The sequence below is a fragment of the Silene latifolia genome, chromosome 10 (assembly GCF_048544455.1).
Source record: "Silene latifolia isolate original U9 population chromosome 10, ASM4854445v1, whole genome shotgun sequence".
NCBI lineage: Eukaryota > Viridiplantae > Streptophyta > Magnoliopsida > Caryophyllales > Caryophyllaceae > Silene > Silene latifolia.
This window is the reverse complement of record NC_133535.1, coordinates 134,656,198-134,728,286: the sequence shown is the minus strand read 5'-3', so window position 1 is coordinate 134,728,286 and position 72,089 is coordinate 134,656,198. Positions and strand designations below refer to the sequence as shown.

Below are 72,089 nucleotides of genomic sequence, written 5' to 3'. Positions count from 1 at the left end.
CGCCTATACTCGACCGAGTAGAGCCTACTCGGCCGAGTACGCCAGTACTCGACCGAGTATGGCTGCTGTCGACGCGTTGATATAAAACGCAAGTTCGCGAGATTCATTTCATTTTCCTCATTTTCTCGACAGTTTCTCTTTCTTTAACCCTAGCCTGCCACTCTCTCCTATCACCCCTATCCCTATACACTCTCATATAGTTAGCCTACACCTCCATCATGGGAAAGACGGGATTCACTTAGGAAGGTTGCGTGCGTGGTTGTCGTCTACGTCTTCGTCGATGCGTGTTATTAGGTAAGTCTCTGCCTCGTGTCTTCTTCGATAGATTTGGGGATAGCTGGATAATAGGGGATGGTTATCGTTGTAGGATGCATATTGGAGTCTTGCTTGGTTGTGTGTGGATGTCTTTTACGATTTGCGACGAGGTAGGGTTCCCTACTCAGTTTACTGTCAATTGGTTTAAGGCTGTGTTTATTTGAAATTATTGTTATCTGCTGATCATCGGAGCTTGGGTGTTGTGGTGATGAGGTTGGTGTGGTTGTGTTGTAACGGTTGTGGTGTTGTGACAGCTGTGATGCTGTATGTGTGATTGTGGTGGAGTCACTTGCGGGAGTGGCTTCACACCCTAGTTCGCCCTTCGTGGAACCCGCCACGGGAGGGGATGTGCACATTAAGGGGCAAGGATCGTTAGTCGCTCGTCGATGAGCGGGACTAGGTGGGGATGGGCTGCGGTCACCCACTGGCGGCGAGGATTACCTGGTGCGATGGGTAATCTGGCAGGGCTACACACTTAGGTGTGTAGTTGGTTACTGTGTGAGATCGGGAGACCGGGGTTGGTGGATGATGAGCTGGTTATTTATCGTACTTGTCTTATCTTAATTGTTCAGTAACTGACCCCGTGTTATGTTTTCAAAACTGTGGTGATCCATTCGGGGATGGTGAGCAGTTGGCTTAGCAGGTTCAGTTGGTTGTTGCTGTTAGGCATGGAGGGAATCGAGTCACCACGCTACCGGCATAGGTGTCAGACGCATGAGTTCTTTACCAGTCATCGTTATCTCTTGTATTCAGTTTTGTACCGTGGTTGTAAAGTGTTAAAGTTATTAATTATAAATGTTCTTTCATTGTCTAATTTGATCTACTCCCTCGGGTAACCGAGATGGTAACACCTTCATATACTGGGATGGTCCTTGGTAAGGCATCCTGGTGTGCGGGGGTGTTACAATCATTGCCTCGGGTAACCTAGATGGTGAAGTTCTCATACCTTAAGTGGTCCTGGTAAGGCACTTGGAGTATGGGGGGTGTCACATGTTTTACCTGAATTATAATTCATGTAGTTTGGTGTGAACTATAAAAATATTTTAAGATATCTGTTTTTATATAAATTAAGATATTATATGGATAAGTAGACTTAATAACATATGAATGTAATATAAAGCTACTTAATTGGACATTGAGAACTCTGGTATAAAATTAATCGTGTTAATTGAATAGTCGATATGTCCGTTGCTCATTATTTTCATCCGTAACCATGTCAATTTCACATGAACACCACTTATCGTAGGTTGTGATTTTTTTTTTTTACATTAATTTGTTTTTTTCATTGCAATATAATTTTTGTTATTTCATAGCAGGATAGCATGGTCTTAAAAGAGTATCATTGGTGCTTTCTATGTTATTCTTGTACTATAATATTTAATTACTATGTTATATGAAGTATTTAAACTACGTTATTTGAAAAAAAAAACTATGTTATTTTATTTTTTAAGCTCTTTTTATATTTAACTAATTCATTGAAATTAACGGGTACAATTATACAACATAATAGTGTACAATTAAATTAATATGATGTTGTAACAATAAAATAGTAAAAGCTTATTTATATGTTCATTTTTTTTAGAGATAACTTATTTTACAATAAAGTCTTAAAAATAAAATTAAGAATTTAGTTTGATATTTAATTGTTGTTTAAGTCGTTTAGTTTACTATGAAGTTAATAAGACAAATTTTAATGTTTGTGAGGTAATGTTGTTATTTAGTGCTTTTTTTTCGTTTATTGTTTTTTTTTCTTTTGCTAATAAATAACTTGGTAATGTGGAGGTGGTTTGTGTAAATAATTAAAAAAATGTAGATGTGTCATTATGATAGGTGGATAGTTTATCTTTTTATTATTATATATAGATTACTCATCGCATATATAAAACCATTAATTAAGGCTTGGAGTATTGAATCAAAGTTTTCAATAAAAAAACTCAAAATTTTCATATATAAAATAAAAAGTATTAGCAAAATTGAGTTCATAAATTTAATAAGTACTCTCCCAACTTCTGATTTGTTTACTTATTTTATTTTGGGAGTGGCATTTGTTTTTTCTTTTGGTAAGACGAAGCGGGATAAACCCAAATAAAGAAACAAAATGAATTAACAATCAGAAAACGGAAAGCAGTTGCTGCTGCTGCTGCTACTACTACTACTATGCTACAAAACTAAATAAAAGCAAGCGGAACCAGACGAGGCCATGTGATGCCACCAACGTCCAGTTGGGCAAGCTCGAAAAGGTGCCGCGGAATATTCGCCAAGTCAAAACGTACTAACTGTTGAGCCTGCTGTACTCCCAAATTTGCTAACCAATCGGCACACCTATTTACTTCTTGATAAGTATGGTGCATCTCCACCCTCCATAGCGAGTTGTAACAGAGGCGTTTCTAGTGGAGGTTCATGGGGCCCACTGACGTCAGAAAAGAAATATATAAAAGTAAGAAGAATATGAATCATTAAGATATAGTTGTCATAGTCGTAAGACTTTTACATTTTATCCAAAGGGTTTTAGATTAATTTTACTAATAAATGTACCTTTCAAAAGCTAATTTCTAGGGTTCCTTAATTTGTTTTTCAATGAATTTATCCTTTATCATTGTTTTCTTTGACGAATTTTTAGTATTAACTTTTATCGGGCAAAAAAAATATTCTATGTAAACTCAAACCACTATTACGGCCTTACGAGGATCCTAGAAACGCTACTGGTCTGTAATGAAAGACTTGCAAATTTTGCTCATATGCAAGTGTGATGCCGAGACCATCGAGTCGGCCTCCATAAAAGTCACCATCATTTCCGAGTTTGTTTGAATGATGAGCTGAGAAATCCCCATTTTCCAAAGCGATCATCAAACCCCTTCGCAGCGCCATTAGTTTGGCCCTCGTAATAGTGGCCTCCCCCAAGCGTTCAGCAAAGGCTTCAATAACATTCCCGACGAATCCGAATAATTCCTCCCGCTCTTGAAGGACCCGGATTACCCTTCAAGGCTCCATATATTCAACACTAACCAATGAAGCGGTGGAGCTAACCAACGTACAAAAATCTCCTTGTTCCTCCTTCTAGCCACACCACTCACCTGCGTACTCTCCTTAGCATTAATCATTTCCCAGACCCGTTGCATAAAAAAGGTATAAGTATTGGGTACGATCTCATCACTTCTTCCAAAAACTCGACAGTTCCTCCACCTCCATAACCACAAAATCACGACAACAAAAGTTGAAGGCCACGCATCCAACTCACTATCCCTGCCACGCATAAAAAAGGTATAAGTATTGGGAGTGTCATTTGTTTGTTTACCTTTATATATTAGGAATGTACCCATAGATAATTGATTACCATATCCATTATGGTTAGGCTTGGCAAAACGGGTCAACGGGTCGGGTTCGGGACGGGTCAGTTCGGGTCACTCATATTATCGGGTTGTTTTGGGTCGGGTCGTGTCTTTTCTGGTTTCGAGTGTTTTTCGGGTATATTGGTCGGGTCATTTTCGAGTCAAAGCGGGTCGGGCTATTTCGGTTCGGGTCAACGATTAAGACAAAAAAAGTACGTTTAGTATTATTACCTATTTTTAGTTCAATTTTGATAATTGATTCTTTAATTTTAACATTTAACAATATTAAGTTTGCTTTTAAATTAGTCATTTTAAGTTTTTTTTTTTAAATTCAATTAGAGTTTTGTTTTGTCGGGTTTTTTAGGTCGGGTGGTTTCCAATTGAGTCATTTTGGGCCGGGCTAGTTCTGGCCTCCGGGTCAACAAAGTTCAAGTCATGTTTGGGTCGGGTCTCCATTCGGGTTTCGGGTCAAAGTCGAGAGTTGCAGTTCTGGTCAATTTCGCGTCTCGGGTCACCTTTTCGGGTCGGGTTGGTTTTGCCAGGTCTAGTTATGGTCCACTTGTCCTCGGTTAATAATAACCCCAAGTGACAGTGGCGTTTCTAGGATTTTATGTACGGGGGTGCGTAAAATTTTCTAACAATGAAAACATCGAGTTTTATGAATAAAATTTTGTTTAGTTGGACAAAATGTATGGTGATATGGTAATGGATAAAAATTTTTCAAAATAAGAATTGAACTCTTGACATTTAAAAGAAAAATAGTCTTAACAATGAGTAGACACACATTGTAGGCACGGAAAATTTATTAATGTGCCGAATAAATAAAATAAATTAATTATTTTGAGTTAATACCAAATTTTAACTTAATTTAATTAATTTGTCCCGATTAAATGAAATATGGGCTGATTCGGATTACAAAAGGAGTTGTTCGGATCAATAAACCCAGAAAGAATCAAATTTGGGCCAAGGTTGCTTATAAACCCACAAATGGGCCTGTGACCATCAAAGTCCAATAAGGGGAATTGAAACTCTATAAATAGAGCTCTTCTCATTCATTCAAGGGGTTGGAAATTCATAATTGCAAAGGAGCTGGAGAGAACAAGGTACAAATTCCTACAAATCCTCTCTGTCAAAATCATTGCAAGCAGTCAACAAGCACATCAAATCGTGCCGCCTGCGTTGAAGATTCAATCACAAGTTCAAACCTTCAAGAGAGATTCAAGTCATCGCGACCCTCTCAAGAAATCAAATTTACATCGCGCGTAGAGCAATTAAATTTGTCTACACGCGCACCCCTCACGTGTACCCCGTACACGTACCCCTTACAAACATATTAGAATCGGAGGATACATTAGAGATTGTACACGTACTTTTGATATTTATTAATAAAATATAATTGTTTCCTTGTTTTGTATTTCAGTTATCGCAATACAAAATTTGCTGTTACAAATTTTTGGTGAACCCGACGTGAAAATCTCTACCTCTCATCTCTACTGCTGTTTTATTCAAGTCTACCAAAACAAGAAGATGTCTACCAAGCAAAGCACCTCCTCCAGTCCATCCAAGAAGACCTACGCAGATATCCTGCAGGGTACCCACATAGCTGCTACCTCCCCTGTTACACAGTCAGTTGGCATCTCCACAAGAAGAATGGCGAAGAAGGCTGCTGTCAATGCTGCTGCTGCCAGTCTACGCTCTGCACACGTCCCAACTAGGCCGCGCAAATTATCTGTCGCCTCCATAGCTGCTGCCGCTACAGCACTCTTGGCTACCTCATCTCCTTCACGCGAGGAGGGTAGAAGTGTTAAGGCTGACAAAAAGGCTTCCCCCTGCAAATCCAAGGCGTCGCCAAAGAAGAAAGAAACATCAACTCCTAGCGTCGCTTCAGTCATGGTGATAAGTGGCGATACTCTTGAGGATCGAATGCAGAAAATGAATGATCTCCTTGAAAAGATGATGAAGGAGAATGAAGAAAAGAACAAGAAAATCGATGAGCTCCAAAAAGAGGTGGTGGCACTCCGTGACAGGAAGGCCGAGAGCGAGCATGGTGACACCGATAGGGATGTTGATAGCGATAGAGAAGTTGGCGAGGATAGGGAAAAGCCAAAGAATGAGATCAGCAACTTTCGAAGAGAAGCTGCAGGAGTTAATAGCCAAGACGATCAAGTGTCAGTTGGATGATAGCTCGACAAGTAGTGGACGCTACATCAAGCCTTACACTAAGAGGATTGTGATCTGCGATGCCATCCGGCTATCGCCTCCAAAATTTCAACGAGTTCGACGGGAAGAGGAACCCAAAGCAACACATCGCCCACTTCGTCGAGACATGAAACAATGCCGGAACCGAAGGTGATCGTTTGGTGAAGCGATTCGTTCGTTCGCTCAAAGGGATCGCGTTCGACCGGTACACGATCCGGACTCGAGTCAATTGACGGTGGGGTCACATGGAAGATGAATTCCTCAACAGATTCTACAAAGACGGACGTGTCGTCAGCATGAGCGAATTGACAAAGACATCTCAATGGCAAGACGAGCCTGTCGTCGATTACATCAACAGGTGGCGTGCGCTGAGTTTGGAATGTAAGGATCGCTTAAGTGAAGCGTCAGCAGTTGAAATGTGCGTCAACGGGATGAAATGGGACATTCTTTACATCCCGAAAGGGATCATGCCAAAGAGCTTCCAAGACACGGCTACCCGCGCCCACGACATGGAGATCACAATCAAAGAACATGGTAGTGCTCGACCAAGTTCTTCTAAGGTGACAAGTGAAAAGAAGGAGTTCAAGAAAAAGCGATAAGAACTCCAAATCGTCAACAAAGGAAACAATGGTCGTCGAAACCAAAGAAAGTGCACCCGTGAAAATATCATCAAAGCCTAAGTATGAAAAGAAGAAAGAGTCATTCTCTTACAACTACCAACGAGACAAGCCTACATTGAAAGAGTTGCAGGCTAAGAAATACCCATTCTCATTTCGACTTGCGGAATGCTTGATGACCTCTTAGAAAAGAAGGTTATACAATTGCCAGAGTCAAAGCGCCCTGAGCAAGCAAACAAGACAAACGATCCCAATTACTGTCGTTATCATAGGCTGGTGAGTCATCCTATTGAAAAGTGTATAACACTCAAGGAGAAGATCATGCAGCTCTCCAAGGAAGGGAAGATCATTCTTGACTTGGAGGACACAATAACCACAAATCAAACTATCGTAGTCCGGAACAACTTGACGAGCCAATTATACGGCAACGACAATGTGTGTATATGTTGCAGTTCGGAAGTTTTGAGCCTGTGGCATTACGGATCCAGGGGTCATTGTCGTCACTACCTCCAGCGTCATTGGAAGAAAGACTACCTCCTCAGGATAAGAATGAGGAAAAGAAGCATAAAGATGACAGTGAAGGTTGGACTTTGGTTACACGCAAGAAGTCAAAGAAACAAACAAGGCAGACAGCGCAACCTGTTCACCGTCGAAGAAAACAATCAAAGAAGAGTAAACCTCGCAAGACGAAGGGGAAAGAAAAAGCCCAAAATAGTTGTCAAAACACATGTCTTGCCAATTGATTTGTTGGAGCAAGAACCACCAAGTCCCGTCACCTTAGAAGAATTCTTCCCGCGAGATTTCATGAACAAGGTTACTGCGTGCACCATCTCAGCTACTGAAAGTGGCGACAATGAAAAGAAGAATGACGAAAGGGGCCTAGATGATGCGATATCACCACAACGGTCTCATTCTGAAAAGGAGAAGGAAATAGTGGCTGCTCTTGACACCCTTCCCACAAACATGGGATGGAAGCAAATCTTTCATCTACCTAAAGAGAAGCGTCAGCTGATAATTCAAGGACTTGAGAAGCCTGAGTTATATGCGGGCAAGATGAAAGAAAAAATTGAGCCTCTTGAGCAATCAACTGGATGTGTCTCCTGCAACGCAGCCTTGAGTTTTTCAGATGAGGATTTACTTCTTGGATCCAAACCTCACAACAGGCCACTTTATGTGTCCGGGTACATTCGGGGGCAAAAGGTCAAGCGCATCTTAATAGATGGAGGCTCAGGAGTCAATCTCATGCCAAAAGCTACCATGAACGAATTAGGGATCACGATGGATGAACTCTCCAGTAGTCGAACAATGATTCATGGTTTCAACTTGAATGGGGAGCGTGCGGTTGGCATGATCCGTGTGAACCTTACCATGGGTGATCTTTCTTCCGACACATTGTTCCATGTCATGGATGGCAAGACATCGTTTAAACTATTGCTGGGACGACCTTGGAAGCACGAAAATGGAGTTGTCGCCTCAACCCTCCATCAATGCTTGAAATATTATCGTGGTGGTGAAAGAAAGATAGACGGAGATGCCAAACCTTTCTCTAAGGTCGACTCTTTCTTCGCTGATGCAAAATTCTTTGAAGAGAATGGTACTTCCAGTGAGTTCATGCCAACCACCATCTCTTCAACAGGAAAAGGAGGTAAGCGGGAAAAGAACATCATCAAAGAAGATGAAGCTGCAAGTCCTGCTAAAGAAAATGATATTAAGAAAGATGTAGACAAGGTCAACAAAACAGCTACTCCTGTTGCGTCACCTAAGAAGCAAGAGACGCCGCAGAAAAACTACACCACCAAGACTACGCTACATCCCGAAGTCTCGCCGCAAAGATGGGGAGAGTCCTTTTGCAGAGTGTCTAACACCAAAGATAGAGCCTAAGGATAAAAAGTCAAGTCTGATGTTCAAGCAGGAATGGGTAGCCAAAGTCGTTACACCTCTACCAAGTTCATCTCAAATGAAGATTGTGAGACCTCCTCCGAATGGTTTCGTCTGTTCATCCGGTCAATCATCAAGTGAGGAAAATAAGGGGATATTTGATTCCAATGCTTACAGGCTACTTGCGAAGGCTGGATATGACTTTACAAATCCGACTCCTCTCGGCAAAGTTATAGAAGTTGAGTCGTACGGTCTTAACAAAGCGCAACATGAAGTGTTCAAGCAAGATGGGAACTTCATGGTGACCAGGGCCGGGCTCGGATATGAGTCTCCTGCGCCTGTGAAGATTGGTGCTCGTAGAAAAGGGGCTACTGCATCTTCTCGCACACATCACAAGTAGAAGAGGTCGAAGAAAATGAAGAAGGAGAGGAAAAGATGCATCCATCTTCAGTCTTCGATCGAATAAGTCCACCTGCAGAGAAGTGTCGTCCTTCTATATTTACAAGGTTAGAGAGACCAAATGCTTCAACCAAACACATTTCTGTCTTTGCTAGGCTTGGCAATCAAGGAGAAAGTAAGGTCAAAGTGTCAACACCTTCGTTGCGCATAAACAAGAAGGGCGCAATACATGAACGCTTGGGTGGTCCATCAAAAACAGTCTTCAGTCGACTAGGGGCTCTCAAGAGGAATAGTGGTGAGGGTCGTCCTCTCTCAACTTTTGCAACACAAAATGAAGAAGAAGTAAGAGTAAGCGATGATTTGAGAAGCGCAATACCATCTCGCACGAAGCGTATGCAAGTAGTGGATATCATCCAGCATGAGCCACTCAAAGCAAGGAGGCGCGTACTAGTTCTCACAGGCCAGTCAAAAAATGTTGAGCCTATTCCTTCCTCTTCACGTCCCTCTGATGTAAAGAAGCCAAGAGATTTAGAAGTTACAACGTCGTCATATCATATCACAGTAGAAGAGATACCTAACGAGAATGAAAAAGTTGAGGCCGATGAGGCCCCTGAAACACTTGAAGACGGGGGGCAATCGACTGTGGATGAACTCAAGGAACTCAATTTGGGAACTACTGAAGATCCTCGCCCCATTTATGTCAGTGCTTTGCTGACTAAAGAAGAAGAAGAGGAGTACTACAAGTTATTGGTCGAGTACAAAGATGTCTTCGCTTGGAGCTATAAAGAGATGCCTGGACTCAGCCCAAAATTTGCAGTTCATCGTCTAGCAATCAAGAAAGGCACCAATCCCAAAAAGCAACATCAACGTCGTTTCAGGCCGGAGCTTGTACCTGAAATTGAAAAGGAAGTCAATAAACTCATTGAAGCAGGTTTCATTCGAAAAGTCAAATATTCTACTTGGATAGCAAACATTGTCCCAGTAAGAAAGAAGAATGGACAACTGCGCATATGTGTCGACTTCAGAGACCTTAATGATGCATGCCCAAAGGATGACTTCCCTTTGCCAGTTACAGAGTTGATGATCGACGCAACCACTGGTCATGAAGCCCTCTCATTCATGGATTGTACTGCTGGTTACAATCAAATACATATGGCACCCGAAGATCAAGAAGCAACAGGTTTTCGAACCCCAAAAGGGATCTTCTCGCTACAGTCATGCCGTTTGGATTGAAGAATGCTGGCGCTACGTACCAACGCGCAATGCAAAAGATCTTTGATGACATGCTGCATAAAATAATAGAGTGTTATGTTGATGACGTGGTTGTCAAATCAAAGAAAAGAGAAGACCATATCAAAGACCTTCGAACCGTCTTTGAAAGACTTAGAAAATGTCAACTCAAGATGAATCCACTCAAGTGTGCGTTCGGTGTCACATCTGGGAAGTTCTTGGGGTTTGTGGTTAGGCATAGAGGCATTGAAATTGACCAAACAAAAATCAAAGCCATCAACGAAATGCTGGAACCAAAGACGTTAAAAGAGTTGCGCAGATTGCAAGGACGTTTAGCATACATTCGAAGGTTCATATCTAACCTAGCAGGACGTTGCCAACCATTCAGCCATCTCATGAAAAAGGATGCTCCATTCCAATGGGATGAAAAATGCAAAAATGCTTTTGATAGCATCAAGAAGTACTTGGCCGTGCACCAAAGTCTTTGGGGCACCAATTCCAGGAAAGCCACTTGTCCTCTACATCGCAGCACAAGAACGCTCACTGGGGGCAATGTGTGCTCAAGAAATTGAAGACCGTAAAGAGAGAGCACTCTATTACTTGAGTCGTACCTTGGTTGGAGCCGAGTTGAATTACTTGCCCATAGAGAAGATATGTCTTGCTTTGGTGTTCGCCATCCAGAAGTTGAGACACTACATGCAGGCGCATACCATACACGTGGTCTCAAAAGCTGATCCAATCAAGTACATTCTCTCAAGACCAGTCTTGTCTGGAAGACTTGCGAAATGGGCAATATTACTTAAGCAGTATGACTTGGTGTTCGTGCCTCAAAAGGCTGTCAAAGGCCAAGCTATCGCCGACTTCTTTGCTGATCATCCAGTGCCAGCAGAGTGGGAAATTTCAGATGACCTCCCAGGAGAAGAAATTTTCTATGTGGACGTCCTACCTCCATGGCAAATGTACTTTGACGGTGCTGCAAGGAAGGACGGAGCTGGAGCCGGAGTTGTATTCGTAACTCCACAAAATCATCTCATGCCATATTCCTTTACGCTCACTCAGTTGTGCTCAAATAATATGGCAGAATACCAAGCTCTCATACTCGGCCTCCAAATGGCAATCGAAATAGGTGTTAGAGATATGGACATCTACGGCGACTCGAAGCTGGTGGTCAACCAAGTCCTTGGTGAATATGAAGTAAAAAAGGAAGATTTGATTCCCTACCATCAACGGGCATCACAACTGTTGAATCAACTTGAGGACATCCATGTTGGTCATGTGCCAAGGAGTGCCAATAAGTTGGCTGACGCGCTTGCTAATCTTGCGACCACTTTGGCATTGGGGGCGTAAGAGTCTATGCAAGTCCCAGTCTGCAATCGTTGGGTAGTATCATCGCTTGAAGGAGAAGAAAATGTAGACACAACCAACATGATATGCGTCTACACAGTTGATGAAGATGACTGGCGTCAACCTATCATTGATTTTTTAGACCACCAAAAAACTACCCGATGATCCCAGACACAAGGTAGAAATACGTCGACGTGCTCCAAAGTTCATTCACTATAAAGGGACACTCTACAGACGTTCTTTCTCAGGCCAATGGTTGAGGTGTCTAAGCAAGGACGAAGCTACTGAAGCAATGCATGAAGCTCATTCTGGCATTTGTGGTGCTCATCAATCTGGGCCTAAACTTCATGATCGTGTAAAGAGAATGGGGTATTACTGGCCAACCATGGTGCAAGATTGTATGGACTTTGCGAAAAAATGTGAACCCCGTCGAGTTCTCTACGCAAACTTCATACACCAACCGCCGGAGCCGTTGCATCTTCTTTGTTTCTTCATGGCCCTTTGAAGCTTGGGGACTTGATGTTGTGGGACCTCTTACTCCAAAGGCCTCAAATGGACACGAGTATATCCTCGCTGCCACTGACTACTTCTCAAAATGGGCGGAAGCCATCACGCTACGGGAAGTGAAGAAAGAAAATGTTGTGGACTTCATTAGAACCCAAATCATCTACAGATATGGTGTACCTCAACGTATCACTCGACAATGGGAAACAATTTTTCAACCATCGATGACAAGTCCGGGAGAAAAATTCAAGTTCAAACAATACAAGTCATCCATGTACAATGCCTCTGCAAATGGTTTGGCTGAAGCCTTTAATAAAACTCTTTGCAACTTGTTGAGAAAAGTAGTAGCAAAGTCAAAGCGAGATTGGCATGAAAGAATTGGTGAGGCGTTGTGGGCATATCGTACCACATACAAAACACCTACTCGTGCAACCCCGTACGCGTTGGTGTATGGAGTGGAGGCCGTGTTGCCTTTGGAGTTGCAGATCCCTTCCTTACGCATTGCTATTCAGGAGGGACTCACAGATGATGAGAATGACAAATTGCGATTAGCAGAGTTGGAAGCTCTCGATGAAAAGAGATTAGAGGCTCAACAAAAGCTCCAGTGCTATCAAGCAAGGTTGTCACGCGCATTCAACAAAAAGGTGCGCCCTCGTTCTTTCCAAGTAGGAGACCTTGTCCTTGCAGTACGAAGACCAATCATCACCTCTCACAAGCCAGTTGGCAAGTTCACCTCTAAGTGGGATGGTCCATACGTGGTACAGGAGGTCTATACAAATGGTGCTTACAAAATCGTGGATGAAGACGGTGTTCGAGTAGGCCCAATCAATGGGAAGTTTTTGAAGCGTTCCTATTCTTAAATCCCAACAGTGAAGGCTCCTAAGCAAGAGCGTAAACTGCAAGTCCAAGCTCCTAAGCAAGAGGTTAAACTGTATACAAAAAAAAAAAAAAAATATACTCCTTCCTTTATGAACTACGTCGGCTTGATCTTGTGAAATACACTTTGTGCTTCACAAGTACGTAGGCAACTTGGGTGAACATGTAGCTCAAGTGCAGCCACACCTCCAAATAAAAATAAATCCCTCTCTTGAACTACGTTGGCTTGATCTTGCAAGTTGTCATCTTGGTAGCTTTGCGAGTACGTAGGCAGTTTGAGCAAACACTTTGTTCAAGTGCAGCCACACCAAAAAAAAACAAAAACAAAAAAAATTTACAGCAAAATAATTACTCCTGGCCCGCAAGAGTTTAAACTGTGTACGGCTAAAATTACAGTCAATCATCAACCAAGGTTGTAAAAGCAAGGCCATGTTAATCGATGATGAGTTCCGCTTGAGCTGGGTCTTTACACTATTTGCTTCACGGTTAGCCTTGGATAGATCATTAAAAAAGAGGGTCACGTCGCATACATGTGATGAAATGATGTAGCAATCTGGCACATAAAGGCTTGGAACTTCCTTACAATCGACGAGCGAGTTCATTGCATGGTAACTCCAAAGGGAACCCAAGATGACCCATCCAAGAGTGACTCGTACTCTCTTGGAGTCGACGAGTCAGGTCCATTGCGAGTTGCATCCCTGCAAAAAAAAAAAAAAAAAAAAAAAAAAAAAAAAAAAAAAAAAAGGACAAATACAAGTAAATATAAAGAATATGTGGAAATCTTTTACAAGTCGGAGAGACATCAAATCAAGAAGCGTATTCAGCCGGCATGCCTCAAGGGGAGAGCGTAATGAAATATAGTCTTCATAAAGAGGTTCACTACATGAGTCTTCAAAACTGTGTCGCGATGACCCGAATGGGTTCACCCTGACACAACCTGTCGCGATGACCCAAAAATGGGTTCACCCTAACAGGCAATAAGTCTTCAAAGCGTGTCGCGATGACCCGAATGGGTTCACTCGACACAACTGTCGCGATGACCCAAAAATGGGTTCACCCTAACAGGCAATAAGTCTTCAAAACTGTGTCGCGATGACCCGAATGGGTTCACCCTGACACAACTTGTCGCGATGACCCAAATATGAGTTCACCCTGACAAGCAATAAGTCTTCACGTCGCGATGACCCAATACGGGTTCACCCTGACAAATAATAAATCTTCATTGATGAACAAATACGGTGGCCTTCCATGAAGTACGGACAATTTGAAGATGGCCGAAAAGACGGGAACATAAGCCCTGCAAAAAAAAAAAAAAAAAAAAAAAAAAAAAAAAAAAAAAAAAAAAAAAAAAACGCAGCATACACAATTGGAAAAGGCATGTAATCTTGTGTGTCCCATCAAGAAGTAAACATCCCATAATATATTATGTGTGATACAAAGAGGAGATGGGCAATGAATTTGGAAAGATGTATATTACCTTAAAAGAACCCAAGATTTTGGGGTCAAATATGGATAAAGCCAAGCTGTGCATTCAAGCATACAAAAAAAAAAGATTAGAGTGCATACAAAAAGAAAGGAAATAAAAAGAAAACAGAGGACCAAAAATGGAAAGGACAAACAAAAGCATAGGGTGCCATATTCACAAGTGCCCAGATTTGGAGCATAAAGGGAAGAACTTCAGAGCTGGAATTCTATGACTTTGTACTGATTAGAGTGCTCTTCATTTATCAGAAAAAAGGTACCAGTCCAGCAATACACCAAAAAAAAAAAAAAAAGGGTGATTGTTTCAGACGGTCTTTGCTGAGGTCGTTGGGAGGTCAAACGATAACGAAAATCCGAGTTATTCGATGTTTCGGAATCGTGGGACTGCAAATTTTGTGAATATGGAAAGCTTTAGGATCAAAGATCATTCTCCATGATGTAAAATTGGTCGACAATAGGGGCTGTCCATGCACTCTGTTTTTCACGAAATTAGGGGACGATGTGGTGCGCAGTATACAGATGGAAAGGACACTTACTTTAAATGGGACGGTGTAACCCAAGCGAGTCAATGTTGAGTTAAGATCCTCCGGAAATATTCAGCTGCAGTAGAAAATAAAGGAGATTAAGATGAAGAATATTTCATATTCTAGCCTTTCATATGCATAGTCGGATCATCGTTGTCTGAAATAATGGTCAAGGAAAGTACAAATAAACCAACTCAGATTTTGAAGCCTGCAAAGGATAAGAAATCAATGAAACAAAAAAAAAAGTCATCATGCATTGCAGTAATATATGATGCGTCAATGAATCAAATTCATAACAAAAAAAAATATGTTAATTCATATTCTAGCCTTTCATACGACAAATTGGTCTGATGAAATAGCAAATGTTAATTTGTAGGCTAAAATAAGTTTGAAGGGTGAGTTTTGCAAGTCCAGGTTGGCAAAATATGTATGTCGGAATTGAAGAACTTGTGCCGAAAATCAACCCGAATTTGAACACTTTCGAGTCTCTGAGATTTGGGTCAAGTCACGGCCTGATTTGGTTAATTGTTTGGTCAGTCAAGCAGCGATGAAGTGAGATAATACCTGATGGTTCAGGCTATACCGCACAACTTCGACGACGGAGTAACTGGGCTGTGTAAACAAACAAAAAAAGAGGGCATCGTCATTAGTCAAGTTCTTTTAAAAAATTTCACAGCATTTGTCAAGCGCATATAATGGGGTTCATAGATGTTATCACCACACTGACGCAATGAAGAAAGGACAATGAAGTGAGAAATTAGTGTCTCTATGTCCCTTTGTTCCAAAGCCAAAGACAGAGATCAAGAAAGGACCATAGACCACTCAGTGAGAAATAATTAGGAGTTACTAACTTTACTCAACATATGCGCAGAGGAGAAGACCGGTATTCGTGCGTCGGTCCGAGTCTACTGTTATTATGAAAAGAGTAAGGCAGAGGTACCAAAAAGGGAGGGGGTCCAGCAACATAAGGCAAAGCTTTTAAATCGTTTGGTTGTGTCGGTTTTGATTGTTCAATAGATACAGAATTAGCATATGCAGCTAACAAGGAGGACGATTCAACAGAAAAAAAAAAGAGTATGAAGCTGCACAAAAGCACAAAAGCAAAAAGGTGATAGACTGATAGTATCTTACCAATCTCGGGAACAATAGCTCTATAATTTGTGTTTGCACAGCGAAGACGAGTACAAGAGATTGAGGCGAGGCGATATTCTATAGCAATGGAAAATAGGCGTGGAAGCATAAGATATATGAATTGCTGTCGTTCAATATCACCGAGTATATATAGGCATGGGTAATCTTTAAACCCTACTTCTAAATATAATCGTTGTCGAAGAAATATAGTATTCAAAAAGAATAAGGAAACTGCATGACGGTGGAATTCTTGAAGAGAACTTACCTAAAACGAAACAAGAGAGGACTTTTAGTTTTCTATTGGTCTAGTCAAAATCTTAATTATATGGGAAGTGTGGGTGTGATGCACTCTAATTACGTATTCCTTAATGGCCATTGTAAGACCATGGGACTAATTGTGATTACGTGACAAATACTCCGTTCAAATTTTACCCATATATGTTGTGAAATTATAAGGTAAGACAAACGTAAAATAAAAAATCAAACAAATAATTCATCCGTTAAATCAGATAATGATAGGGTGATATTACAAGAAAAATTGATTATCTCTATGACAAATTGAGGTGCCATCGCCTTCCAAGTCAAGCGAGAAAAAAATTCGTTATCCGCCAAGTCTAAAAAAAAAGATGACAGGATGACGTCAAAAATTTTACCCGTACGACGAGTTTGGGGATGCATCGACTTCCAAGTCAAAGCAAAATGTATCGAGACCTCGCCACGTCAAGACACCAAAAAAAGGCGCACGTGACAAGGTCCCGGGGGGGCAATTTGTAGGCACGGAAAATTTATTAATGTGCCGAATAAATAAAATAAATTAATTATTTTGAGTTAATACCAAATTTTAACTTAATTTAATTAATTTGTCCCGATTAAATGAAATATGGGCTGATTCGGATTACAAAAGGAGTTGTTCGGATCAATAAACCCAGAAAGAATCAAATTTGGGCCAAGGTTGCTTATAAACCCACAAATGGGCCTGTGACCATCAAAGTCCAATAAGGGGAATTGAAACTCTATAAATAGAGCTCTTCTCATTCATTCAAGGGTTGAAATTCATAATTGCAAAGGATTTGGAGAGAACAAGGTACAAATTCCTACAAATCCTCTCTGTCAAAATCATTGCAAGCAATCAACAAGCACATCAAATCGTGCGCTGCGTTGAAGATTCAATCACAAGTTCAAACCTTCAAGAGAGATTCAAGTCATCGCGACCCTCTCAAGAAATCAAATTTACATCGCGCGTAGAGCAATTAAATTTGTCTACACGCGCACCCCTCACGTGTACCCCGTACACGTACCCCCTTTTAAACATATTAGAATCGGAGGATACATTAGAGATTGTACACGTACTTTTGATATTTATTAATAAAATATAATTGTTTCCTTGTTTTGTATTTCAGTTATCGCAATACAAAATTTGCTGTTACACACATAATTTACGTGCTCCTATACTAAGCAAAAGTGTAATTATTTTCGGGAAAAGGGGTGCAGATGAACTCCCATGAGAAACGCCATTGCCTAATTGTCCCTCCACTTTCCAAGGTCCGTGTCTAAAAGTAAAGATAAATAAATGACAGGGACAAAGCGGGTAATTGAAATTTTAGTTATATAAACAGCTTTGGTAAATTAAGCTAACTCATTTGCGTTACAAAACAGAACTTTAACCTTTCAAAATAAATTACTCTGTATAATGTTGTATAGTTATACTAGTTCAATTTAAGACAAGTTCAATTCAAGACTAATATTTAGACTAGTTCAATCCAGTTCATCATTTCATGAATCGGAAATCATTAATCAGACTCTCCAACAATGGCAATGCTTCTAGGATTTTATATACGGGGGTGCGTAAAATTTTCTAACAATGAAAACATCGAATTTTATGAAAAAAAAAATTGTTTAGTTGGACAAATGTATGGTGATATGGTATTGGATAAAAAATCTTCAAATTAAGAATTGAACTCATGACCCTTTAAAAAAAAGATAGTCTTAACAACCACTAAACCCACATAATTTATATGCTCTTATGCTATGCAAAATTGTAATTATTTTTGGGAAAAGAAGGATGCAGATGAACCCCCATGAGAAACGCCTCTGCCAAATGGTCCCTCCACTTTCGTAGGTCTGTGTCTAAAAGTAAAGATAAACAAATGAGAGGGACAAAGCCGATAATTGAAATTTTAGTTAGATGAAAAATTTTGGTCAAATAAGCTAACTCATTTGGGTTGCAAAACAGAACTTTAACCATTCTAATATATTACTCTGTATAATGTTACTGGTATAGGAGTATTTGTGAACTGTATAAGACTAGTTCAATTTTAAGAGAAGTTCAATTCAAGACTAAGCTTTACACATATGTAGCATACAGTATAAATGTGCAAGGATTTAGACTAGTTCAATTCAGTTCCATCATTTCTTGAATCGGAAATCATTAATCAGATCTCTCCAACAATGGCAATGCTTCCATCAGAATTAATCCTTGAAGAAATCCTCCCCAAATTACCCGCCAAATCTATCCTTCGATTCAAATGCGTCTCCAAACATTTCCAAACAGTAATTTCTTCCCCAAATTTCTTCCGTCGCCACCTCCGTCACTCTCTCTCCTCCGCCACCAGTCGCCTCCTCATCACCACAGGAGATAGTGGCCTCAACTGCTGCGATCTCGAGTCGCCGGAAAACCCGCTTGTACCCCTTCCCATACCCGAGCTTTTCAAACCCAGCCCATATCGTCCCATAATCGGTTGTTGCAATGGCTTACTCTTACTTGGTAGCGGTTTTAATAACACCAATTTTTTGTTGATGAACCCGTCTACCGGGTTCTATACTGTCATCCCTGGTGGCAATGAGCTGGTTTGCTATTGTAATTACGGGTTCGGGTATGATGCTATTAATGATGACTATAAAATTGTCATATTTTCTGGCTATAATGGTCTTCATGTTGCGAATTTGAAGGATAAGTTATGGCGTTACCTTGATGATATTGTATTTGAAGTAGCATATGGTAATCGGGTGGCTGCTGTTTGTGATAACCATTTATGTCATTGGTTGGTTTGGTCTCGATTACACAACAAACATCGAATAATTTGTTTCGACCTTTGTATTGAAAATTTGACAAAGGACGTTCCTTTGCCTGATTTTAAAGATAACGCTGTTGATAATTCCGCTACTTCTTCGCATTTTGCTAATTTTTTGGTTGAGGATTGTCGGCGTGGACGAAATGAGGTGACTGCTTTACATGTTTTGGACGGGCTTTTATCGGTGTTAACCCAGAGTAAAACAGGTCGTGATTGTTACGATGTGTGGGTTATGAAAGAGTATGGAATTAAAGAGTCGTGGGTCAAGTTGTTTGGGTTTTCAGATCCACGTTGTACTCCTCTCGCTTTTGACGGAGGATCAAATTCGAAAGTGCTTTGTAAAGCTGGTGAGTCTTGGGGATATCGACTTAAATGGTACAATGTTAGAGAGAAACAATATAACAATGCAGAAATCCATGATATTCACGGCGTTGAGCATTTGTATCAAGCTTGTGTTGTTAATGGAAGCCTTGTGACTATTCCTGGCGGAGAAAGAATTCGTGAGGATGATCCTAAGAGACGGTCTTTCAATAAGTTTATTGAGAGACTATTTTACAATTTTAGGAAAAAGTGGTACTAATTGTAATAAAATAGGTACGAATCATGATTAAAGATTAAATGAGTACATTTATTATATAAATAAGTACGGGGCTGGATTTACACAGCAGGATGATGTTCTGTGTTTTCTATGTTCATGCATCACGGTAAGTTAGATCCTCATCTTTTTCTTTCAGCAATTGGATTTTATTTTTAAATGATGTAATGTTGTAAGGTGTAAATGAAAAGAATAATACAAAGTAGTAATTTAAAAAAGGAATGTGAGATTGTTACTCCCTATGCACTCTTCTCTTGTGACGGACAAGTTCGTTATAAGCTTACAATGGGCCAAGTAATATTCATCTGGCTAGATAAAACAAAACAGATTGTTACTCCCTATGCACTCTTCTCTTGTCTTATCTACTCTACACGGGTAGTACTTTACCCCTTGTAAGTGCGACGGATATGCCCATCACAAATGAGAATTTGTATAAAAGTATAACGGAGAGAGTAAAATATAAAACTAGTTCAATTTAAGACTAGTTCAATTCAATTGAAGACAAGTCCAATTCTTTCTTTTCTTCTTTTTTTTTTTTTGAGCAAAGATTAGTTCAATTTAAGACTAAGCTTTACACAAACTCTGTAATTGGTATGAAGCATTCAATTAAATTTAAGACTAAGCACTACACATACCAAGGCAACGGTAGTCTAGACTTAGTAAACGGGTCAGCCAGGTCGGGTTTTGATCAACTTTGGGATTGATGGCTTTGGGTCGGACAGCGTCATTTCGAGTTCGGTTCATTTTCGGGTCAACTATTATCAAGTTTTTTATCGAGTATAATCATTTTGCAACATTGAACATTCGAGTCAGGTTCTATTGGATCGGCTCAACTCTGGTTTTGGATCAACCTTGGGTCCTGAGTTCGGGTGTCGGCTCGAGTACCTGCCGGGTCAATTTTTCCCGGTCTAAATGGTACTAGTTCAATTCAATTAATCAGAAATCATAATCAAACCTCTCCAAAAATGGCGATGCTTCCCACAGAAATAATGTTGGAAGAAATCCTTCCAAAATTACCCGCCAAATCTCTCCTTCGCTTCAAATGCGTCTCCAAACAATTCCGAACACTAATTTCTTCCCCAAATTTCATCAGTCGCCACCTCCGTCACTCTCTCTCCTTCGCCACCAGTCGCCTCCTCATCACCACAGGAAAAAGTGAGCTCCGCTCCTCCGATTTTGATTCCCCGGAACACCCACCTGTATGTTAGTGATACTACCGTATCATAGCTTTCCTTATTATCATTGTAATCTTTATTTTCCTTAATTGTATTCTTTCCAATCTTTGTAATTACCTTAGTTTAATTTGATAGGTTTAAGGTAAATATTCTTAGCTAGCTTTCTTGTGATTCAATTCATTGTAATAGTATATAAGGACATGTTTTGTATTCATTGAAAATCATCAATAACAATTAACCTTCTTCAAAACCTTACATGGTATCAATTGCCCTTCGATCCACATAAAATCCAACCGTCCTTTGCCCAACCCTCGCTATGTCGAGCAACACCATCAAAAACATCCACGAACCGAGTGTTCCACTCTATCTTGTCAATCTCTCTATGGTTGACAAACTCACTCCACTAACGTTCATGCAATGGCAAGATCAAGTTGCATCGTTCCTCACCGGTTACGACCTACTCAAATACCTCGACGGAACCCACCCATGCCCACCCGACACCATCTCCTCTCCCACAGACACCGACAAATCCGCCGTCACCACCAACCCTGCGTTTCACACTTGGAAACGTCAAGACCAACTTATCAAAGGTGCCCTACTTGGCACCTTAACACCCAAAACCCATGCCCTTGTAATGCGTGCCCCAACCTCTCATGATGTATGGACCGTTCTCACCAACACCTATGCTAAATCCACCCGTGGCCACATCCTACAAGTCAAAGACCGCCTCAAATCCATCACCAAAGAATCGACCCAATCCATCACCGACTATATGCACTCCATAAAATCTTGCACCGACAAACTCGCAATCTTAGGCAAGCCAATGGATAACGAAGATATCATTGCTGAAATTATTCGTGGCTTAGACTACGAAACCTACAAACCCATTATCGACGCCATTAATGCCCGAGATGACCCAATTTCCTTCGACACCCTCTATGAAAAATTGATTAACTATGACCTCACCCAAAAGAACCTCTCCAAACCCACCCCCTTTCCCGCTTCCGCCCATCCTGCTCAAACCCAACCTGCTCACCAAGCCCACGCTGCTCGCACCTACACCCGTCCCTACACTCCCAACAACAACCGTGCCTCCACCTCTGCCAATCCACCTCCTTCCACGGATAACTACACCCCTGCCCCGTTCAAAGGCAAGTGCCAATATTGTCGCGCAATAGGCCATGTCATATCCAGCTGTTTCAAGTTCAAACGCGACTATCCCGATGTGGTTTTTCCACCATCTTCTGCCTTCCCACCTCGCCAAAACCGCCAATCACCCCAAGCTCACACAGCCACCACGCATCCCACCTCACATGCTGCCTCTCGCCCTTGGCTTGTTGACAGCGGGGCTACCCATCACATAACAAATGATCTCGAAAATCTTGCCCTACACGCACCGTACGATGGCAGTGATGAACTCGTTATTGGCGATGGGTCTGCCTTGCCTATCTCTCGCATAGGTTCGTTTCATATATCACTCTCCTCCACCTCTAATTTATCTTTTACAAACGTTTTATTTGTTCCCGCAATTTCTCGCAATATTTTATCTGTTTCACAATTTTGCCTTGACAACCATGCTTATTTCGAATTTTCACAAACTTCTTTTTCTATAAAGGACTCTCAAACGCATCGGATTCTAATAAGCGGACCGTCTAATGGTGGAGTCTATGAATGGCACCCTCCTCAAACGCTCGCTTACACTAGCCGTCTCTCCAAAGACTATGGTTGGCATCATCGTCTTGGACACCCTTCGGCGAAAATATTACGTTCTTTAATTTCAAAGTTTTCTATTTCCGTTCCTAGTTCATTAGTGAATTTTTGTAACTCTTGTCATATACACAAGAGTCATAAGTTAGAATTTTCTACATCTACGATACAATCTAAAGCACCATTGGATTTGATTTTTACCGATGTATGGTCATCTCCAGTTATTTCCTATGATAATTTCAAATATTACATTCTATTTGTTGATCATTTTACAAAGTATATGTGGCTATATCCGTTGAAATTAAAATCCGATGCTACCACCGTTTTTGTTCGATTTCAAAAACTAGTTGAAAAATTTTTTAAACGGCCAATTTTGCAAATTTATTCTGATAATGGAGGAGAGTATATTAAAATGGCACACACACTAAATAACGATGGCATCACACATCTTACGACCCCTCCTCACACCCCTGAATTAAACGGGTACGCCGAACGTCGACATCGTCACATTGTTGAAACCGGTATGTCTCTCTTAGCTCATGCTCGTTTACCCGCAATGTTTTGGACTCATGCGTTTTCCACCGCTGTTTACCTCATCAACAGACTACCCACCCCCACATTAACAAACTCATCTCCCTACTCTACCCTATTCGGTACCCAACCCAACTACGCAAAACTTCGAAGTTTCGGGTGCCTTTGTTACCCGTGGCTTCGACCATATACGTCTCATAAATTAGAACCACGGTCCAAACCTTGTGTCTTTGTCGGATACTCGCCCACCCAAAGCGCCTTTTATTGCCTTGACCCAACATCACATAAAATTTTTGTCTCTCGACATGTCAAGTTTGTTGAATCCTGTTTTCCATACCCGGATCTTGTCCGTCCCCAAACAACCCCCGCTACCTCCCCTGTATCCACTTCCCCCTGGTTCTATGAACCAGTCCCTACCCTCTCCGCTGCCCCCACCTCAACCCCTACGTCCTCATCACCCAACACTACCCCCTACCTCTCCTCGACATACCCCGCAAACACCCACCTCCCCTGTTACCCAGTCCACACCTTCCCCTGTTCCTCAACCTCTCTCGACACCCACTGCCACTACTCCTGGCCCTGCCTCCACGCCACCACCTCCACCCCCACCTCCACCTCCACCTCCCTCTCGTGCTACCACTCGCCTATCTAACAACATTCGAAAACCAAACCCCAAATATGCCAAAACTGCCACCCTGCTCCCTCCTTCCCGTCTTCCAAACACCACGAAACAAGCTTTGGTTGACCCGTTATGGCGTGATGCAATGATCTCTGAATATAATGCCTTGCAAAAGAACAAAACATGGACACTGGTTCCCTCTAACCCGGCCTACAATTTAATAGGTTGTAAATGGATTTATCGAATCAAATATAACCCTGACAACACGATTGACAAATATAAAGCTCGACTTGTTGCAAAAGGATTTCTTCAACGCCCCGGCATTGATTATTCCGAAACGTTTAGTCCGGTTGTCAAACCTGCCACGGTACGTACTTTGTTGTCTATTGCTCTCACTAAGGGTTGGTGTCTTCGCCAACTCGACATTAACAACGCCTTTCTTAATGGCACTCTATCTGATGAAGTTTATATGGCACAACCACCGGGATTCACTGATCCCGAACACCCCACTTATGTATGTAAGCTCACCAAAGCTTTATACGGTCTTAAACAGGCTCCACGTGCCTGGTACACGACACTCAAGCAGCATCTCATTGGCCTCGGTTTCGTGGCTTCCCTTGCTGACCCGTCATTGTTTCTATATACGACACCGTCACACACCCTTTATTTGTTGGTCTATGTCGATGATATTATCACTGGCTCCAATTCGTCTCATGTGTCGTCATTTATCGAGTCTCTTGCCACACGTTTCTCATTAAAAGACTTAGGCACGTTGTCGTATTTCTTAGGCGTCGAGGTCACCCCCAACCCCAATGGTCTTCTTCTGACACAATCCAAATATATCCATGACTTATTGCACAATCATAAAATGATCGAGTCAAAACCAGCTAGCACACCTCTAGCTGCCAACCCTCCTCTTCATCTTGATGGGAGTCCTGCAATTACCAATCCCACCGACTATCGGGCTATACTTGGTAGTCTACAATATCTCTCTTTTACTCGTCCCGACATTGCTTTTGCTGTGAATAAATTGGCCCAATTTATGAAGCGTCCCACCGAGCTCCACTGGAGTGCTCTTAAACGTTTACTTCGCTACTTAAATGGCACGTCCCATGTTGGTTTACAACTCTATCGTTCATCCCCATCTCGTCTTCATGCTTATTGTGATGCTGACTTTGCTGGGGACCGCGACTCTTTTGTCTCTACGACTGGCTTCATCACATATCTTGGTCGCAATGCCATATCTTGGGCGTCCAAGAAACAGCGTGCTTTAGCATGCTCGTCTACTGAGGCCGAATTCCGGGTTGTTGCTACCACTTCCGCTGAACTCACTTGGCTGCATTCTTTACTTACTGAACTTCGTGTTCCATTTTCTACACCACCGGTTATCTATTGTGATAATCTTAGTGCTACTCATTATTCTGCTAATCCCGTTTTTCATTCTCGAATGAAACATTTGGCTCTTGCATTTCACTTTGTCCGGGAGCAAGTACAACAAGGAACCCTTCGTGTTCAACACATTTCTGGGACTGATCAACTCGCCGATGCTCTTACCAAGCCGTTGCCTCGTCCTCGTTTCGAGTCTCTATTATCCAAGATCGGTCTTTTCTTTGGGTCGTCCGTCTTGCGGGGGCGTGTTAGTGATACTACCGTATCATAGCTTTCCTTATTATCATTGTAATCTTTATTTTCCTTAATTGTATTCTTTCCAATCTTTGTAATTACCTTAGTTTAATTTGATAGGTTTAAGGTAAATATTCTTAGCTAGCTTTCTTGTGATTCAATTCATTGTAATAGTATATAAGGACATGTTTTGTATTCATTGAAAATCATCAATAACAATTAACCTTCTTCAAAACCTTACACTGTATCCATTCCCGTACCCATGTTTTTCAGATACATTTCGAATCATTCCATAGTCGGTTGTTGCAATGGCTTACTCTTACTTCGTGCCGGTCGTTATGACAATAAATTTATGTTGATCAATCCATCTACCGGGTTCTATACTGTCATCCCTTATGGTGGTTCGTCGCCTTACCATTGTAGTTACGGGTTCGGGTACGATGCTATTAATGATGACTATAAAATTGTCATATTTGATGAATATGTCATTATGGTTGCCAATTTGAAGGACAAGTTATGGCGTAGGGTTGTCGATTTGGAGTCGATTACAGAATAAGCATCGAATTGTTTGTTTCGACCTTTGTATTGAATATTGGACACAGGACATTCCTTTACCTGATTACAAAGATAACTCTGGTGATAATTTTGTTGATAGTCGGGATGAACGAAATGACGTGACTGAATTACATGTTTTGGACGGGCTTTTATCGGTGTTGACCACGAGTAATACGGGTGACGATGGTTACGATGTGTGGGTTATGGAAGAGTATGGAATTAAAGAGTCGCGGGTTAAGTTGTTGGGATTTACGGATCCAAATTATACTCCTCTCGCTTTTGGAAGAGGATTAAATTTGAAAGTGCTTTGTAAATTTCTTGTGGCTAGGAGATACCGACCTGAATTTCTTTTACTTAAATGGTACAATGTTAGAGAGAAACAATTTTACGATGCAGAAATCCATGATGTTCACGGTGTTGAGTGTTTGTGTGATGTTTGGATTGTTAATGGAAGCCTTGTGAGTGTTCCCGGTGGACAACGAATTCGCGACAACGATCAGGGTGCACAGGAAGGATGGTCAATCAAGGAAGATTACTGAGTGTACATTTTTAAACATTTTTAACAGTGTGTATCAAGATTGATAATCTAGAGTCTGTGTTTGATTATATGATTTTTTTTTTTTTTTTTTTTTTTTTTTTGACGAGGGAACCCGCAGCTGCTACCTTCGGTGCGCACTGGGTAAACCCTCGGGTGTACGTGATAGCCTGCAAACCACGTATACCAGGTAAGCCACCCGAGGGTGACAGGCTCGAAGTCTATTAAGCATGGACTCAGGCCAAGAATGCTCCACAAGATTTTGCTCTTAAGGAGGCTTGAACCTGGGTCTCCTGGGAATTTCACCATATTGTTTGGTTGATTCCTTGATGAAATTTATGTACTTGTTCATTATTTATACTAGTTAGATTGACTAGGTGTTGGTTTTGAACTTTTGATCCTCTATTGCTGAGAAATTGGTGATGATACTTGTAACCACAAATTTTGTATTGCCGCAATTTTGGTATTTAGCAAAATATGTAAATAGTAAAATTAAAATGGTTATATACTCAGGGTAAAATAGTTTATATAATAAATTTAAAATCTATAAATTTGTATGTAGCTCTAGGTATATAATATTTTAATAATATGAAAATTAAAAATATATAAAATCGGATATAGAACTAATCATTCGAAACACGAAATTCTACCTAGTATGAAATATAATTGAGTTAACTTATTCAATTCATTCATTTATAATTAACAATAACTTTTTTAATAACAATTTTGAACAAAAGTACATAAATTTTCCCTCAATTTTTCGGATTACAAGATGTGATTATTTTTGGATTATTTTTTAAACAATCCCATGTTTATTATTTATACTAGTTACATAAAAATCTAAAAAGGAGAGTAAGGGGTCGTTCAATTACCCATTAAATAAATTAGAATAATCTGACGGATTTGATCGGCCTGAGAACTAGCGCCATAGTTGAATAATCTGACGGATTTGATTAATTTTATGATGAAGAGAACTAAAAAGCGTTTGGTTTTTTGTTTTTGGGGAAAAAAAAGGTAAGGTACGGAAAACAAATGACAAAAGGGATTTACAGTGGATTTCTCACCCCATCATGTGACAGGTCTCTCAATAACGCGATTGAGAGACCGTCTCTCCGAAACTTTTGTGATGACAAAAAACCTGTAAAATAGTAAAATGCGTCCATAAATGAGCAATAACAAATAGAAAACCTTCGATTTCTTTTGAATTAACAAGTTTGAAACAAACGTTATTTCAGTTATAGGGAAATATAGCAAATCACCCCCATAAGTTTGATGCTATGTGCAATCAAACCCCTTAACTTCTAAAATGTAGCAAATCGACCTCATAAATTTCTCTCAATGTGCAATTAAGCACATATCCTAATTTAAGAATGAAATTTATTAAATTAAATATATTTTACTATTATTGATCAAATATTAATCCTAAAATTCCTAATTATTAGAAAGCATGTTTAAATATTTTTTTAATTATTTTGGTGGAAAAATATTCATAATATGAGAATTTTTAGCGACGTTACGATAAAAAGTTACATGATCATATCAAATTTTTGTATATTAAATTTGGTTCACATTTTTGGTTGAATATATAAATATTGTATATAACTTTTAATAGATATATTTAAAATGGTTTTTATAATAGAAAATAATAGTTTTAATTTAAAAAAATGGTAGAAAACTTGATTTGTGCTTAATTGCACATTTTTGAAAACTTATAGGGCTAATTTACTACAAGTGAAACTTAAGGGGTTGGTTTGCACGTAGTACATAAGTTACGGGAGATAATTTGTTATATCCCGTTTCATTATATAACTTCCCAGGTCGGTTCAGGGTTGGCAAGGCCCTGCTCCCACGACCAAGTCTAAGGTCCTGTTCTTTCTGGCTTATTTTCAGCTCACTTCAGTTCAGCTCAACTCTTTTCAGTTCAGTTCAGTTTAGTTCAGCTATATTCAGTTCAGTTCAGCTCCATTCAGTTCAGTTCAGCTCAGCTCCATTCAGTTCAGCTCAGTTCAGCTCCATTCACTTCAGCTCAGTTCAGCTCTAAAAAGCCAGAAAGAACCGGGCCTAAGTCTTATGTACCAAAAAAAAAAACCAAGTCTAAGAGCATGTACAATAGAGAGGATTGTGCCTTCTCTTAGTACATTCTCTCCTCTTAGAGGAGGTCCTCTCTATTGTGGAACTAATGTAGAGGATCCTCTTAGTAAGAGGATGAAGAGGACTTCCTCTAATTTTAGAGGAAGTTGTGTCTTGGCCCTTGTGTTATTCAACCAATCAATATTGTCATATATTATTATAATCTTATATTTTTTAAAAAAAAATTGAAGGTTAGAGTGTAGTGATTAATATAAGAGGAAGATGAAGTTTTCCTCTCTATTGTGGAAAAATATAAGAAAAATATAGAGAAAGAGGATGAAGATAGTGGAAAATGAGAATTTTTTTCCAAAATGGGGTTCAATAATGGGTCCATGTAGGCGGGGTTTTGGTGAAGCTAGGTTCCGGATTATAATCGCTCAGCCGGACAACGACTTGAGTTGAAAACGCCTACCTGCTGAGCGACTTACAGTTTTTTTGGAAAAAATTAAAAAACTAATATTGTATTCCCTCCGTACCACACCAAAGGTAACGTAGGGAAAATTGGAGTATTTAAGAAAAAGTGGAAAAAGTAAGGGCAAAGAGGAAATAAATAGGTGGGGTATGTAATTGGGTGTTTAATTGTGGGTTGGTAGGTGGGGTATGTAATGGCATTTTGTGTAAATATCAAATGATTATAAGGATAATTTGGTAATGTTGTGGGCCAAATAAGAAATGTTGAAGGAATTGAACCCGCGTCAAACTCAATCAACAATGTCCTCCAAACCACTAGACCATAAGTAATAACTTGACTATTTAATGCACATAACAGCTCATAAACTTGTTTAAAATAAGATCAGCGTTATGAGTTTAGATTAAATATATTTCTGCGCTAATTAAGATATAAATATTTGCCTGGTACAGTGGTTATTGGATTAGGATTATTGTTAAGCCTCCCAGGTTCGATTCTTTGGAAGTACTAATTTTTTCTTTTTTCTTTTTTTGTAAATACTATAGTCATTGGGCTCGTAGGCGACTTGGGCCTTAGTCGCTGGGCCGCTAAGCGACTTCAGCTAAAATAGCTCACAAAGCAATCGTAATTTCATGTTACCCAACACGTAGTCGCATAGCGGGAAAGCGACTTGAATACAAGTCCAGCTTTGGGTGTGACGTGGACCCATTTTGGGTAATAACTTTCAACAAAGCCCTATTTCGTTAATTTCTTTTATTTTGAACCCTATTTTTTGAAAAAAATGAGGTGGTTAAAAAGTAATGAGGTGTCAAGAAAATAGAAGGAGAGAAAAAAATTAAGAGGATCAAAAGCTCCTCTCTATAGTACATGCTCTAAGTCTCGGTAATCGGAGTCAAGGTCAAGGTTAATCTAGTCAAGCTCCAACCAAATTCAGCAATCGAACCAACAATCGAACGATTCAAAACCGTTCGAAAACACTCCGTAATATTAGGGTTCCCCTTTTTCGCATCATTCAATTAAATTCATCAATTCATGAATCAAAATCAATAACAAAACCTCAAATCCTCCGAACAATGGCGATGCTCCCAACAGAAATCCTCCTTGACGAAATCCTCCCTAAATTACCCGTCAAATCTCTCCTTCGCTTCAAATCCGTCTCCAAACAATTCGAAACCCTAATTTCTTCCCCAAATTTCATCCTCCGCCATCTCCGTCACTCTCTCTCCTCCGCCACCAATCGCCTCCTCATCACCTCCGAAAAAGGTAGGCTTCAATCCTCCGATCTCGACTCGCCGGATAACCCGCCAGTACCCCTTCCCTTACCCGACTTTTTCAGACCCTCGTATGAAATTTCCATGATTGGTTTTTGTAATGGATTGCTCTTACTTGGTAGTGGTGCCGATTTTTTGTTGATAAACCCGTCTACCGGATTCTATTCGGCTATCCCTGGGATTAGTGGGCCGGTTTACTATAGTCGTTTTGGGTTCGGGTATGATCCTGTTAATGATGAGTATAAGATTGCAGCAATTGATGAACATCACATTGCGGTTTTGAATTTGAGCGACAAATTATGGCGTATTGTTGATAATTCTCGCGCAGATAATGTCGCTAGCGTACCAGATGGTCGTCTGTACGCTGCTGTTTATGATAACCATTTATGTCATTGGCTAAACTGGTGTGAATTACGGAATAGGCATCGGATTGTTTGTTTTGATCTTTTGATCGAAAATTGGACCCGGGACATTCCTTTGCCTAATTATAATGATAATGATGATAACTCTGGTGATAATTCGGATACTTCACAGAATTTTGCTGATTTGTTGTTTGACGAGTGTCGGGATAAACGAAATGATGTGACTGCATTACATGTTTTGAATGGGTTTTTGTCAGTGTTGACACGGAATAATGACGATAACTCTGCTGATGGTTACGACGTGTGGGTTATGAAAGAGTATGGAATTAAAGAGTCATGGATTAAGTTGTTGGGGTTTTCGGATACACGTTGTACTCCTCTGGCTTTTGGCGGAGGATCAAGTTCGAAAGTTCTTTGTAAAACTGGTTCGCCTGGAAGAAACAGACTTAAATGGTACATTGTTAGACAAAAACAGTATAAAAATGCAGAAATCCATGATGTTCATGGTGTTAAGCGTTTGTATGATGTCTGTGTTGTTAATGGAAGCCTTGTGAGTGTTCCCGGTGGAAAACGAATTAGAGGCAACACGCAGGGTGGAAATCGAAGATGGTGAAAGTCAGATAGAGCTACAAATGTGAGCATTGATCATCTAATGTTAGTATTGGACTAGTTTCGAGTTTATGAATAATGCTTCTGGTAGATTTAAGTTTTGATCGTTGCAACTGTATTGTGTTTTATGAGTATCATCTAAAGTTTTTATTTTCTTTGGTTTATCCCTTGATGGCTATAATGACGTTAATTTTGTCAATTTGAAGGATAACTTATGGCGTAAACTTGATGATCATCTAGATGACGTCTCAGTTGTCCATCAGATGGCTACTGTTTGTAATAATCATTTTTGATCTGATTTGTGATACAGGGAGGATAAATTGTGACCTGCGAAAAAAACTACTCGTGGTGGAATTGTCTCTTCGCTTCAACGTTACCCACTACCGAGGTTTCATAGAGGCTAGAGCCGCATACGTAGTACTCCGTTAACTACAAGTCTATAACCAGCAAAAAAAACGACATTAAAAATCAATAGGCTTGAAACTCTGTAAGGACGTACCAACTATCAAAGTGGAGGTCTACCTCAGATTATTATCCATGTAAATGACCTCAGGAACATATCATTCGAATGATTCACTCAAACCGGAACAATCGACTGACCCATCTTGGCTTGACTTACTTGAATAGATGACTCGAATATAACCAAAGTTACCCCATCCAATTTGAATTTTCATAGATTAAAATCGTCCTTCCTCTTCAATAACTCGATAATAGCGTTCAACAAATCCACTCTAGTAAAAATCTCGCAAATATTTTTACCAAGGCACTTCCGAGCAAGATATTTGAGAAGCTAATCAATCAACTTAGCTACATCGTCTCAAGGATGTCGAGCGATGTTTTAATGAAGGGGAGTAAATACGCGTTGCACTTTGTTTCCCTTACTCATGGTTTGTCCCACCGGGTTTTCCAAGCAATGTTTCAACCCCTAATGCGTATTACGGAGATCGTTGTACACTTTTCCTTTATTAGATTTTTTTTGTTCCATAGGTTTTTTTTTTCGAGTAGAGACTAGAGAGTGTTACGAAATATCTTTAGATATTATATAAATGTCCATATATTAACATATCTTTAGGAGATATTCTATTAACATATTACAAATTTACAATGTACCTTGTACTATATATATAGCCCTTCATATGAATAAACGATAGTGTCCGGTGAGGTACGGTAACCCATAGACTCGTATCCTCCAACCCCCTAGTCTCCGTAATTCGTGAAATCAACACTAATTTTCCGAACAACTCATCACATCCCCTTTTAGTTTGTCATTACCCCGCCGAGCAAATCGTGTTTTCTATCAAGGTAATATTATTGTTCGTTTTCTTATTTATTTTCGTTGTAGTATTTGTTTATTTTCAATTAAAGTTGTAAAATTCTAAGTATTTATTTGAATGTTTCAATAATGGTAGCCTGGTGGATTTATAATGCTTGTCTGATGTTTATCGATTCGTAACTGCTTTTTACGAAAATTATACTTTATATGATCATAAGTACTTGTTATGTTGGATGGATGTTGTATTGTGTAGCAGATTGAGATGGAACAGAATTTGGTACTTGTTATGTCAACGAGTCTGGATTCAGAAGATGGAAGTACGTATGGTATACCACATCGAATCTATTGTGCGGAATTTCATTTGGTCGATCTAAAGACCAAAGAAATTCATCTTAAATACGTGCCTTCACTGCCTCAATGTGTTGCTACTAGTTCTCTGGTGGCCGTCGATAAGTTTCTCTACATCTTTGGTGGCCCCTCTTCTTCTTATGATACTTCCCACTTTGATCCCCAATACTTTGATTCTCACCTGAAATTATTCATGGGCGCCTCTCGTCTTTCTTTGGATTTGGATTTGGACCCGTCTCAAGTTCCAAAGCCCGTCTTAAATTGCTCCTTCCCTTTCTGCATTAGCCTGGCTACCAAAATATACAGCTTTGGATCTGTAGTATTTATACCTGAGGTTTTTGATCCTATGAATGGCCCCCAAAATTGGGAAGCAATCGTGGATTACCCGTCTGATCTTAAGGATTGTCAAGTGTCTGATTATCCAATCCCCGACCCTTCCAATACTCGCATTCTTATGCATCTCACAGGCGGTAAACTTCCATCGCCGTCCATTTATTCCTATAGCCCTACCCGTGGTTGGGAACCTATCATCCGTGATTTCCGAGGTTGGACCCGGGTTGCTGCTGTTGTTGATAATGTCATCTTTTTTCATAGCCTTGAATATTCTGGTGTTGTTCGTGGTTTTGATATTCAAAGTGGGCATTGGTTGAGAGTACGTTGGGCTGCTTCAAAGTCTGGCTTCACTGGTAGTAATATGAATAAGAGTAGAATGGAGTTTGATGCGCTGCTTCCTATGGGCGACAGGATGTTGTGCTTGGCTGTCTGGACATTTACATCCGTGTCTGATGACCTTGGTCGTTCTCGTCCTACTATCAGAATGACTTTTCTCAAGTACTCAGTGAAGCGCATTAATTCAACCCTCTTAACCCTCCATCCTGATTCCTCATTCTCGTGCGATCTTCCAGCAACTTCCAAAGTGCTTAACTTCCTGCCTGTTTAGAAGGTATTCTTTATTTAGATTTTTTCCATGTTGTGGTGGTGTCCATGTTTGGTCTTTGTTTTAGTCCCTTTCTCATATCTCATGGGTAACTGATGCTTCCGTGCTAGTTTTGACGTCTTCTAAAGTAAGAAAAAATTGAATGGGACATTAAACTTATGTATGTTAACTAATCTTTAAGTACAAACTCGACAAGTTATGCAATCATAAATGAAAGATAGAAATTAATGGGTCGTCTGGGGTATGGTCAATTGGGTCTCCTCATTTTGATGTTCAATGGCATATCCTTGTAGGACTGGACCTTTTCAGCAGCTTTGCGTGATGGCCAGTTCTTTGAGGCAGTAGTGTGGGTTTCAGTGATTGATGAACGAGAAGGCTCCTCCCTGTCGGAGACTGATGAAGGAGAAGGCTTCTCCCTGTCGGAGATTGGTGAACGAGGCCCCTCCAAGGACAGACTCGTAGGGGTATTAACATCTATCTCATACAAGTCTGCATCTGATTCCTGAGGTTTCAACCGAACTGATTGCCATCCCAAATACCGCCTGAATTCACCCCCACAAAACAAAACACATTAAATCTTCAGAATGAGGTCGGTAAAAATGTGTATACACCATAACTGAAATCATTGTAACATGTATATACATACAATTGCTAACATGTATCCTCTCTGATATAGTGTGTTCTTAGTCTGTGAGTACAGGCTACAAACATAGCATTACATTAGAAACCTGCCCCACCAAATTGCAACCATTTTACAATGGTTTTGAGATGGTATGAGCCGTACTTATAGCAAATGACTAAATCAAGCCGCCATGGCTAATTCCACAGGAAGAGTGAAACCAATATTTAGTACTCCTTTCATCCTATTTATCTCACATAATTTATATTGTAATAAGTTTTTGGTCAAAGTTGAGACTTGACATTGTTCAACAAGTTTCATCACTTCCATGAGGGTTCTCCTTTCCCTGGAGTAATACACAAGTTTTCATATCGTCGAGACATTTACATACGAACAAATCACATAAATGTCCTGCATTTCTATCAGTACTTGAAACTTACACGAGTTGAATTTGAGCTATTTAATAACGTCAAAAACCACAAATTTAAACTTCTCACTGACCTTTTGTTTTCAGCTCTCTCCTTATTGACATCTTGTTGAGAATTTGTAACTCCTAATGCTGTAAAAAAGGGTATCACCATTATCTTGCAATACCGCCATAAATTTGCTTATTTTACTCTTACATAGATGACCCCATGAGTCCCATGACGGTAATGGGTGATTAATGAGTCATGCACTTATGAAAAATGAAAGGGCGCCACCTGGTGATACCCAATTTAGACGCCACCCTTTCACATGGGTGAGTGGGGATCCCTTCAATTAAAAAGGGTTGTGAGAGGGTGGCACCCAATTTGGGCGTCACCCGATGACGCCCTATCACTATCCTATACCTAATTATATATTGTTATATTATCTCCTTTTCTATTCAAATTTAGTAGTTTAGCAATAAGTTATTTATTTTTTAATTTTTAAGCTGAATTTTTAAATAACGAACATACATCAGTAGTATTCTTATTATATAAGAGACTTTAAAAGTAACGTTATATAATGTTAATTTTTCAAGTTTTAACATTTTTTCATCTAGAGAGTTCAACCCTTAAAAACTACTTAATATTTATAAGAAAAAAATGTTAATTTTATACGTAAGAAAAACTTTGGACATTAGATAAGATTAGTTTGTTAGCAATAAGATAAAATTGCACAAATGTTACCTATATACGTGCGAAAAAATTTAGACTCTAGATAAGATTAGTTTGTTCGTATTTGCTCATTATTAATCGGATTGGATGTTGAATGTATGAATATTAACATATAGTATTTGCTGATATTATTAAATACACCCTCCTATTCATTTTAACTCTCCCCTTTCAAAAGGGCACGCAAATTAAGGGAGGATTATTTTATTGTAAAGTATTGTGGTGGTGTAAGGTAATTGGAGAGAGGGAAGGTATTATTGTGGGGTAAGATGATTAAAATAAGTATTGTTGTGAGGTAAGGTGATTAAAATAAGATAAAGTATGAGTATTGTGGGGTATTGTTGTGGGGGTAAGGTGATTAAAATAAGTATAAAAGTTTATGTGTCAAATAGAGAGATAGCGGGACACAAAATGAGACACGAAAATGGGACAGAAGATCCGGAATGTATTTAATAACCAATATCATTGATGCAATTGAAAAGTTCAAAAGCCCACATGTCATAAAAAAAATTCTTTTACATCAATTGCGTATTTGCGTGTTTAGAATCGGCAAAAGTAATTGGACTCATTTGTTAAGTTACTGAATTAGTACGGGGTATGAATTAATAAAAAAAATATCCGTGAAGAAATTTGGTAACTTTGTAAAAGAGGTTAGTAATTTTATAAATGGGTTTAATAAAAAGTGTTCTGATTTTAAATTTACAAGTTATTATGGGATTGGGATCCAATAATTACATAAATGGTCGTAAATTTTTAAATGAAGTCGTCATACACATATAACGATCTGAATCGAATCGAATCGAACTTATAGGATCTCGAATCGAACTTATAAGATCGAATCGAATCGAACTTATAGGATCTCGAATCGAATCGAACTTATAGGATCGAATCGAATCGAACTTATAGGATCGAAGTGAACTTAAATTAAGTGAGGTATGGATCTCGAATCGAACTTATAGGATCTCGAATCGAATCGAATCGAACTTATAGGATCTCGAATCTGGACTTATAAGATCTCGAATCGAATCGAACTTATAGGATCTCGAATCGAATCGAACTTATAGAATCGAATCGAACTTATAGGATCGAATCGAATCGAATCGAACTTATAGAATCTGAAGTGAACTTATATTAAGTGACTTTAAGTCCAAAAGAACAAGGCCTAAGCCCCTTGTTGAAATATCTATATCACTCAAGCTAAACAAGCTAACTCAAGTAGTTAGTTAATATCTAACCATCCTATGTAAAGCTAAGCATAGTCTATTAGTGAGTTAGTTAGTCTGTATATAAATACTATACATCACACTTAATTATGTAACAACTTCTGTAACTACTTTGATCAATATAACAAACTACTTCTATTTACTCTTGGATTCTCTCTCTATGCAAGCTTAAGTCTATCATCAATGGAGGTTATCATTCTTAAGTGTTCATATGGTATCAGTCGCTGCAGGTTTAACGATCCTCCTACTTGATTCTGCTTTTGCACAAAATGTTTCAACAATTTGTTATTTCAATTGTTTACATTTTGATCCATGAGTTTAATTTTTAGGTTTTTTGATCAAATTCTTCGTCGTTGTTACTTCGCTTCCGCATTTTACCTCGTTTGTTGATTAAACTTTTGTTTCTTCCTGCTGTTAAGCTCAGCTCTGTTTTTCTGCGAATTGTAAGATTGATTGTTCGTCATTCGAAGTTTCTTGCAGAAATTGTTGTTTTTTGTCAGATTCTTGCTTCCTTAGCTTTCTGTTACTTTCGTTGATCTTCGCTGTTCGTTTAATTCTAGATTCTCTTCATTTTTCTGCAAATTCGATTGTTTACATTTGCTTTCTAAAATTCCTAAAAATTAGGGTTTCTTGTTCATTTCTTATCACAATTCTGCAAATCTTCTTCGTTTTTCCTACACATTCTGAAACACGATGCCTGATTCATCACATTCTCCACCACATTCTGATTCCTCTGGTTCTGTTGATGTCTATGATGATCCTTTATCCCTTACAAACAATGATCAACCTAACCTTAAGTTGACTGACACACTGTTTGATGGGACTGGATTTCTTTTGTAGAAGAGAGATGTACTTCTGGCTTTAGCGTCTAAGAACAAGGACGGTTTCGTAACTGGAACCTGTCCTAGACCTCCCAAAACTGACAAGAGGTACAATCTTTGGTCAAGGTGTGACATGTTAGTCCTTCAATGGATTAAGCATTCCATGGACAAGAAGCTTCGGGATAATTTTGCTTATGTCACCTATTCTAAGGACTTGTGGACCGAGTTAGTTGAGAGGTATGGACAGCTGAATGGCATTGAGTTGTATCAGCTCAAGCGAGATCTAACCAACATTTCTCAAGATAATCTGCCAATTGTTGACTATTATGGTACTTTGAAGAGAACTTGGGAAGAAATTGATGATATAGATCCCTTACCTATGTGCATCTGTGGAGCAATGAATGCTTGCACTTGCAATCTCTTTAAGAGAATTCTAGATAGAGAGGCTCATTCAAAGTTGATTCAGTTATTGATGGGACTGAATTCTACTTATGAGAGTGTCAAGGAACATGTCCTCACCATGGAGATCATGCCTACTATAAATAGGGTGTTGGGACTTTTGCAGAAGGTGGAAAAGCAGAAGCAGCTTTCTGATCTTATAGAGAGTGTCCCTGAAGCTAATGCTTATGCTAGCCATCAGTCTTTTGCTTCTAAAGATGGAAATTCTGATCACTTCACTAAGAAGCAGAAGACTGATCAGGAGGATCCTCCACCACAGAAGAAATGTGCTAACTGCAATAAGAAGGGGCATCTGATAGAGGAATGTTTTCAGCTTCAGACCTGTACTTTCTGCAAGATCAAAGGACACATTCGTGAGCATTGTTACAAGCTCAAAAAGTTACTGGCAGCAAGGAACAAGGCTGCGAGAGGAGGCCATAATAGCAAGAGGGGCAGGGGTGGTTACAACAGAGGAGGAGCAAACAATGCCAACATCTCATACTGTGATGATGAATTTGATGATTATGATGATTTTACACCACTTCAAACTCCACAGTCCATGCTTAAGGGCTCTACTTCAATTGCTGACAATGATGATCTTGTTTCTGGATTGGTAGACACAATCACTGACAGAGTTATCAAGAACATCTCTCAGAGGTTTCCTTCTTCTACTGCTGGTTCAGCAAATGCTTCACAGTCCATGAATTTTTCAGGTAATTCTGATTACTCATATGCTTATGCTATTCAAGATTACTCTCATGCATCTAGTTGGATAGTTGACACTGGTGCATCTGATCACATGACCTCTAACATACAGTTGTTGCATGATATCACCAAATTAAACAGACCTATTACTGTTGTTCTTCCTGATGGTAGCCTAAAATTGGTGCATAACATAGGAACAATGCAACTGACAGAACACATTAAACTTAAGAATGTCTTTGTAGTACCTGGTTTTAGACAAAATCTTCTGTCTGTAGGTTCTTTACTGCAACATACTAATATGAGGGTTATTTTCTTTCCATCTGTATGCTGGTTCCAGGACCTTTCAAATAAGAAAGTATTAGCAACTGGAAGAAAGCAGGCAGGTTTATACAAAATTTCTCAGGATTTGGAGTATAAGAATAGTACTGTTAAGCAGAAATGCAAAGTGTTAAATAAGCATGTTCAATCAAATAATTGTATGAAAGATACTGATTTGTATTTGTTGCATCAAAGGCTTGGTCATACATCTATGGACAAATTGAAACATGTATCTGGTGCTCAATTGTGTAATGGAACAAAGTCTTTTGATTGTCAAATTTGCATTTTGTCTAAGCATCATGCAATACCCTTTCCTAGAAGCAATTCTCATGCCTCCACCTGTTTTGAATTGGTCCATATGGATGTTTGGGGACCTTATAAAGTCAGCACTATGCTTGGTGCTAAATCATTCTTGACCATAGTAGATGATCATTCTAGATCTACCTGGACTTATCTCATTCAGACCAAACAAAAAGTTCCACAAATAATTAAAGCTTTTCTTATACATGTGGAAACACAATTTGGTGGGAAAATTAAATTAGTAAGGACAGACAATGGGACTGAATTTATACAAGAACCCTGCAAACTGATGTTCAATACTAGAGGAATAATACACCAGACTAGCATTGCAGGCACACCACAACAAAATGCTAGAGTAGAGAGAAAACACAGACACTTATTAGATACTGCAAGAGCATTAAAAATCCAATCTAATGTGCCTCTCAAATTTTGGGGGGAATGTTTACTCACAGCTACTTATCTTATCAATAAAATGCCTGTAGCAAAGCTAGATTGGAAATGTCCTCATGAAATATTATTTGGTGAACTCCCATCTTATGATGAATTAAGAGTTTTTGGGTCACTATGTTATGCAACTGTACCAGCAAAGTTGAGAGACAAGTTGGGGTATAGGGCTAGAAAATGTATTTTTCTAGGATATCCATATGGAAATAAAGGATACAAACTCTATGATCTAGAGAAGCATACAATGTTTACTAGTAGAGATGTCATATTTAAGGAAAGTATTTTTCCTTATAGACACCGTCAGTTACATGATAATTTGGTTCAGCATAAGCACATAACTGAACTTAATGTACCTAATGAGATGCATCACAAATCTTTTACTGAAGCTCTTAATGATGCTACTGAAAGAATTTTGGATTCACAACCACAGTCAACAGAGAACAATACTTGTGATAATGATGTTAACATCTCACATCCAGACACAGAGACTGAAATTCACAGTCTCACACAAGATAGTTCTTGTACCACATCCAGGCCTAGTGACAATAATAATTCTGATATCATACAGAATGTCATACAACCTGAGCAAACAGTAAGAAAGTCAGATAGGCAAAGAAGACCTTCCACTTTGCTGAATGATTATTACTGCCCAAAATTAAGTAAGAAAAGTCATACTAGCTTACATGCTAGTATTCTTGCTGAATTGCCAATGTTTGATAATTCATATTTGGCATTTTTAAACAATGTCTTTCTTGAACATGAGCCTACTCATTTTGAACAAGCAAGACATGATGTAAGATGGGTAGAGGCCATGGATAAAGAGTTAGCTGCTCTAGAAGCAAATCAGACCTGGACAATGACTGAATTACCACAGGGAAAGAAAGCAATAGGGTGCAAATGAGTGTACAAGATCAAACACAAAGCAGATGGGACAGTTGAGAGGTTTAAGGCTAGACTTGTGGCCAAAGGTTACAATCAAATAAAGGACCTTGACTACAAGCATACATTCTCACCTGTGGCCAAATTAGCAACAGTAAGAACTCTTATTGCTTTGGCTTCAATCAAGGGATGGCCACTGCATCAACTAGATATCAACAATGCATTCTTGCATGGCTTCCTAGATGAAGAGGTCTACATGATACCTCCTGAAGGTTATACTGTTCCTGTGAAAGGTCAGGTGTGTAAATTACAGAGGTCCTTATATGGGTTAAAACAGGCTTCTAGGCAATGGAACATTGAGCTTACAAAATACCTGGTAAGCTTGGGATTCATACAGTCTAAACATGATTACTCATTATTCACAAGGGTGAATAAGAGATCAGGGACATTCTTAGTAGCTTTAGTCTATGTAGATGATGTCTTATTAACAGGAGACAGGCAAAGTGAAATACAGGAAGTGAAAGCAGGATTGAACCAAGCATTCACTATCAAGGACCTTGGATTCATGAGGTATTTCTTAGGGTTGGAGGTGGCAAGAAATGAATCAGGGATCACTATCAATCAGAGAAAATACACTTTAGACATCATTAAGGATCTGGGAATGGAAGATTGTTCTGAAACCAATTTTCCTCTTCCAAAGGGATTGAAATTAAGTACAGATCAGGGAGAAATTCTGCATACACCTGAACTATATAGAAGATTAGTTGGGAAGCTGCTCTATCTGAATTTGAGCAGGCCTGATATATCTTATGCAGTTCAGCATCTTAGTCAGTTCCTTTGCCAACCCAGAAAACCCCACTTACAAGCAGCTATACATGTGGTGAAGTACTTGAGACATACTGTTAATGCAGGGTTATTTTATCCAGCAAACAGTTCATTAACTCTCAAGGCATACAGTGATGCAGATTGGGGACAGTGTGTGTTCAGTTGCAGATCTTTAAGTGGCTATTGTGTCTTCTTGGGAAATTCTTTGATATCATGGAAAACGAAGAAACAGAAGACAGTTTCTAAGAGTTCCACTGAAGCAGAATACAGATGCATGTCGTATACTACAAGTGAGCTGGTTTGGTTGGACAGACTGTTAAATGACTTGAATGTTCATACACCTAAGCCCATAGTGCTGAACTGTGACAACAAATCAGCACAGCACATAGCAGAGAATCCAGTCTTCCATGAGAGGACAAAACATCTTGATATAGATTGTCATTATGTTAGAGAAAGACTGCAAGAAGGTTTCCTAGCCACCAAGCATGTGAAATCAAATATGCAGCTGGCAGACATTATGACAAAGCCTCTAGGAGCTCAGCAACACAAATTTTTATCAGATATGCTAGGAATGAAGTTTCTGAACCCTGCTCAAGCTTAAAGGGGGAGTCTTGATAATATAGTTTTAATCTTGTTCAGCTTGAAGGGGGAGTGTTGAAATATCTATATCACTCAAGCTAAACAAGCTAACTCAGGTAGTTAGTTAATATCTAACCATCCTATGTAAAGCTAACCATAGTCTATTAGTGAGTTAGTTAGTCTGTATATAAATACTATACATCACACTTAATTATGTAACAACTTCTGTAACTACTTTGATCAATATAACAAACTACTTCTATTTACTCTTGGATTCTCTCTCTATGCAAGCTTAAGTCTATCATCAATGGAGGTTATCATTCTTAAGTGTTCATACCCCTCACCCAAAATCTCATGAGAAATTCATTTTCTCATACCACAAAAGCTAAAATAGTTTATGTTTTATTTAGAAAAAAAAATGTTCAAATTTTTTTTTTTAAATGTAAAAAAATTAATATTTTTAAATTTTGAAAAAATAAAAATTTTAGTTTTAATTATGTTTCCTCAGAAAAAAAACTTAGTTTTATTAAATATATCACTAATTCACTATTACTTAAAAAAAACGTTTGATAATCAAAATTAGGCGCATGTATTTTAGAGTTTCTCTACTAAATTTTTTTATATATATATTTATTTGTAAAGAACTGTCAAAAAATTTAGGAAAAATATTCAGTTCTTTTATAAAACATAAAAGTGTTATTTTATAAAATAATTTAAAACTCTAATTAATTTTAATTCAATTTAAATTTTGATTACATTTGTTAACGTTTTTATTCTAATAGTATATTTTTTAAAAAGTATAATTGATTTCACTTTTTGTGATGTGATATATTGAATTTCTCATGAGATTTTGGGTGAGGGCTTAATTTCACTCAAATGCAAAGTTAGGGGGGTAAATTACAACAAACCAAACTTAAGGGGGTTGATTTCACTATCAAGTAAAGTTAAGAGGGTCATTTACCACTTTCCACTATATGATTGTATATGTAATTCACACAGTTTGGAGTAGGGATGACAATGGGTAGGGTCTGGATAAGGTCCTATAGGATCCATATCCATATCCATATTATATATGTTGGATCTATATCCGACCCATATCCACAAAGTCTAAAATTTTCAGACCCATATCCAGATCCATAACATCCACAGGATCTGGGTAGGATATGGGTCTTAAATGGGTCCGATCTTTTTCAAATTTTTTCGTTAATTTCCTCATCTTCTAAATGTATTTTCACTATTAAAATTACATAAAACGCATTAGAATGTTTAATAGAATTATGGATATAAAATATGTTGATATTTATCATGATAAAGTAACAAATTACCGCGTAAATTATTATTTTTAGAGTTTTTTTGTCAAAAACTACCTAATATTTACCTCATTTTCATAAATACTACCTAAAATTTTTTATTTTGCGAGAAACTACCTAAATTTTCTTGACTTTTGTCGGACACTACCAAATTGAAAAATCCGATCAAATCAGACAAAATTCTAACTCGAAAACATTATTTTTGGCATTGAACATACATTATTTACTATACTTAACCACCGCCAACTGTTTTGATTAGCTCTACTAACACATTTATTTCAATTTTTTTACTACAATTTTGACTAGTTTGGCCGAGATTGTGGCTAATTTGGACAAAATTATGATTAATTCGATTGACATTTTGACTTATTTGTCGGAATTTTAGTTAATTTGGAAAAAAAATTGTCGAATTTGCTCATTAATTTAAATTTGGTAGTTTGCAACAAAAGTAAAAAAAAATATTAGGTAGTTTCTCGCAAAATTAAAAATTTTAGGTAGTATTTATGAAAATAAGGTAAATGTTAGGTAGTCTTTGACAAAAAAACTCTTATTTTTACGATGAAAAAGTTATTTCTTATTTCCCGAATATTTAAATTAGGTTTTAAATTCGTTAACTAGTTTTGTGACCCGTGAAAATCACGGGTTTGATTGTTTTTGTTCTTTCATTTTTGCGGTATCGTTCATGAATGCGTTATTCGGCTTATTTGTCTTCTTACTTATTATCTTGGAGATATGTTGGTAGAATACCTAAGCAAGGCAATAAAGAGGATCCTGTCACAGGTCCTGAGGATAAGATATATTATATCTAAGGGGGTTTGGGAATTTATTATATTAGAATAATTGGAACTTGTTAGAAATCACAAACTCTTTATTGAACAATGACACCAAAGCCCATGAATCCCTCATTTTAAAGAACATACGAATGTCCATTCTCTGATTTCGAAAGCTGTTATTGCATATAGATTAAATGGGAAATTGTATTGTCTTGTGTTTCATCAAAACACTTTTAAACAACTTATTCTCAAAGTCTAGAAGCAAAAGTCAACACAAATTATGGAAAAACGTAAAATTGCTTTCAAACAGTGGAGTATTAAGTTTGCAAACTACTCTTATTTTGCTACGGTCCTCATTGTCTTTGTCTTTTTACTGATTGTTGTCTTGTTGTGTTAATCACTGTCGGTCCCCTTTCTGTTTTTGTTCCCTGCTTTTTTTTACGGTGTTTAGATTGTCTTTGGATTTCGAGGGCGCTTGACTTTGTCACGGTGGTTATTCAGTTCACTCAACATTGACGGCTTTTGGTATTCTAGTACTTGATATATTGTTTTTATTGTTGTTTTGGTGCGTTTTAAGAACCTTGGTCCCATTTTTATCCGGCAAATAAACAAAAGGTTGGACACTTGAACATCTAATTCTATTCCTTATTACCTAATGTATTCTAATGAAAAAAGAAATGTAAAATAAAGCAAACATGTAAAATATACTCCGTATAAATGAAAGGATAATAATGATATTTTATAACTAAATTTTACATATTGTCTTTAGTCAATTAGAGACGATATGAATAATGCGTAGAAAGCGTTATGTTAAAATACAACTTATGTTTATCTTACTAATTAGGCTAAAATTACAAGTTTATTTTCTTAAATGCAAAGGAGTTTGTTAAACTTTTTCAGCAAATAATACATTTATAATTATTGTCAACTTGTCGATCTTGCAACATCGTCCTTGTAAATTCAATTGATTTCCAATGTATTGGGAAAAATATTATTGAAATGATTTTAATATAACGAAAGACCTAAGTGATATACTTAAATTATTAGCAAGGAGTTGATTACATGTGACTTATGCAAATAAAATTTTAGAATAAATACGCATTCAATAGTTTTTAAAATAAATTTTATGTGAACAATTTTTGGGAGGATACACGAGAAAATGTATCTGTTCAACAATGACAGCATTCTAATTTCATTTCTATATCTCTTGTCAATTAGAGTCATCTCTATATCTCTTGTTGTTGGTTAACTTTTATGTGAGAAGGTTTAACGTCTATCCCAATGAATTCCAAAGAAATAAAGATGCACAATTTGTATTATTATACTTCCATTTTTTTAAATTATCGCCTCATTTGCTTGTCCGCAATAATTAAGATTAGGAAAAAGTTTGCAATTGGTGGAGTAATGTGAGAATTTTACCCTTAAACGATGACATTTATTTTGTAATTTTTAAAAAAGTTATAAGAAGCATTTGGTAAAAAGCACGTCCCAAAGTAGAAATTAAAGAAAAAAGAGTGATAATATAAAAATAGACAAAAAAAAGAAGTGGGGTGATAATTAAAAAATATTCGTAACAATTGATTATGAGAAAAGAAAATATATACAAATCATTACAAAAAAAATAAACATTTCTCGAAGAAATATTGGGAGTGCTAGAAGAAAATATTTGATAGAAAATAAAAAATGATTTAAAGGCTTGAAAGCATTCAAAGTTGAAACAATGGATTGGAGAATGATCATCGGATTTCAATCAAAAACCATGGAAAATATTTACCTTGATCCACATTAAAAGATCCAATTTATATCCTTGGAGCATATAACTTCAACACTTCTATTAAGACATTTGATTTATAATCTGTTTGTTAACTTAGATATTTGATTTATAACCTGATTGACAAAATACAAGTTGAAGAGTACACAGAAAACTAATAAAGTGCACGAAAGGGTATAAGACAATTTAGTACAATTTATTAAATTTGTCAATTAATATTCCAAGGGTTGGAATATATAATGTAACATATCACCAATAATTAGATATTCATACTAAAATTTGATATTGCGTATACACCATAATAATAATAAAAGGAAAACTTAATAAAAATGAAAAATATATTCAAGTCAAAAGATAATTGCAAAGAAGTTCCATAACCATTATTTCCAGATTTCATGCAATATTTTTGATATGTGAGTATATCATCCTCCTGCAATTTTAATACAAACACAACAATAATAATTAAATATGATTCTAACTCTTAATTAATTCAAAACATAATAAGAATAAAAAAGTTAAATAATTCAATTGGTTATATATGCATACTTTACCCACCAACTTTTTGGATGAAAATGAAAAATAGGATTGTTGTAATGTTTATATAAGAAATTTTTTGTAATTAATTATCTAATTAATTTCAAGAATTTATTTGAGAGAATAAGAATGTTTTGTGAACTAAGGGGGAGATAAAAAATTATGGTGAAATAAATACAAAGTATAATAATTGTGAGGAAAAACCAAAAGACCATCTATTAAATAGAAGAAATAAAAATTAAATGAATAGGTAGATTGATACCAAATTTATGAGTGGAAAATAAAGAGTTTGTATTAATTTGTTTTTTGTGTTTGCAACTAATATTTGTTATTTTATTTGTATTTTATAAGTATGTAACACATGGTATTTATATGTTACTTTTAGTTAGATAATCAAGTAATTAATATAATTGAATTATTATTAACCAATAGAAAAATTACACTTAAATATGATTCTAACTCTTAATAAATTCAAAACATAATAAGAATAAAAAAAATTAAATAATTCAATTGGTTATATATGCATACTTTACCTACCAACTTTTTGGATAAAAATGAAAAAGAGGATTGTTGTAATATTTATGTAAGAAAATTTATATAATTAATTATCTAATTAATTTCAAGAATTTATTTGAGAGAAGAAGAATATTTTGTGAATTAAGAGGGAGATAAAAAAAATTATGGTGAAATAAATACAAAGTATAATAATTGTGAGGAAAAACCAAAATACCATTTATTAAATAAAAGAAATAAAAATTAAATGAATAGATAGATTGATACAAATTTATGAGAGGAAAATAAAGAGTTTGTATTAATTTGTTTTTTGTGTTTGCAACTAACATTTTTTATTTTGTTTGTATTTTATAAGTATGTGACACATGGTATTTAGAGATTACTTTTACTTATATAATCAAGTAATTAATATAATTGAATTATTATTAACCAATAGAAAAATTACACGTGGATTAAAAATTAAATGTTATTATTAACCAATAGAAAAATTACACGTGGATTAAAAATTAAATGCTTTAAGTATGCTTTTAACTATATTGTATAGATTTTCATTATTAGGAAAATTTAATATAGACATAAATATAAAGTAATGAGAAATGAAATATAAAAGGTCTACTTTTTTTTTTTATTACAAAATTCACATTGCATGAGAATTGTTTAGGGACTTATCTTACCAATTAAAAAATGGTAGATATTTTGTCTTCCCTTTTATTTATAAATCATATTTATAGATTTACATATGTATTCAATTTAATGAAATTGAGCAAGTTTATTGCAATAATATTTAAGAAGGAGTTGCAAATATAAATAATTTAAAATTAGAGTGATGTAAATTTTTATTTTTCGTCTAACCAATTGTACTTTTAAAAATTAAAATGTCAATGTTTAATGTTAAGTATGCTATTATTTGCCCTTAATATTTACAAATTCTTTATTATTTCATAAGCGGCGTAAAATTAGAATTATGTGATATTTATTTGTTACTTAAAATATTCTAAGAATAAACGTAGAAATTTAAAATTTAGTATGAATTTTGATTCTTAATTGTTTTTTAATTTATCTAGAAATTAAAAAGGACAAAATTTAATGTTTGTTATGCTAATTTATTTTTATGTAAATATTTTTTAATTTGTGTATCTGTTTAAATGGATCATTATACGAACATGAATTACCCTCTTAATTAAACACATCATGTTACATGGAGGATTGGTGACGTGGAATTTTGGTAATGCAAGGTGGCATTTAGTAATATGAGGTGACATTATCTACGTGGCTTTTAAGGTTTACCCTTTTAATAATATTTACAGATGATTATGAAATAAGAAAACTGACATAAGTGAATTGAATAAAAGATAAGAAAACATGACTTCTATAAACGTTAATTATTATTATATATCTAAAAATCTAGAAATAAAATAAAAAATATGGATCTGGGTAGGGTTTGGATCTTAGCGACCAGATCCATATCCATATATCCACGTAAATTTTTTTAGATCCATATCCGACCCATATCCATTGGATCCATAAAAATGAGATCCATATCCGCTCCATTAGAGTCCGATCCAGCGGATATGGGTAGGGTCCTGGATCCACTGCCATCCCTAGTTTGGAGTCTTGAAAGAGTTTCGTAAAAGATGGACTTTTTATAATCGCTCGAAAAAAAAGCTTCTTTAATAATATAGATAGATAGATATAATATAATGATTGATGTGCTAAATTCTTGTCTTTTTTAAGCTTGTTATTGTTTTGCATCGTGTCAAATATAAACGTTTAAAAGAGTAATTTTTTTTTGTAAAGTTAAAATACGATCAATATTTTTTTTTTTTTGGGATAGTCTATGGTGTACCCTTAAGTTTTTTAATTTTTTATATTCTACATTGTACCCCTAAACTTCATAGTTATTTCTCTATCATAACCTTCTTTAACTCTCCGTTAACTTTATTACTATCAAACAACTGTATTTTGACTTTTATTTTGACTTATTAATTTTGTATCACCATCATATGTGAAAAGCATCACAACTCATTTTTAATAAGCGCAAACTACTATTAAAAACCTCAGTTATGATTCATGAAATGATAATGGATATTTGGTGAATTTTTGGTTAGAGTCGTATACTGTTTGGTAGGTTAATGGGTAATTCGACGAATATATATATATATATATATATATATATATATATAGTGCCAAGTTCTCCTAAGTCCTTAATATCTTTTGAGTCCCTAAGTCTTTATTTGGGCCCTTGGATTAGGACAACGGAGAGTGGAGATTTGCCTACTTTAATCCCACTATAGGCGTGAAAAAAAAAAGGAAATAGGTTGAGGAGGAGAGAGGATGTGTGTGTCAGTACTATTGCCTATTACCCACTGTGCACACACAAACACATGCATAATCATTCAACAACCTTCCTCAACACAATTCTAAACAAACTCCACCAAAATACAATTTGAAAAAAAACTCATCTTCCTGGCGATAATTTACAGCAAATCCTACTTTCTTCGTTTATCATCTTCATTTATCATCTTCCTTTATCAGCTTCCTTTATCATCTTCCTTTATTATCCTCCATTCTCAGAAACAAACAACAAGACCAACGTCCAACGTCAAAAATGACGGATTTGCAAATGATTCCATTTGGCCATGGTAATTTTTGGATTGTTTATTTATTTCCTTCATTCAAAGTTAGGTTATATATCTTTTTTTTATCAAAACATTAGGTTAAATATGAACAGTTGCTTAAATATGAGAAGGAAGTGTATTTTAGGTTATTTTTGAAGCTTGTTTTTTATTAATTGAAATTTGTAAATCCACTTTTTTAACACGAACTCCAGCATTATAGAGTTCAACATCAACTCTGTGAATAAGAAGTTAAACTTCTCGACGTTGGAGTTATTTATCTGGTAGAGTTCAACATCATATTTCAGTCTCTTATTCGTAACAGTGATAAATAGTATCTGCAACGTGACTGTAAGAAGGCGAATAAAGTGTAACTGTAACATTCAAAAGTGTAATACTGACGGATGAAAGAGTAATTTCAGGATTAACAAAACTGTAATTATAATTGTCGTAAATGTAATTTTAACTACAAATGGTGAGATTTTAAGCAACAAAAGTATTATTGTAATTATTATGGTAGATTTGAAATTCAAAAGTGTAATATTTGTACCTTTAATTGAAATTGTAAAAATTGTAATTATAACAGATAAAAGTGTAATTTTAACAGCTAAAATTGTTATTATAACAGACAAAAGTTCTAAATTTGTAAACAGTAATTCTAATAGGAAAACGTATAATTTTAACAGAGAAACGTGTAGTTGTGACCAGTAAAAGTGTTAATGTAACAGACAAAATATGTAAGTTTTTAAACTGTAATTTTAATAATAACAAGTATAATTGTAACAGACAAAAGTGTAATTTTAACAACCAAAGGGTTTATTGTAACAGAAAAGCTGTAAGTTTTTAAACTGTAATTGTAATAGTAGAAAGTATAATTCTAACAGACAAAAGTGTAATGATAACAACAAAAAGTGTAATTTTAAGGAAGATATAATTTTAACAAATATATGGGTTACTTTAAGTTGTTATGAACACAATTGATAATAATGACACTATTGTCAGATAATATTGAGCACAATGAAAAACGAAAGCCGAACGAGGAAGAATTTTGCAAAGACGTTGAAGCTAAGTTCACCTCCTATGTTGGTCAGGAATTTCTGGAAATAGAGGAAGCAGTGACATTTTATAGAATTTATGCTGTTGCTTGTGGTTTTGATGTGCGTAAGTACACGACTAAGAGATGGCGTGGAGGGGAAATCAAATCTAAACTGTTGGTTTGCAACCGGGAGGGGTTCAAACATAAGGGACAATTGGAGTGTAGTGGCCGCCAGGACTCAGGTAGGAGACACAAAGTCAGGCGCGTTGGCTGCAAAGCGAGGATTAGGCTATTCATGATGAATGAGGAATTAAGAATTGACAGATTCCACAATGGCCACAACCATGAACTCGTATCAGCCAGAGATAGGGAGTTTCAAAAGTTGGCATGCAACATAACAGACTATCACAAAATGATAATCCTTTATAATTCAAGGGTGAGTTGATTAAAATTACACTTTTCTTGATTAAAATTACATTTGTTTATGTTATAATTTCACTTTATTTTGTTAGAATTACACTTTTGTCTACTAAAATTACACTTTTTGCTACTACAATTACATTTTTTCTTGTTAAAACAACACTTTTCTTTTTTGAACTTATACTTTTGTATCTGTTTTAATTACGTTTTTGTCGATTAAAATACATACATCTAAAAGATTGTCAATAATCAACAGCTGAAGATAGGAGCAACGAAGACTTACAAAATTTTGAAGGAACATGTTAATGGGTTTGAAAACATCGGAGCTAGTTTGAATGATTTTAAGAACTTTCACAGAGATGTGAAATGCTACATTCATGAACGGTACGGTCAGATGTTCGTGGACCACTTTAAGGAATTGGCTATTAATAGACCAGGGTTCTTCTTTGACTATGATGCTGATTCTGACGGTAGCCTTAGTAAAGCTATATGGGCCGACGGAATCGCTAGAAGGAACTACTCAGTTTTTGGGGATGCAGTGTCGTTCGATCCGACGTATTCCACCAATAAGTATGACATGTCCTTCACACCTTTCACCGGAGTTGATAACCATAAACGATCAGTCACTTTCTGTGGAGTGCTTGTTGCTCATGAAGATACAGACTCGTTTAAATGGGTTTTCACCCGTTTTCTGGCTGCGATGGGTGGCAAGGAGCCTAAGTATATTATCACCGATCAGGATCCTGGTATTCTTAAAGCGGTGCCATTGGTGTTCAAGACAGCGCGCCACCGGTATTGTATGTGGCATATCATGAACAAGGTGCCAAGCAAGTATGGAGTGACGAGAGACGATTATTCAGTCTTTGTAAAGAAATTGAATTCCATAATATGGGATGAAGACATTGAAGCGGCAGAGTTCGATGCAAAATGGGAAGAAATTGGCAGGGAACACAATGTTAATAACATTGACTGGTTCCAAGAAATGTACGCTAAAAGGAAGCAGTGGGTTATGGCTCATTGTAGGGACCTAGATATGGGGGGTGTTATGAGGACAACCCAAAGATCAGAGAGCGAAAATAGTTTTTTTAAGAGATTTGAGAGTAAGTCGGGAACATTAGTTGAGTTTTCGATGCGTTTTTATTGCGATGGACCAGCAAAGACACACACAGAAATAGATTGACAACTGTAACAGACACACTTTCCCTGTAATATCAACGCATCTAGCTATCGAAGTGCACGGGGCGCAAGTGTACACTCATAAAGTATTCGAGGAATTTCAAGAAGAGGCCAAGTGCTCAATCGGTACTTGTAAAAAAGAGGATTTACTGAGTGTGGCTCTTTAGAGGTGACCACTGTAAGAGATGCAAACAGGGACATAAATTATGAGGTCACATACTGCCCAGGTATCATTCTGTAGCATTTGTTTGTTAAAATGATACTTTTATCCGTTAAAATTATACTTTTGTTGATTAAAATTACACTTAGGGTTGTTAAAATTATACTTTGGGTTGTTAAATTTATACTTTGGGTTGTTAAAATTATACTTTTATCCGTTAAAATTACACTTTTGTTGATTAAAATTACACTTTGAGTTGTTAAAATTACAAATTAGGTTGTTAAAATTATACTTTGGGTTGTTAAAATAATACTTTTATCCGTTAAAATCACACTTTTGTTGATTAAAATTACACTTTTGTGTATTACAATCACACTTTCTTCTGACTGATTTAACTAACATATTACTCTATATTGTGAACTAGATACATTGAAAGCCACTTGTAGCTGCAGAATGCTTGAGAGGAAAGGCATTCTTTGTCGGCATGTCATATGGATTTACTCATCAAACGGAGTGAAGATTATTCCAGAACAATGTGTTGTTAAAAGATGGTGTAAAGATGCAAGGTTGGCTAAAATGTTCGATTGTAATGGTGAAGCAACTGAGAACGTTGATATAATAGATGGAAAACAGATTGCGATGTGTCGATGTGTGGTCGAGATTCATCAGACAGTTGGTATGCTCATGGGCAAATTGAAGAATGATGTCGACAACTTTTCTAGTCTAATTAGACAGTTTAAGGAGAAACTTTAACCATTAGGATCACCATTGAATAAATAACAACAGTTGGAGAAAATTCTTGGTTGTTCTCCTAGTTAGGAGATAACCATTTTGCCGCCCAAAAAATCCAAGAACAAGGGAAGCGGAAAGAGAATGTTGTCGATGAAGGAAAAAGCAGTTGCTTTGGCAAGGAAGCCAAAACGTATGTGTAAAAATTGCAAGCGATTAGCTAACCATGACAAAATGAACTGCCCTAATCCTTTCGCAGAGCACCCACCATTGTCGCAATCGTCAGAACACTCGTCGGAAGAAGAAGAAGAAGAAGAAGAAGAAGAAGAAGAAGAAGAAGAAGAAGAAGAAGAAGAAGAAGAAGAAGAAGAAGAAGACGAAGAAGAAGGCATCTTAGAATAATCAATATAATACCTAAGAAGTAGTACATTTTTTTGGGGATGTCTACACAAAATACGAGGTACGACATGATGTTTCGTATTGTGTTTAGACATCAAACTGCCAGGAAGGCAACTGTTCGCCGTTGGTATTACAATGTATTTTGTTGAAGTATTTTTAATTGCACGAAACAGTTATAATGTGCAACACCAGAACGTTGAATTTTTCACTCTTGACTATTATGACAATTTATGTTTTTTACAATTACAGATATCTAGGAAATAAAATTGCAATGGCCTCATATCTGCTTACGGAAAGATTGTTATGATCAGAATTACACTTAAACTCATTATAATTACAGAGTATGCAATTTCAGTTACACTTCATCTATAGTAAAGCCTTATAACATAGTTAGGTAAAACAACATAAATATTATTGCACCATCTATTAACAACATAACTATATTTTCATAAATAAAACACCTAAAATGACACTTTTGCCTTTTAAAATTACATTTATATTTTGTGTAATGTAAGGTCTATCTGTCACTGCTATGGCCGGTTAGAATTACACTTCGGTTAGGTTAGAATTACACTTTTTTGTATTACAGTCACACTTTCTTCTGACTGATTTAACTAACATATTACTCTATATTGTTGAACTATATACATTGAAAACCACTTGTAGCTGCAGAATGCTTGAGAGGAAAGGCATTCTTTGCCGGCATGTCATATGGATTAACATAAAACACCTTGTCTTATAGAATGTTGAAAGATTGTTTACACAAAAACTAACTGTCTAGATTAAGGTTGCTAACATCTGAAAATAATACAAAGTATGAAATAAGTGTTTACATAGCCAAGGCAATATTCCCACAAAAACTTAACTACTAGATTAAGGTTGTTATTTTTTCACATTGGCACGGGGCAGTCTACGCTTCTGTTGTAATATCTTCCATAGTTTGTCCTTCGTGCTAACAAAAGCTTTGACCTTCTCGAGCACACCTTCGCGCAAAACGTTCATGTCTGCTAGAACGAGGGTAGCTACAAGCTGGATCACCAAATAGCACCTTGATTTCTTCTTCTCAAGGTCTTCATGCTGAAAAGGAAGACCCTCGTATAAGAGCATAGTCATCATGGTGAACAGACCCGACTCTGGTTGGTTGAGAGTAGGTGACATCCCGCTGAAAGGTATCTCGCGTAACGCATAATTAGGAATTTCCCGTGCTCTAGTGTTCTTCTTTTCCTTATCCCGTGATTCTAAATAATCACTCACTGCGCTAGCCTGCATATGTACAAAATTACCTCAAAAAACTGATTGAAAAAAAATATATAGAATTTGGAAGAAAGGGATGGACGATAACTTACAATTAAACGCGCTGCTTTTCCAAACTGCGACTTTTGCAAATCAGAATGCCTTTGCCCGTCCACCAAGTCGACTGAATTTGATTTGTGATTGATACATACACATGCGAAATGGTCGTCAATGCAGAACGGGACAAATAGCAAGTCTGTTTTCAAGTTGACGGTTTGCTCACTGTCGACGATGAAGGTGTCCCAGATCTGGTACAGGTTGTCATAGTTGCTGTCTGATTGTGTGCCTGGTTGTTCAAACGTCCCAAGCAATCCCAACAGTATATCCTTTTAAAGGCAATAGTGAACATGATTAATGTGGTTACTTTGTCACCTAAAATTACACTTCAGACGGTTAGAATGACACTTTTGTTGATTAAAAGAACTAATGTGAAACATTCACATAATATAACTGTAATTTGGAAAAGTGACATTTTAACTAACAAAGGTGTAATAGAAGTGGGTATAACTATTATGCAATGGTTAGTTGAAGTACCATGTGACGTATACCAAAGAACGACATCCTCATTTGGTCGCCATATTCCTTCTTCTCCAAGTGGTTCATCAAAATCGACCAGCACTCCATGACATTCAACGACATAAGGTTTTCAGGCACCAAGGACATAATGTCAGCTCTCCGAAGCGTTGCGTGACGGGTGTACCAGACCAGCTGTTCACTGCACTCCGTAGTATTAAAGAAGTCGTTAATTAAAATAAACTAAATGTGAAAAAATAATGTGAGTATGAGCCATTATTAATTCATATTAACCGACCGTTCATCATAATTGTGGTCATCTAACAAGCAATAGTCGGCAACATGCTTCCTCCTCTATTTAATATCCTTGATTAACGCTTGGTTGCTCCGGAGCATCTTCGACACCACATTTGTGTTGAGACCACCTCTACCACAGTCGAGAGAGCAGCCCAACCCGTCCCCCTTTCCACGAGGATGGCTCTTAACAGAGGATAGGGCTTTACCAGATGGAATGCGCATGGTAATAGGTGTCGCCTCCATAACGGGCTCTTGATTCGATTCGCGAGCACGTTTTGTGGATTCCGGCCCTATGTCACCATCTGTTTTCCTCTTAACAGCATTCAACTTTCTTGTCAACGGATGTCCAGCAGTTGCTTTGAAATAACCAACCCGCATCAAGATGTCTCCTCTGATACTGTTAATGTCACAGAGGACGAGTGTTGCAGCAATCTCAGCACGGTACAAACTCATAGCATCCTCTTTCCCGAGGTCACATTTAAAAGGGCTTCCGCGGTAAAACATCATATGTAGCATCATGAAAACACCACAGTCATTTCTCGAATACCTTTGACCTTGCCAGCTGAACTCAATGTTCACGATCTTAAACCCGCTGACCTTTGCCCCCTTAGACAGCCCTTTAGACACCAAATACTTCCCCATTATATTTGCCTGAACATGAATACGCGCCAGTGTGTTAACGTAGTACGACCCATATAAATTGGTTGACTTTTGGATATCGAACACTTACCGAAATACGTGCTATCCCTCCGTAAGGGAGCGTTTCTAATTGGTCATCGTATTTACGGTTGTCGAGGTAGTCAATCTGCTCGGTGAGAAAGTTGATGCACACGCAGCTGTAGTGATCACCGTCACCAGATAACACGGGCAGAAAGATCTGCATCGTGTGTCGCTAAGATCAGAAAAAGGAAACCTTAAAAATCATGATTTAGATTACATGTTTTGTTACCTACCATGTCCGTGTCAAGTTGGAATGGTGCACGACAGGTTTCAGCCCAGGCATCCCAGCCACCAAAAATGTCTTCGTCTTTGTTCAATACTTTCCCAAGCTTTTGAGCCTTCCAAATAGACCTTGCGGGGTCCTTTAATTTGAAAAGTGTTAAATGCGTGATCAGATAATTAAAAGAGCTATTTTATAAAAATAAAGTGAAACTTTAACAAAAAAAGTGTCTTTGTTAACACGGAAGGGTAATGTTAAAAGTATAATTTAAACAATAAAAAGTGTAATTCTAACGGCCAAAAGTATCATTTTAACGGACAAATGTGCAATTTTAACATACAAAAGTAACATTTTAACTTTAAAAAGTATAATTCTAACGGACAAATGTGTAATTTTAACACACAAAGGTAACATTTTAACTTACAGTGTGACTTAGGCCAAAGAAACAACGGGATATGTCCGAAGGTTTCATGATGTGGTTGAGTAGCAAGCACCAACCATCAATAACACTTGTCATGATTTGCTGCCCAGGGTTCAAAGTTGCAATATCTTCCCGGATAATGAAATAAAACTCGCTAAATTGGACTAATCGTTCACTACAACAAAAAAATTTACTTAGTCAACAATATATATATATATATATATATATATATATATATATATATATATATATATATATATATATATATATATATATATATATAATTAGGAATGTTAAGGGCCTCTTGTAAAAAATAATACACTTACAACTCGGAAAACGCGTCGATCGATTGAACGCATAGTCAATCAAGTATTTCGTCACTAAACATTGGCACTAGGAGCTCCCGATGAATGCTAGGTTTCTCGTCGCAAAGCACAATTCAGGAATAGGTGCCCCACAATCAATAGAACACCCAAGGTTCTCAATGACGTGATCCATGCACGGTAAGGGCTCACTCGAGTGAAGTAAAAAAGGATGGTAGCTCAGATCACTGTGAGGGACGTACGGTGCAGGGATAGGAATGTCGGCGTTTCTGCCGCCTCGGTACTACATCAGCTGTTACCTCTCCGTGGTCGATAGTCCCTTCCAAAGACTTCACGGCATCATCCTCCACTACCGCATCTGTAATAAAAATAGTGTAATTTCATCATCAAAAAGTAAGTGTAACTGTGGCAGAGAACAAAATAAAAGTTAGTAGACAAAATTATAATTCAAACAAAATAAAGTGTTATTTTATCAAAAAAAAAATGTAATTTTAACTAAAAATAGTTTAATTCTAGCAGACAAAAGTGTAATTCTAAGAAAAAAAAGTGTTATTGTAACTTAAAAAGGTGTAATTTTAGCAGAAAAAAAATGTAATTCTAACAAAATAAAGTGTTATTTTGACTAAAAATTGTCTAATTGCAGCAGACAAAAGTGTAATTCTAACAAAATAAAGTGTTATTTTAACTAAAAATTGTCTAATTGCAGCAGACATTCTAACAATATAAAGTGTTATTTTAATAAAGTGTCACTTTAACTATAAAAAGTGTAATTTTAACAGTCAAAGTAGTACTTTTAGTGCAAAAAAATATAACTTCATCCATGGCACTTCTAAAATCTGAAGGTCAATGGATTACCTCCGTGATCCTTCAGTGCAACCCCATCCACCACCTTCTCTACCACTGTCTGAGGACTTGTTTCCAAATTTGGTTCATCATTATTCCACCCCGACTGATTTTCAGCATGCACAGATATTGGGTCCTCCTGGAACAGCGCGTTTACGTCCGCACTAGAATATACAGTACTTGTCCATTCTACGTCCATAAATTCCTTTGCCTGCAAAGCAAATACATATTCCGGCTGCTCGTTACCCTTTAACAACCGCTCATCAATCGTTGCGCATCCGCCGTTTCAGGCACCATCTTCATAATGTTGAGTTTCTTCTGAAGCCTGTTCGGCTGCGCACTCTGCATCACATATCTCAGCAGTCGAGAATAGGAACTAAGTGGCAGGGGGGGCAACTTCTATGTTCTGAACTTCCACCAAAGCATTATCCGCCTTCTCAGACTCCCCAACATCAGGCCCACTAAATTCCAAAGATTTAGTATCCACTTGTACAACATCGTCTAATGTTGCAGTAACCACTGTTGTACTTGATCATTGGAGACCAAGCTCAGCATTACCCTTCCCAATCTTGTCATCATCCTTGTCCGTCTCGGCATTCACAACTTCACTCACATGCACAACCGTTCCCGTAGCGTCAGGGGACACTTTCAACAATTCTGTTACCTCTCCAATTCCTTGGTCTTCTCTGGCCGGCATTTCAGCTCGGCGCTCTGCTTCAATAATCTCCGCAGTCGAAAATAGGAATTGAGTGACAGTTGGATCAGCGTCGATGGGCCCATCCTCCTCATTTTTCTTATCAGCTATCTGAGGTTCCCCGGCCACAGGCACCCCCATGTCCATAGTCTACTTTTATTCCTTTGCAGCAGCAGCATTCGCATAGAACTTCTTCTCAGCCTCATCAACCTCTTCTTTTGAATAATACTCTTCGAGAACTTCCCGGTCAAATTTAGGTGGTTCGTCAACAGCTAACTCCTTCCCAACTACCTTCCTCCTTTTGTAAATAACGGAAATATCACGAGTACTACCAATGTCCACGTTGGTGTCCTTACTGTCATCCTCTCTGTTAGCAGCGTCCTTAAATTCAGTCGTGTTGTAAAGTTGCACCGCCTCCATTATCTGTTGTGTAGACACCTCCCGTGCTTTCTCACTGGCTACTTCATCCGAAACAATTGAGGCGGCCACCGTGCCTTCGAGGTCTGTACCAACATCTACAGTCACCTCTTTCTCATTATCGTATCCATCATCCTCCATATCATCACCATCCTCCTCATCCTCAACATCATCACCATCCTCCTCATCTCCCTCGTCCTCATCACCATTGTCCTCCTCTTCATCATCATCACCAACCTGCTGCTCGTATTCCTCGTCATCTACCTCATCATTCTGATACTGATCACCTGGACTTTGTTGCAGCACAGACGCTGATTTCACGGAATGATTTATTCGTTCAGCTATCTCCTGCATTTCCACAGCATAATCCTTCATCCTTTGGCTTTGAAAGAATGATTGCGTGCATTGTGTAGCGACAGGGTCACTAGAATAGTTCAGACCTCCTGTTAACCTTTTGAGCATCATGGCTGCATCTGCATACCATGAATAGAAGACAGTAGCATTCCTTTGCATCTTCAAGTAAAGCTCATGCACATCCTACATTAAAATACAGATAATTGGACAAGTGTTCAGTCAAAAGTGTTCATTCAAAAGTATAATTTTAACTTTGACAAGTGTAATTCTAAGGGCCAAAAGTATAATTCTAACGGACTAAAGTGTAATTGTAAGCTACAAAAGTATAATTTTAACTTTAAAAAATATAATTTTAACGGACAAAAGTGTAATTGTAACATACAAAAGTATAATTTTAACTTTAAAAAGTATAATTTTAACGGACAAAAGTGTAATTTAAAGAAACAAAAGTGTAAATTTAACAGTTTTTTATTGTAATTTTAACTTTAATAAGTGTACTTCTATCTGATAAAAGTGTAATTTTAACTGACAACCTTGTAATTTAAGCAATTGCTGATTAATATCGCAATTACAATTGTAGTGTAATTGTAGTGAAAGAAAGAGTAACTTTAAAACATGTAAATTAGCCTTGACAAATCAACAAATAACACTTACATCTACAGCCCGAGCTTTCAACTCCTCGTCATCATCAACACCAGATGGGAGTTCAATCTCGATGAACTTCTTCTTCCCGAAGTTGAAGTCACTTGTAATGCCGCGTCACTAACCACATTGCCAATGGCCAACACTTTGCTGTCATTAGGCACCCCGCCAATGCTTAACAGTTCCTTTTCAAGGCACCGAGGATACTTAACCAAGGACCAAGTTTGCCGACGACCCAAACGGTTCTTGTCAAGCTCACCATGTAGTCTTTCAGAAAGCGTCTGCCGGTCCCAGTGCTTAATGAGAGGCAGGCTGTGGGGACAACTCGTACCACGGAAATCAAAACGTTGAAAGTACGTAATCATTAAGAAGGGGATACAACCCAGCAGGGTCTGTTTATTTTCACCAATAGCTGCGCGCAGCCTTCACCAAATGTTCCAAAGACATAAGTACACCAATCGTCTTTGCGTAATCGAGTCCACATCTTCAACGGCTCTCAAAAGCTTGAAGTCAACCCCGTATGGGGACGTTGGAGTTAGGAATGATGACATGGCGAGCGAGAACAAACGACTGCGGAATTGAGGACCTCCTTTTTGTATTTTTTTTTTAAATATCTTGGAAGACAATTCCTAAATTAATGCCTTCGTTAACCCCTTTTATGTTGTACGCTTTCCGCCATTTATCTTTCAATTGCTTGTTCTCCGGCGCTTGAGAATCCTTTTGGCGGCCCGTAGGTACTAGATCAACTGTTTTAGGACCAAGTGGTAACATAAAACAGTCATACACGTCATGCTTGGTGACCATGAACTCCTTATCTTTAGCTGCCCGAAAAATATACGATTCGTCACTGAATGCTTTGAGAAAATCTTTAACATAACCCATTGGATATGTTTTGAGCTTAAGCTCCAAAATACCACCGAAACCGATCCTCCGTTCCGCATCTCGTTTGGGCATCATTAAGCTTTTCAATGAGCTCAACAAGCCGCTTCGGTAGGCACTTGATGACCACCTTTGCTATTTTGTTCTTGGTGGCTTGGCCTCAACGTGATCGACATCCTTTGAAGAAACAAGTGTGAGTAATTAAAAACGTGACATATAGACCTTACACCACACAAAATACAAATAACAGTAATTTTAAGTTTTTCAACCTGCTCAACAAGCTGCTTCTTCAACTTGACAGGCACCTTTGCTTTTTTGGTCTTGCCTGATTTAGCCTCATTTCCATCTGACATCTGTTAACATTACAAAAAATTAATTCTTGCAGACAAAAGAAAAATTCTAACAAAAAAAAGTGTAATTGTAGCAGCATAAAGTGTAATTTTAGCAGACACGAGTGTAATTCTAACAATATGAAGTGTAATTTTAGCAGACAAAAGTATAATTCTAACAAAATAAAATGTTATTTTAACAGAAAAGTGTAATTTTAACAAAAAAAAGTGTAATTTTAGCAGACAAAAGTGTAATTCTAACAATATAAAGTGTAATTTTCACAGGCGACAGTGAAATTTTAGCAAAAAAAAAAGTGTAATTGTAGCAGCATAAAGTGTTATTTTAGCAACAAAAGTGTAATTCTAACAAAATCAAATGTTATTTTAAAAGACAAAAGTGTAATTTTAACAAAAAAAAGTGTAATTGTGTAGAGAAAAAGTGTAATTCTAACAAAATAAAGTGTTATTTTAACAGCAAAATGAGTGTAATTTTAGCAAAAGAAGGTGTAATTGTAGCAGCATAAAGTGTTATTTTAGCAACAAAAGTGTAATTCTAACAAAATAAAATGTTATTTTAAAAGACAAAAGTGTAATTTTAACAAAAACAAGTGTAATTGTAGCAGACAAAAGTGTAATTCTAACAGCATAAAGTGTTATTCTAACAGGCAACAGTGTAATTTTAGCAAAAAAAATGTATTTGTAGCAGCATAAAGTGTTAATTTAGCAACAAAAGTGTAATTCTAACAAAAGGGTAATCAAAAGTGGGATTTCTCAAAAAAAAAAATGGATTTTAATAGAGAAAGAGTAATTGTAAGCAACAAAAGTGGGATTTTTCAAAAAAAATCTGTGTAATCTTAATGAATATGAACATATGTGCTAAAAACGTTTGTTGACAAAATACAGTGATCAAAAATAAATGTCCTATATGTGCTAAAAATAACTGGGTATTCAAAATGAAGAAAGCAAATACAGTGATCAAATAGAACAGTACAGCAACAATGGTGACAAAATACAGTGATCAAATACAGTGCAATTACATAAAAATGTCCAATAAATTAAAAAAAAACATCTAAATAAATGAAGAGAACAAATCATAAAACTCTAAAAACCCAAAAAAAAATCATAAAACTCTAAAAACCCAAAAAAAATTACCTTCTGAAGTGATCTGAATGGACGAAAATGGCAGGTTGCAAGTGAGAAAAGAAAATGGAGAAAAAAACGATAATAAGGTAACAAAAAAGCGATAAAATTGAGGGATTTTGAGAGCAGTTTCGTTCTTAAGCGGTTGAAATTAATGGGGTTTAATTTGGGGGAAATATTTTGGGGGAAAATTAATTTTGAATAATAGAGAGATGATAAATGGGGGGAAGTTAGTAGGACGTGTGTGTGATGTTTTGATTGACAACCTGCATGCATGCTAATACCCTATGAGTGGTAGGAGGAGATAGGTAATTATTTTAGCCATTAGAATAATATTATTAGTTGCTTTTTACTTTTAATCTAAGTCATTCAATAACATGATCTAAGGGTAGACAATAAAACTCATGGACTCACATGTAAGACATGGACTTAGTTGATCTTATTACTATATATACTAGTATTGGTGCCCGGCTTCGCCCGGGCTACCTCTACTTACCATTAATTTTTTTTTCATTAAATAAAATTATTTAAAGTTGCATAACCCATAAATTTATCATTAATATATTTTTTTATGGCATATCCTAAAATTACGATGAAATAAATTTTCAGACAAATTCATTACTCCTGCTATTAGTATTTTACTCTTATTAATAAAACAATAGTAATAACATTTCACTACTTGCCCGTAATCATTGTTACTTTCCCTGCTCCCGCCGTAATTATTGTTACTGTCACTAATGCCGCATTAATATTGATAATTTAACTACTCCCGCCGTAACTATTGTTACTTTCACTATTGCCGCATTAATATTGATTATTTCACTACCCCATTGTTGTTTTTACCACTTTCACTAATCTCGCTAATAATATTGTTACTTTTACTATTCAAATGAGTGATTACTATCATATAATTATATCCAATGTTACTACAATTCTTTTCTTTACTTACGAAATTACTTTTACTACTTAGGCATGCAATTTTAAGAGAATTATATATTTATATAAATATATTACAAACATGTAATAAATCAAATCGAAAGAATTATGCAAGATAGTATAATTTATTTTAAGGAAATTGACCATCTTAATTAATTATTTTATTTTAAGGAAATTGACCATGTTTTAGTCTCTTAAAATGTTTAGGAAAATTACCAAGCTTCTAGATAATTGAATTTTAACCCAAACTATATAATATTTGCATTGAGATTCCTTAATCGGGTCCATCACACGGTGCTAGTGATTTAAAACTATATAGTATAATTAATTTGTATAACTTTCTTTAATTACATTGAAGTCCCTTGGTTTCTGGAATTAATATATAGTATTGATATATATAAAAGAGGGTTTTTTCAGGCATTGTGAGAGACTCCAAATTTATTAAATCACTTATTTAATTTTTCGATATTAATATCTACAATTATATCTCAACAACTATATATTTATTTATTTATCAAAACAAAACAAATTTTTATCAAAACAAAACAAATTTTATCTTATTGAGATGATAGAGTTGCATTGGTTACAAATATCATCTGATAAATTGTTAACCTATATATACTCTAATTCAACCAAAATTTGAAAGACAAAAACAGTTCATCAACGTTGACTACTTTAACTGTTTTTTCTTATGCAAATTAATCTCAACGATCCCATCTTCTAGCAAAGGTCAGATATTTTTCAAAGCTATTTACTTTCCTTCATTTTTGTGATGGATTTATACTTTTATGATATTTCAAGTTCATTACTTTGTTGGGTTGTTTAATTTACGCATAAAGTTTCGATTCTTCTGTTATTTGTTACTCAAAGTTATGAGTTTGTACTATTTCCTCCCTCCCCCAACCACCAGCCACTCCACCGTCGGCAACCGACTCCCCCTCCTCCGGCGACCCACCAGCATCCCTCAACTAGCGGTTCCACTCCCCATCCCCTACCCCAGCCATTCGACAAAACCCATTCGCGGCACCGACCACCGACGCGCACCTCCCCTATATCTACCCTGATTCCAAACACTGAATGGCGCCCCTCCACCCGTGCCGCCCCAGACCTCGAAGCCAAACCCTAAGTATAGAAGCCCCAAATACTAAATCCAAAAAAAAAAAAATAGGAGTACGAGGGGGATTAGTGGGATGGTGGGCAGGCGTGGTATTGTTGGAGCAGGTGTACGACGAGGAGAATGGGATGGCAGCGTGGTGGACAATCGTCCAAGGACCAGCGCTGGGCCTACAGTGGGGATGTACGGTGGTGGTGGTTGAATGTAGTACAGTGATTTTGGGTTATTTTTTTTCTTTTTCTTTGAATGTAGTACATCAACTCCTTGAAAGGAAGGGTAGACAAATGGAAATAAATTGGTAAAAAATACTATAATGAGTAAAAAACGTATTGCGAAAATAAATTACGTTTTTTTATTCTCTTACTTTTTATTTTAAGACGATTTCTCATCTTTTAATTCATTAATCAACTCCATTATTTTATGTGGATGAATTTGTCTCATCTTTCTAATCTATTACGGAGTACAAAAGATCAACTTTTCAATTGGTATATCTCCAATGCAATATTAATCTTATTTGAACTCATGGATCATTGTACTGTTTTTTTTGTGCGTATGGATCATTGTACTGTAATCATTGTATGTTTATATATGTACCAACTCTTCCTTAGTTCCTCCTACAAAGATAGTAATCTATTGATTTATTTCGCTAGGAAACTATCACATATTCACATGCTCTAATAATTCATTCACCCTACAACTATAAGATTATTCAATATTATGAAAATGACATTAACCTACACAAATTAGTCGAATCACGCTAAAAGACGATTTACCGATTAAAAAGCAAATCATCCACTTAACTTACATGAAGTATATGGTGTTTGAAATTCAAATTTATCATAACAACTCACTATGCTTATACCCACAAGTCATAATATGGTCTCATAAAAATTGGTACCTATTAAAAATGTCACAATTACCATTAAAAAATGGAAAGTGTGACTTTAACTTTTTTAAAACACTTAAATAGAATTAAATTTTCCTATTTTTATTTTAAAACTGATATTTTAACATAAAAAATTCAAAGGATAATATCTTCGATATCTTAACATAGGAAATTCAAAAGATAAGAATTTAATTAGAAAACAATATTTATAATAACTTTTCAAATAATTACAATAAATACGGAGTAACAATTCATATCATTTGTTGAATATATTTTCAAATAATTCCAGCAAATAGGAGGTAACTCCTAACAAGTAAGAACATACATCTTTATAACCTCACGTAAAGCAAAACAATAAGTAATTTCCGTGCAACGCACGGGCATGAAATCTAGTTAATAAGTAAATGAGTAGTTTATCGAGTAATTGGAATGGTAAATAAACAATTTAATAGAAGAATTAATAAACTAACATATCAAAGACAATCAATACATATATATAAAGCAGGAACTTTTCGAGCGATATTAGAGAGTCCAACTTTTTTAGAAATCCTAGCAAGAGTAGATTTCGAAAAAAAAAATTGATAAATAAAATAAAACATTCAATAAATTGAAATCCTAACAATAGTAGATTTCGAAAAAAAATTAATAAATAAAATTATCCTAAGAAAAATAGATTTCTTAATATTGAAAACAAATTTTATTAAAACTATCCTAACATAAGTAGATCAAATATATTTTAATAAAATTATCCTACTATAAGTAGATTAAAATGATCAAATAAATAATGGACATTCGTAATAGTTCAAGTTATCATTTTTATTTGGGTCGTGCTTTTTCACATACGGATTTTACTCTTTCACATACGTCTTTTACAATATTACCCTTGTCATTTTTTCATTCATTCCCTCATCCAATTGATTTTTTCCTCCCTTCTCTCATCTCCCTTCACCACCGAGTCACCCACACCACCTTCGTTCACCACCTCCGGTCACTACCTCTAGTCAATCGCCGTCAAACCTTCCTCCAACCGACTTCACGCCAACCGGACTCGGCCTCCCCCCTGCCCCACATTCCCCCTCCCTCCCCCGCACTCCCCCTCTCCCTATTCATGTTCATATCTTTACTGCAAATTAAAAATCAGAAATAGCCATTTCATTTCCTACAACTATGCAGCATAATCAATTATTAACTAAAAAAGCGTGAGATAAAAAAAAGATGAATATAGCACAAGGATTTGAATAATCGAGCACATGGGAAGCAAATTCCATTATATTTGAGATAAATTGAAACTACTGTCAATTCACAATTTCTGGGATAGTTTTTGGGGATTTTTAGAAAGTCGGTAATAATTTTCAAGTTGATCTTGCTCTTCGATTTGAAAAAAAATACCTCTTTCTAAACTCGTAGCAGGAGATATGATCATCAGTCCGTCAAACTTTTTTAATCAAGTAGACTATCATTTCTCTAAATTCCTAGAAGTTTTAATTTGTCTAGGTTAGAAAAGGGTATAATATGGAAACATAATGAAAAAATGTATGTGAAAGAGTAAAGTTCGTATGTGAAAAAGTAATTCCGTTTTATTTTTGCCCCACTTATGGTATCATACATTTGTAGTTGGTATTCTAGCATTAAAATAAATTTAAGGAGCTGGTGGATAAATAATGAATTTATTTGATTAAAGTGTTATGTTAATATGATGTAATGTAATCTTACGTAGTTACACGGAGTATAAACTACGATTCCATTAAAATATAGTCACTAAATAATCATTGAAGTGTGTATATACATCGTAAATGTCTCCATATACATTCAAGTGATCAATGCATATAAAACAATACACCGATCTATATATGTTACTATTTTTGTTTCATCAATTTACTCTCTATAAGAATGTAGAGATAATTAGGTGGAGAAACGAAAGAATTAAATTAGAATTTGGCAACTTGGACAACTCAAGGCTTTTTGTAACAATGGAGCAACTCATAGTATTATACATATGATGAATTACTGGTCATTTCTAAACTCACGCATTAGCCTAGATTTCGAATAAGATTAAGTTTGAAAGAGTTTTAATAATTTATACTACAAATTATTAATGGCCTCCAGAGTAAGGGTGGGCATAATCCGGTCCGGGCCGGAATCGAGTGGACCGGAACCAGAGTTAAAAATTCGGGTCCGGTCCGGTCTAGGACCGGTATTTTTCGGTCCGGACCGGTTTGGACCGGAATGCCCGGAATTATTGTTATTTTCATTTTTTTTCTTAAAATTGTATTTTTATTCCGGTTCAATCCGGTCCAACCGATCCAATCCGGTTCAATGGACCAAAATTTGAAAAAGTGAATAATTTCAGTCCAACCGGTCCGGTCTTGGACCAGAATTTTTCCGGTCCGGTCCCAGACCGAAATTTTTGTAATCCGGTCCGGTCCCGTACCATGAATTTTTCTGATTCCGATTCCGGTTCCGGTCCGGTTTTGAACCGGTGCCCAGCCCTACTCAAGACTGTACATATGTTATGGTCATTAATTAATTAAATCAAAAGAACGCACATTATGTTTTAGTTTAACCAAATCTTGCTTGTGCACTACGTAGTATTTACTCAACCATGTATCTTTGTGTTTTAGTATTGGTTTTACATACTAGGTAGAATTCTATTTACTCATATTTTTAATTAAATTTATATTTACTTAGATTTCTATGTATATAGGGGTAAAATTTGAGATAGATGATCAAAGATTATGCAGCCTTCGAAAGATTTTAAAGTATATTGATTTTTTTGAACTTTTGATGTATTCGAAAGCTTTTAAAGTATATTGATTTTTTGAATTTTTGATGTATGTATATATTTTACTAATTAACCGAAAGGTATTTGATTTTTTGGTAAAATGACATAATAAGTACTTCATATTTTTTTTGGTACAAATGAGGGGAGAAGCCCCGAAAACTAACTACTAACTATAACACGAGGAAAAGCGACACCAAAAACATCCTCCCGAAGGATCGAACATAGCTCCGGAAGAGGAGCGTCTAAATGCGTAATGAAGGAACCCGAATTAATCCAAAGTTTGCTAAGAAATCAGCGGCTCTATTAGCTTCCCTATAAGTGTGTTCCAGCTTGACTGTCCACCTCGTCTCTATAAGTACTTCATATTTAATATTATAAATAGAAGGATTAAAAAATTGGTAGCTTTCTCATATGTTACTCTTATTTTGGTAAATAATTTATCTACCAAATACTTACAAAAAATTAAGATAAATGAAATTTTGGTCAAATAAGCTTAAGCTTATTTCTTGGGAACAAGGCCATATGAGATTTTTCATGATCTTCGAACCATTCTCATATCAAATTGATTTGTTTTTGATGTTTTATTCTAGGCATGTTTACTTGCTTTTGAGCCTATTGTTAGGAATTGATGTAAAGTTTTTTTTTAAATTTATAAGTTAATTAATAGAATAAATAGTTATTGGTTCAGAATAAATGTTAGCAATTAGACATTGTAAATTTGTAACGCAAAGTATGTATATAGTCCATCATCACGAGGAACAGAATAATAAGTAATTGGTTCAAAATAAATGTTAGCTAAGAATAAAAATGGTTAGCTCTACAATAAGAAAAAGAAAATTTGATCAAAAAGGAAATCTATAACAAGTGTCCAATTATATCGCATTTATCTTGGATGAAGCGGATATAAATAAAGTTTTAGGTTCAAACTGAATTTTAAATCATGTCAACCATGGGATTTAGACATGGGTACAAATAATATCAGAATTATTTAAGAAAACTATAGAATAAACGAGTATATAACATTTAAATGGAACGAAACTATTTTAAGATTACAACACGTTGAAGCGGGTATGGTTTTGAAAACTTTATTCGCGACAACTAGGGGCATGTAATTTTTCTATTAAATACGGGTATGAGAAGGTCTGCATTCGTCATGTCCCCTCCCCCGTATGACATCCTTGCTTTTAGGAGTCGTTTTTTTGGTTCCGCGAGACTTGACAGAGTATTTTAGTCGTGTTATATTTTGGGAGCAAAATTCATTACTTTTAGGAATTGACTAAATGTACTTCATCCTCTTCGCAATGATTGTTTGTATTGCTTTTACACAGTCATCAATGGGGTAGTTTGACCATGATTTTAGATATATTAATGGTCAAAGTTATTAAAGTTTGACCCCTAAAATACAAGTTGGAAGATGTTTAAGAAGGGAAGGGATTATCCATGATGATTTTTTTTTAATATAACTCATAATGATTTGTTTAAGAAGCAAGGTGAGTCTTAGACCAAAGGCGGTATGCCGATTATGTTGTTGAGAATTTAGGAACATTAACTCTGTAAGAGGATTATGTAAGGGGATCTGTCTTATTATAAATCGCCTTGGAAAATTCGTAGTAGAAGGGAAAATAATTACAAGTTTCAAAGTCGTTAAAATGTACTTAACCCGAGGATAGTAATGACTTCCTCGAATGCAAAGATTCCTTTCGTTCTTAAGCGGAGACAATATACATTGAATCTGTTCTACACCATAACAATAAACAAGAGTCATGGACTCTTGTTTATGTGTCAAACCAAAGATTTAGTAATGGCCAGCTTTACGTAAAAGCATCAAAAACATTATCATCCGAGGGATTTAGGTTCTCATTGATGATAGAGACCAAAGGTATTAAGGCCATACGAAGAACATTGTTTACAAAGAAATTTTCACAAATTTACAAAATTAGGTGTCGTATTAGATATTTTGCATGAAACTCCAAAGGATAAGTAGTCTTAAGTATACATAGTCAAAGACTATTTTGGTAAAAAAATTGATGGTGCGTGAAACAATAAGAACGATAACTCTAAAATCCAACTATATCTATGAATGTTATACAAGTGATATAGTTAATACCAAATGCTACAACGTATTCGTTGCGTTTTTGTTATTGGAACTGATGATTAATCGATCCTCATCTAAATCAACCCCCGAAATTTTGTTTGCTCCCATTTTCAGCACGATTTGACTTTTTGTTAAATTTAAAAATTTTTACATTACTAGACCATGGTAACTTAGACCAACGCTTTCAGTGATTCATTTTGGATTTAAAAAATTTGCCATAAAATACTAACTTGGTAACCCAATGATTTTAGTGATGCCATAAACTACTAAATGATGTTGCCAAAGCTATACTACTAAGCACCCCCTGACCCCTGCATTCTATTTAATAGAATCACAAATATTTTTTATTGTTGTTTGGAGACTACTAATTCTGTTGAAATTCATTTTGGATTTGATTTTGCGAAAGGTATATAGGGAGCAAATACTCTTAATTATAAAAATAGTCAAGGTAAAATTAAAAATTATGTTGTAAGAGATTTAACATTTTCTTTGAACATATTAAGTATATATAATCTTGACACCTGTTATTTTACATAGCATTCATATCATTTTTTTAATTAAAAACCGATTATTTTAGTAACAATGAAAAAACTAACAACATACTATAACTAAGTCACTTGATATTATACTATTGAATGACAAAGCTTTAATGTTAAAAACACTAATAATTCATCGGTGATCAACTAAACCAACCACGAATTTTTTTTCCATCAATGATTCAACATAGTTGAACTTTGTTTATCAACTTTAGTATATATTTTAACATATAATACTATTAGGAGCCTCATGCATCGCACGGGCTTTTCAACTAGTAGATAAGATTATGGTATAGAGTTCAGAGATAAACTATAGAATTTCAAAATATAGGAATACACCATAAAATTTCAAAAACTTGAGGATACACATCAGAATACCTTTTTATTTTTATTTTATTTTTTATTTCCTTCATTTTATTCAATTGCACATATTCCACACGCTCACGCAAAATACATTTTTTTTTATTCAATTGCACATATTCCACACGCTCACGCAAAATACATTCACTTCCATTTTTATACTCCCTCCGTCCCGGTCATTTGTTATCCTTTTCTATTTTCGGGTGTCTCAGTCATTTGTTGTCCTTTCTATTTTAAGAATGAACTTGATGAGTAATTTGATCATTCACACTCAATTTGTTCCACTTGTCATTTAGCTATTGGCCCTCACCTCTTTCCTTGGTCTTTGTGCCAAAATCAAAGGACAACAAATGACCGGGACGGAGTATTAATTTTTCCGAGAAGGAATGATTTAGTCAAACTCCCCCTTCTAACATTTTTCCGCCATTGTAGAACTTATCTCTTAAGCTTTCTCTCTCTTCGTCCGCCATTTTTACGAGATTCACCATAGAAATGGGAGCTGCGAGCATCTCGGACGCCATGGATGCATCATCCCAAGCTCAATTAATTACAAACAACGACATTTCTGAGATCTTATCGTCTTCTCTCTCCGTCGACACTTCTCTCCCTCTTCCCGCCATGTTTCCTCGCATCATGTAATTTCCTCTTTCTCCTCTCTAAAATTAGGTTTTATTCAATTGTTGAGCATTATTGAGCTGAAATCGTCAATGTTCTTGTTTGTTTCACCTCTTTCGATTGATTATTTGATTGATTGATTGATTTTAGTAGTTTGATTTGATGAATGATACGATTGTTGCAGAGAATTGTGCAAGGATTTGTTCAAAAAATGGTCGAATTTGAATGATTCTCACTTTTCCGTGGAAACTGTTTCGGGTGGAATCACTAATTTATGTGAGTGAATTATCATTATTCTTACGAATTTTAGCTTATTATCGACTCCTTCCATTCAGTTTCAACTTACCTATTTGCGTTTCGAACGCAAAACTTCTGAACT

At 36.7% G+C, this 72,089-nt stretch overlaps 7 protein-coding genes across 7 annotated transcripts in view; 6 read left to right on the top strand and 1 right to left on the bottom strand.

Annotated features, from left to right (window-relative positions):
* The first annotated feature begins 10,405 nt into the window (after positions 1-10,405).
* On the top strand, positions 10,406-11,314 carry LOC141608278 (uncharacterized). The gene has a single exon (XM_074427642.1). It carries the CDS (start codon positions 10,406-10,408, stop codon positions 11,312-11,314), a length of 909 nt encoding a protein of 302 aa, XP_074283743.1.
* A 7,310-nt stretch (positions 11,315-18,624) lies between these two features.
* LOC141608277 (F-box/kelch-repeat protein At3g06240-like) lies at positions 18,625-19,681 on the top strand. The gene is made up of 2 exons (XM_074427641.1): positions 18,625-19,421; positions 19,672-19,681. The coding sequence occupies exons 1-2, from the start codon at positions 18,625-18,627 to the stop codon at positions 19,679-19,681; spliced, it is 807 nt and encodes a 268-aa protein (XP_074283742.1).
* Positions 19,682-29,851: 10,170 nt separating this feature from the next.
* LOC141608276 (F-box/kelch-repeat protein At3g06240-like) lies at positions 29,852-31,024 on the top strand. Its single transcript, XM_074427640.1, has one exon. It carries the CDS (start codon positions 29,852-29,854, stop codon positions 31,022-31,024), a length of 1,173 nt encoding a protein of 390 aa, XP_074283741.1.
* Positions 31,025-32,181: 1,157 nt separating this feature from the next.
* LOC141609206 (uncharacterized) lies at positions 32,182-34,389 on the top strand. Its single transcript, XM_074428360.1, has 3 exons — positions 32,182-32,322; positions 32,547-33,584; positions 33,872-34,389. Exon 2 carries the CDS (start codon positions 32,556-32,558, stop codon positions 33,579-33,581), a length of 1,026 nt encoding a protein of 341 aa, XP_074284461.1. The 5' UTR covers positions 32,182-32,322; positions 32,547-32,555; the 3' UTR covers positions 33,582-33,584; positions 33,872-34,389.
* Positions 33,826-34,778, bottom strand: LOC141608275 (uncharacterized). The gene is made up of 2 exons (XM_074427639.1): positions 34,699-34,778; positions 33,826-34,120 (listed from the first exon to the last, which is right to left on the bottom strand). Exons 1-2 carry the CDS (start codon positions 34,776-34,778, stop codon positions 33,826-33,828), a joined length of 375 nt encoding a protein of 124 aa, XP_074283740.1.
* Positions 34,779-37,249: 2,471 nt separating this feature from the next.
* On the top strand, positions 37,250-40,483 carry LOC141608274 (uncharacterized). The gene is made up of 2 exons (XM_074427638.1): positions 37,250-37,303; positions 37,397-40,483. Exons 1-2 carry the CDS (start codon positions 37,250-37,252, stop codon positions 40,481-40,483), a joined length of 3,141 nt encoding a protein of 1,046 aa, XP_074283739.1.
* Positions 40,484-71,460: 30,977 nt separating this feature from the next.
* The window catches only part of LOC141605991 (putative ethanolamine kinase), a 6,793-nt gene continuing 6,164 nt past the window's right edge, over positions 71,461-72,089 (top strand). Inside the window, exons 1-2 of the mRNA XM_074424949.1 lie at positions 71,461-71,730; positions 71,895-71,986. Of these exons, the coding sequence (XP_074281050.1) occupies positions 71,588-71,730; positions 71,895-71,986 (235 nt within the window). The 5' untranslated portion in view covers positions 71,461-71,587. The remainder of the gene's footprint in view (positions 71,731-71,894; positions 71,987-72,089) is intronic.

Bases quoted from the DNA above. Each gene is read 5' to 3' on its own strand.
- LOC141608278 (XM_074427642.1), top strand. From the start codon at position 10,406: ATGCTTTTGATAGCATCAAGAAGTACTTGGCCGTGCACCAAAGTCTTT.
- LOC141608277 (XM_074427641.1), top strand. From the start codon at position 18,625: ATGAACCCGTCTACCGGGTTCTATACTGTCATCCCTGGTGGCAATGAG.
- LOC141608276 (XM_074427640.1), top strand. From the start codon at position 29,852: ATGGCGATGCTCCCAACAGAAATCCTCCTTGACGAAATCCTCCCTAAA.
- LOC141609206 (XM_074428360.1), top strand. From the start codon at position 32,556: ATGGAACAGAATTTGGTACTTGTTATGTCAACGAGTCTGGATTCAGAA.
- LOC141608275 (XM_074427639.1), bottom strand. From the start codon at position 34,778: ATGGTGATACCCTTTTTTACAGCATTAGGAGTTACAAATTCTCAACAA. The intron at 34,121-34,698 runs GTCAGTGAGAAG...GGGTGAATTCAG, and splicing joins GAGAGAGCTGAAAACAAAAG to GCGGTATTTGGGATGGCAAT.
- LOC141608274 (XM_074427638.1), top strand. From the start codon at position 37,250: ATGCCTGATTCATCACATTCTCCACCACATTCTGATTCCTCTGGTTCT. The intron at 37,304-37,396 runs GTCTATGATGAT...TTTCTTTTGTAG, and splicing joins ATTCCTCTGGTTCTGTTGAT to AAGAGAGATGTACTTCTGGC.